The sequence below is a fragment of the Eretmochelys imbricata genome, chromosome 1, assembly GCF_965152235.1.
Source record: "Eretmochelys imbricata isolate rEreImb1 chromosome 1, rEreImb1.hap1, whole genome shotgun sequence".
NCBI lineage: Eukaryota > Metazoa > Chordata > Testudines > Cheloniidae > Eretmochelys > Eretmochelys imbricata.
The window spans coordinates 268,659,970-268,720,917 of NC_135572.1; the positions used below are offsets into that span (position 1 = coordinate 268,659,970).

At 46.7% G+C, this 60,948-nt stretch overlaps 4 protein-coding genes across 8 annotated transcripts in view; 1 reads left to right on the plus strand and 3 right to left on the minus strand.

The window, feature by feature from the left end:
* Positions 1 to 2,861, minus strand: part of TOB2 (transducer of ERBB2, 2) — an 11,270-nt gene extending 8,409 nt beyond the window's left edge. Inside the window, exon 1 of the mRNA XM_077830687.1 lies at positions 2,628 to 2,861. The gene's annotated coding sequence lies outside the window, so the exon portion shown is untranslated. The remainder of the gene's footprint in view (positions 1 to 2,627) is intronic.
* A 3,902-nt stretch (positions 2,862 to 6,763) lies between these two features.
* Positions 6,764 to 16,678, minus strand: PHF5A (PHD finger protein 5A). Of its 4 annotated transcripts, XR_013347591.1 has the most exons (5): positions 16,549 to 16,678; positions 14,397 to 14,420; positions 12,722 to 12,888; positions 12,063 to 12,632; positions 6,764 to 11,029 (listed from the first exon to the last, which is right to left on the minus strand). XR_013347591.1 is itself a non-coding variant. In XM_077830720.1 (4 exons), exons 1-4 carry the CDS (start codon positions 16,598 to 16,600, stop codon positions 10,985 to 10,987), a joined length of 288 nt encoding a protein of 95 aa, XP_077686846.1. In that variant the 5' UTR covers positions 16,601 to 16,677; the 3' UTR covers positions 6,765 to 10,984. The 4 variants fall into 4 exon arrangements, 3 of the variants coding, with proteins under 3 accessions (XP_077686846.1, XP_077686838.1, XP_077686830.1); XM_077830720.1 differs by lacking the exon at positions 12,063 to 12,632 and having other exon boundaries at positions 6,765 to 11,029; positions 16,549 to 16,677; XM_077830712.1 differs by lacking the exon at positions 12,063 to 12,632 and having other exon boundaries at positions 6,767 to 10,096; positions 16,549 to 16,677.
* Positions 16,679 to 17,008: 330 nt separating this feature from the next.
* On the plus strand, positions 17,009 to 47,965 carry ACO2 (aconitase 2). Its single transcript, XM_077830735.1, has 18 exons — positions 17,009 to 17,072; positions 25,395 to 25,537; positions 26,887 to 27,145; positions 29,183 to 29,275; positions 31,567 to 31,725; positions 32,200 to 32,350; positions 33,690 to 33,794; positions 34,365 to 34,456; positions 35,083 to 35,188; positions 36,312 to 36,469; positions 37,659 to 37,732; positions 38,561 to 38,672; positions 39,320 to 39,442; positions 39,781 to 39,936; positions 41,540 to 41,731; positions 43,208 to 43,340; positions 46,423 to 46,544; positions 47,485 to 47,965. The coding sequence occupies exons 1-18, from the start codon at positions 17,037 to 17,039 to the stop codon at positions 47,620 to 47,622; spliced, it is 2,352 nt and encodes a 783-aa protein (XP_077686861.1). The 5' UTR covers positions 17,009 to 17,036; the 3' UTR covers positions 47,623 to 47,965.
* A 1,236-nt stretch (positions 47,966 to 49,201) lies between these two features.
* Positions 49,202 to 59,982, minus strand: POLR3H (RNA polymerase III subunit H). Of its 2 annotated transcripts, none has more exons than XM_077830756.1 (7): positions 59,841 to 59,982; positions 57,927 to 58,058; positions 56,047 to 56,143; positions 53,694 to 53,780; positions 52,478 to 52,541; positions 51,627 to 51,834; positions 49,202 to 50,933 (listed from the first exon to the last, which is right to left on the minus strand). In XM_077830756.1, exons 2-7 carry the CDS (start codon positions 58,035 to 58,037, stop codon positions 50,880 to 50,882), a joined length of 621 nt encoding a protein of 206 aa, XP_077686882.1. In that variant the 5' UTR covers positions 58,038 to 58,058; positions 59,841 to 59,982; the 3' UTR covers positions 49,202 to 50,879. The 2 variants fall into 2 exon arrangements, with proteins under 2 accessions (XP_077686882.1, XP_077686874.1); XM_077830748.1 differs by lacking the exon at positions 59,841 to 59,982 and adding an exon at positions 59,344 to 59,512.
* Positions 59,983 to 60,948: the final 966 nt, after the last annotated feature.

Below are 60,948 nucleotides of genomic sequence, written 5' to 3' on the forward strand. Positions count from 1 at the left end.
CTCACCGCCACCCACAGACTGTGAGAGGCAATCCAATTATTTTCTATCTTTAAACTATTTTAAGGCACATAACATAACCTCCAAAATAAAGAGAGAGAGAAATATTTTTAAACACTCAGCCACCCCTGCAGACTGCGTGCATGGGGAGGAATAGGCCCTATGGACACACATTCTAGACGCCAAGATAGTAGATTTTTGCTATCTCCTCTTCCCCTTATAAACACTATCAAAACCACTGTCCTGTGTGTGTGTGGTGATGGTGAGTGTTGAACAGAGGACACGCCCCTCCCAAGCCCCATCGTATGCAAAATATATATACATTCCTCTCTCAGCTGGGAGTCCAGCTCCCCCCACCCCCCTTTATGCACAGCAGCCAAGGCTTATAGAGGATGATGCATTTCCAATAACTCAGCCAAGGAAATTTCTACAAATACTCGGAGTCCACCTCCCCCACCTTACTATATCTAACACACAGGAACCTGGGAGTTGCAGTCCTTCACCCTCCACTTCTCCAGTCCCTCATCTGAGCCGAGGCGAGTGACCTACTTTGTCCCTGAACTACATTTCCCAAAATGCCTTTCGCCAACCCTGGCCAAAGAACCCGCGCCTGCTCAGAGGAGCAGTGTAGAAAATTTTCCATGGCACATGCGCTCTTAGTGCTCTCAACCCTCCCAGCCAATTGCCCAATGCAAGAAACACACCCCATGTACCGTGTCATCGGGAATTGCTGGGTATTTTTAGGGGTCTAAGCGAGCTCTTGCCTTTCGGGTGGGGGGAGGGCTATTTACTCTTCACCATCCCATACACACCCCGGAAGGCCCCCACAAGTATTAGCAAACATCCCCTTGGTTGGGGGCTAGGAGTGAGACTCCGAAGTGGGGTACTGGAGAGCTCTTTGATGGTATTATGACAATTGCCTTTAAAGACTTAAGGCCACACCTGTACCCCCACCCCCAAAAAAGCCACCCAGCTTACTCCCTTCTTCCCACATTGTCTCCTCACCTCCTTTACTTATGTATCCCTGTCCCACGGTAAGGGTGACCAGAGGTCTTAATATCAGGGGTTTTGTCTTGTACAGGCAACTATACACTCTCCTCCCCCCTAACTAGCAAAAAGAGTGTCCTGATTTTTCACACCTGCAATCTGGTCACTACCCACAGCTGCCTCGCTGTTGGGGGGAAGAGATCAGCCACCAAATCAACAGATCCCAAACAAGGCCCCAGGAAGAGGCCTGCAACTGGGTGGCAGGGAGGAGGAGAGACACGGGGTGATTCCCCCCGAAGCAAGGACATTTCTCTGCTTCAAAATGTATTCGGGAACGGGGTGCGTGCAAGAAGGGAAACCCTAATAACCCTCCCTGGGGAAAGGGTGCTTAGGCCTCGCCTGACCTTTACTTCTACCGAATATATAGCAAACGACCCCTCTTGTTCTCCCGGGGAGAAGGGGGCCCAGGCCAGAGACCTGGCTTTGTTACAGCCTTCCAGACTAGACACTAGCCCCCATCGCCCTGAGCGTACAGATCTTTCGGCCTGGTCCTTTGTTGCGGACTCCCCCCCCCCGCAGCATAAACATCCTTAGTCCCTCTTAGAGTTGGGCAAAGAGAGAACAGATCGGACCCGATATCCCCGGCCCCAACAATAGGGGATCCTCCCCCACAGATTCTCCTCAAAGGGAAAAGAAATGATTCAACCCGCTAAGGGCACTGGGATTTTATTTCTCTGTCTTATCTCTCCCTCCCCCGTAATCTTCCCGCTCCGCGGTGGAAGGGCCGTTCCTGCGCTAGGCCACCCTCCGTCGGCCTTCAGGACCCCGTCCCAGGCCGGGGAGGGGGGCGACAGAGCGTCAAACAGCAGCGTCGCTTGGCCAGACCACAATGCCTGTGGTCAGCAGTGCTGAAGGAAGCGAGCCCCGCCAGGGAGCAGCCCCCTCCCCCCATCCAGCCCCCTCATTGCTCCCTTTTGGCCAAGGGCAGCTGCTTCCACAAAGGGGGAGCGGACCCAGCCTCCGCCCCCCCCCCCGTTCTTTTTCAGCTATCAAATAGGTGCCCTGTCCCCAGTCCCAAACCGCAGGCTCATTTTTCTTTACGGGCTGTCTCTGGACCTTTCATTTTTAAATCCCCTCGTCAGAAGAATAACAAAAGCCAGAACAAAATGGTGAACTCGGCGTCACAACCCGAAGGACGGTCATCTCCCCCCCCCCCCATTGCAAATAAAGATCCCACCTCCCCCAAGAAGCCACCAGCACCAGAAACGCTTTAAAGGATGAAAACGACGGGGGGGAGGCCACCAAAGCTGATGTCCTACAAATGGGGAGCCCCCCCCCCACGCAAGCCAAGGCCAGATTTTCCCCCAGCCGCCCCGCATGCTGCAGAGTGGGAAGGGGCAGGGTGGAAACTGGCGCGGGGGGGGGTCTCCTCGGGGAGCCGCCGCTCTCGGCTCCGATGGAGGCTGAGCGCAGCGAGGGGGCAGGCGAGCCAGCCGCAGTCAGGCAGCGGGGCTGGGGGAAGAGACGGGTCCCAGGCCGGGGGGGGTGTGTGTGTGTCAAACAGCAGGTGTACGGGGGGAGGCAGGGCCGCTCTGTGCCCCCCCCACCCCCTGATCACCAGGGAGCGCCCCCGCCCCACTTACTTCGTCCTCGGCTGCAACGCGGACGGGCGGCTCCTTTCTCCTGCCAGGGGTGGGTGTTGCTGGAGGGTTTCTCGGGAGGTTTCTTTTTTCCTCTCTCTTTTTTACGGGGTGCGGTTGGGGTGGGTGGGTGACTCCCCCCCCTGCTATGGCCTGGGTGGGAGGGGTTGTTTGGGGCGCCCCCTGGCTAGTTTTTTCCCCCCCCTCCTCTCCCTCGGCTGGGATCCGGAGCCTCCCTCGCCCTGGCCCAAAGTGAGCAAAGTAAATGAAAAGTTTCACCCTTAGCAACCCTGCGCAAGGATCTCCTCTTCCACACCCAGCGTGACGCGTCCTGCAAAGGACAAGGGGGTGGGGGAGAAGGGAGAGCCGGAACTACTTCCCCAAACCCTCGCTGGAAATTAACCCTTTTGTCCATGCTCATCCCCGGCCCTTCTCCGCTCTGCGCCTTCTCCGGCAGGGAGTCTCTGCGCGGATCGCCCCAGGGCTGTAGTCTCTCTCTGTGTGTGTGTCCTTTTCTCTCCCCTGCTCCAGGTTGTGACTTCCCTAAAGGTTGGAGCTTCTCCCCTCCAGCTTTCCCTGTCGTGGTCTGTTCATGGTGTATCACTTCTGGCTAGGCAGCTATGCGATAGGACAGAGCTGCAAACCAGGGGCAGCTGCGCTGGCTGTTTTTGCAGCTTGTGCAGTGGTTTGTCACGCTGTGGCGTATGCACTGGTTTAAGAGAGAGGAGAAAGGGGCATGGAGGGATTTGGAAGGGATCAAATAGCCAGGCTGGATTGACCTGAGATTTTCCCAAGCTTCTTATCGCTTCAGGACTTGGGACAGAGCAAGAGCATCAAAAGGGAGGGAAAAACCGATAAGGTTTTTCTTTTATCCCACATGCATCATTATCTGACGTTTCCCAACAGCAGCTACAGCGAACGGTGTTAATGGGGTTTGTGTGTGTTTTAAAGGGCGGCTAATTATCGTAGACATCCATCTCTTTGATGGAGAGCGAGGACCCGCTTCAAAAATGACCTCAAAGCAGAAGAAAGGCTCTTTGAGGAAACGCATATCCACTCCGAAAGAAACGAGTAAAACCCAGGATACACTCTCAGCATCAACTCTGTTCAGTGAAAAGGGTAAAAAACAACCCTCTTTTCAAAGGTCGTTGATAGAAATTCCCTAGCCTGATCGTTCCACAGCGTCCTGCTGTGCAAAAAAGCAAAGCAAAGCAAAGCAAAGCTCTCCCAGCAGCGGAGAGAAGATAGATGCGTTACAATGATTTCCCCCACGCTGCTCCACAGAAACCCCATTATCCAGTCGCCTCCTGAGCCTGCCGCAGCAGATCTCCCCGCGCGTGCCGGGGCTGCTGACCGGCTCGCTGAGGAGTGGGACACGCGTGGGTGCCCACCGGCTGTTTGGGCAGGCAGACGGGGCGAGCGGAGGCCGCCCCCACGCTCATAAGGAGGGGGCGTAGGAGTGGTGGGTGACACATCGAGGCAAGACGAATGCAGGCTGCACGAGCAGCACCGCCCCACGCGCTTTTGCATGCGTGTGCGCACACCCCTCTCGCCCAGACCCAGTGTGATCATCATCGCCCCCGCTCCCAGGGGAGACCCCCGCTCCGCGCCCGAGTTGACGGGCATTCGCCGGGGCGCGTAGCCCGCGCGAGCGCGTGTTCGGATCGGGAGCGAGGGAGGGTGGGTCTGCAACGCGCCGCCCCTTCCCCTCGCTTCATTTCACAGCGCTGTTCGCACTGAGGCAAGGGCCTGCAGCCAGCAGCCTCATTGGCGCGGCGTCACACCTCATGCTAGGGCAGCAGCTCCTCCCGCCCGGCCCCGCGAGCCAGGGATGTGACTTTAACTGTCCCCTGGGACGCATTTCCCTCCTCTCAGCCTCTGGCTGCAACGCCCAGCTCAGGGACTATTTTTTCGCCAACGCGCTTGCGCATTGACTTCATCATCACCAGTTCAGGCGCAGGCATTGACACACTACGAGCAACCTGCAAGGTACAAGAGCAGAGACTGTGCTAAAAATAACAGCGGCGTGTTAGCAACAGCCTCCCCATTGGCTGGCAAGGTTAGGCGGAGCCTCCGGATTGGTCTGTTGCGTCAACCAGTCAGCTGAAGGGGGCGTGTGCGGGCAGGGCCGCCTCACCCGCGGAGCAGAGGCTGCTGGGAGTTGTAGTTTTCTATTCAAAGGTTCTAGAGGAGGCCTTACAATGGGGCCTTGTGTGTCCAAGCCCTGCTTTGTGGAGATGAACAGCTAGATATTGTTTTAAGGTTTTATCTAGGTCAAGTAGGCAGGGCTCACCTTAAGCACAAACAAGATAAACGATTACCTAAGACTGTGGTAGCTGCTGTAGCTCATAGCCCAAGTCCCAACCTAGTGAAGAAGGCAGTGCAGAGCTTGGTAAAACTATCATCTACTAGTCGCACTATGACATACCATATATTTACCCTTTCCAAAATGGGTTAGACACTGAGAAGAGGCCCTGCAGTGACACTAGCAAGCATCAGCACAAGGGCCTGTTCTTCATGTAGTGAAAGAAATATTTTTCTGAAAATTATAGTAAAATAAATACATAAAATTCTAAGAGTTCATGGTCCTGCTGCTTCCAGGTTGAAGCCAATCACCAGCTGGGGTCAGGCAGGTATATTCTCCACAACAGCACTGCACAATAAGGCACATTATAGAGGATTTGATGCATTCCTCAGACGCAGTGCTATTTACATGCATTTATAGGGTGCCAATCGCTATTGCACTGGCCCCACTTTCAATGTTTTAAACTGGGAACTGTTCTCAATTCCAAATAACAAGAACAAATACACAACAAGCTCCTGCAGGCCCCTAACTTTAAGCACTGAGAACAGGAAAAAATACAGCCAGTTGCCTACCTAAGGGTATGTCTACAATACAATAAAATACCCGCAGCTGGCTAGGGTCAGCTGATTTGAGCTTGCAGCGTAGGGTCTGAGAACCTAGGCTTCAGCCCAAGCCCAAATGTCTACACTGCAATTTTACAACCCTGGAGCTCGAGTCCCGTGAGCCCAAGTCAACTAACCCAGGCTAGTCATGGGTGCTTTATTGAAATGTAGACATACCTTTAGTGCCCAGGATTCCAGAGATCACAGGCAGGAAAAAATCTGAATAAAAACATGTCTTGCAAAGTGTTCTAGATACATCTTTGTAAGATACATTTCTTGGAGGAGTAAACTCCAGAAATGTGAACCACTACTGAAAATGCCCTGCTTCCACCTTCTGCAAGCTTCACCTTCAGGACAGTTGGGTTCAGAGTGAACACAAGTAGATGATAAGTCAGAGGGACAGAGAGAGAGAGAGAAAGAGCATGCACCAGTCTTTTAGATCATTAACCACCAGCATCACCATTGGCAGAGAAAAGGTAATTGACTAGATTGACCAAGGGTCTGGCCCAATGACTCTGTTCACATTTTCCTTTGATCCTAAAGAATCCCCTAGAAAAGGTGGCATATTAGATTCATATGTAACCTCATTATCGGATCCTCTTAACTTGTGGAGTTACACTTATTTTTGAATCTTCCTAGAGCTTCAGACTACAAAAGACTAAAAATCCTTTTGAAACGGTTGTAATTCTTTCAGGTTAAATTGCTCTCCACAATGGCTATTGCAAAAAAATATTCATCCCCAACCCTGCTTTCATGAGGATACTCTGTGTTCGCCAGGATCTCTCTATGGATCCTTTACACTTCACCCCTTTTTCCTCTCAACCCTCTCCCTCCAGCCACCATCTCTGTAGTCAAGGAAGACTGAATGAACTCAGTCAAGAGTATCTTGAAAATCTGTTGTGGCAGTCATTGTTGGATATCACACTGCAGTAGGCATGGCTACTCATCCCCGCCCCCCGAAAAAGATCTGGAGCATATGTGGTTTGGTTTTGTTTTTTTGGCGGGGGGAGAGGGGAGGTTGAAAATGGGTGGCCATTGGGAAAATTATGAAACCTATAATGAACAGAAGTATCTCCACTACTTTTAGTTTAAGAGCAAGTCAATTAAAAGAGCACATTAAGAATTTAAACATTCCATTGCTTTGCTTCAAACAAAATCATCCTGTCAGCCATGCATCAGGAAATGAAACTGACCAGCCTAGGTTCAATATCATTAATAAAAAAACCAATTACATTTCTGAAATTGTTTTAGTTTTAATGAGGTGTTAATAATAGCACATAAGGACTCTTAAAATATTTCTCTCTTGACTATGTCCCTTTAATTATCCAGAGGTGAATACACACACACAGAGAAAGAGAGTGGAATTTTGTCCTAAGGATCCATTTATGTGTTCTTGACCACTTGGCTATTACGACAAAGGAGAACTACTGAATCAGACACACACACACAAGAGGGAAGGAATCTCCAGGTTGCCAGAACAAAGCTAGTTTTGCTAGGTTGTTTAATGCCAAGGAAGGTCAGTCAGGGTATAATTGGGCATAATTAGCACTTCCGTGCACAGGAACATTCTTTACTTTCAAGTCACATGACACTTAACTAAACTCAAAGGAAATGAGAAATTCTTTCCTGTCTTAGAAATGAAAACATTTGCTAATTTGAACATGTCAACAAAAAGTTCCCACCAAGCACCATAAAGAACAAAAACATGGCTGCTCCTATAAGTAAAATTTCAGATAGTAAGATCTGATCCCTGTAGCCAACACTCAGAGATAGAGCACATGAATAGAATCCAGACATTTGCCAACATCCAATTTTTAAAGAAGGCAACATTTCAGGTTCAGGGCGTCAAGCAGGGGACCGAATGATTCAAGAAACTGGGGCTGGGTTTTAGAGCCATTTACCTGTCCAATGTGACCCTGTCCCATCTTATTTGTAACCAACAGTTACAACATCTTTCTGGTAACTGATATGAAATGAGGTGACATTGTGCACGTGGAGCGGAGTGGGGGGAAAAGAGGACTCAGGGTATGTGTCCGCATCCCAGATCACTATAACCACCTTGTTAGCACTGTGAGCAGAGAGGCTAAGTATTAAATAGGCCAGGAATTCTCCAGTTTTTTTTTTTGTGTGGACATTGTAAATACAGGGATTTTCTTGCAGAAACCTCCTCTTCCATTTACAGATGCATAGAATCCCTGTAGTAATTACAGCAATGACATATGTGGAAAGGAATACCAGACATACATATTTAGCTTCCTTTAATTCAGTTTAGCCGCATACCTCCTAGTTGTTCAACCACTATAAGACCACACTGCTCTCTGCACCAACCATCCCACAGATCAGTTTGGGAACCTCTGAATTAGGCCATTTGAGACTGAACTACTTTCTAAAGTCCTGCCAGAGGCCCCTCCAGAGCAGGGCTGCGGCACAACAGGAGGGCAGCGTGTGGGGGAAGCTTATACTGCCGGTGCCCTTGCTGAACCGGTTCTGGGCTTAAAGAAAGGACTTTGGTCTTCACAGCTGTCAAGGCAAGCACTTTCTACTCATTTAAATGAGTTTTAACGATTGTTTTTTAAAGACCCTGCAATTAACCTCACAGTTCTTATCACACAGAATCTCTCTGTTTCAGAGAGCTCGTCTTTTCTAGGGTCCGTGTCTGGCCGATTAGAAACTAATGAACACCAGACAAGTAACCACATAAAAAGACTGAATCTTCACTGCAGTGCTACCCTACTGTATCTCTCCTCTGCTTCACAAGGGCCTTATCTCCCACCCTTGCGGTAGCAGCACAGGAGAGGCACTGGCGCTGACCGAGGCTACACACTAGTGGCAGTAGAAGTCTTCTCCCAAGTTGCCTGTGTAGACAAGGCCAAGGAGAAAAACAACCCTCTGCCTCCACTCAACCAATGGATGAGAAACATGACATAAGGCAGTTTAACTATTTCACAGCTACCAGAACATGGAGCTATATACCCAGTAATCAAAGTTCTTAAGCCATAAGCCCTTGATTCCCTACAGCAGTAGCAAGCCTGGGAGTGATGAGGAAACAGCATGCACAGCTGTATGGGGGAAAAGGAAGGGATATTCCTCGTCTCTCTATAGCGATCCCTGCCTGGATGATACTTCTAGTTATGCCAACAGGCTCAGACATGAATACTGCATCCCAAACTGCATCTTTGTTGGGACCCTAGACCACAAGTGGGAATACTACAGTACCCCAAATCCAGTTTAGTTTCTCGCTGCCCCTCCTGCTCACAAAAGCAGCTCCTTAAAAGTTAACACCTGATTTGCAAGCTCCTAGTCAGTAGGGAAGGGGAAGGAGGTGTGTACAACGCGTACATGATCTGTATTTCCTTCCCCAGATCTGTGCTGAGCAGCTGGGAGTCCACAGCCTCTGCTGATGTTCAGCAAACAAGCAGGCTCTAGTTTTCAGTATATGGCTATTCGTCTGGAATAGAATAGCTGGTTTCCAGCTACAGCACAGAAGGCTCTAAATTCCTGCAGCAGGGATAGAGTCAAACACTTCAGGAGGTTTTTAGAAAGGGATTGGATGTTTGCATGGTGAAACAACATCCAGACACATTAGCAAAGGCAAGGGTTACACAAAGCGAGCCACACTTCAGGACATAAAATTATCAATGACTGGGGTGAGAAAGCAAGCAGCGGTCCTTCCCCAAAGCATCTCACAGAGAGGTCAGTTTAGCCATGACAGGCCACTGTCAGAGAACAGACGGCTCATTGTTCATTTCTAGTTTGGCAACTCCTAAGTTCTTAGTGTCCCAATCACCTGACAAAAGGAAACTCCGGGAGGACTACGGGTAGGGTGAACTAGAGAGAAACCCTTCTGTTAGAAAAAGGAAAAAAACTTTATTGGTGTACATTTTGCAGAGATAGTTACAGAAAGGGCCTTTGGTTAATCAGTTGAAGAAAACACAGGGACATGTAATGGTTGTGCTCATATGAAAAGGGCATCAGCCATGAGCATGCTAGCCTCCCTGCATAACAATACATAGAGAGTTTCAGTGGGTCGGCAGTCTGAACCCATTCTTCAGACTTTGGGGGTGTGGCCAGGGGAGAAGACTTCTTAACAACGGAGAGGGAGTGCACGGAAAGGAGAACTGCAGGTGACCCCCCAATTCCAGAAAGGGGACAAGACGTGTAAAAGCAGTGCTACACCTTGATAGCAGAGCAGATCCCCTTAGAATGTAAGTGCTTGCCCACCAGGCATTTTGCAGAGCAGACACTAGCCACGCTTGAGAGAAGGCAAGAATCAGTAGCCTACTTTTGCCATCTGCAGTACTCAGCTATCAGGTTCCAATCCCCAGTCAATTTTGTTTCTTCTTCCACCCCTCACACATAATTTAACTTGTAAGACTTTAGAGAAGATTAATTGGTTCTCAATAACAGTGAAGTCCAGAGATGCTTTAAGACCCTTTCCCCAACCCTGCAGCGGGCATAGCAGCACCAAGGGTGGATCACCTCTTCTTGAAGCCGTACTTCTTGCGCTCGTAAAAGAGATCCGTCTTGGAACTGCCCAGATTGACGATCTTAGGGCAGCCATCCCTCTGGAAACATACAGAGAGAAGAGGACACAGTTAGAGCTACAGCAAGCAGAACAGTCCAGTCATGTAGGCCCGAGTAGGGTATGAAGAGTGACCACTATCTTCCACTCCAAAAAACACCTCCTGGAAACACCCACGCAGGCAAACTTCCCTTCTACTCCATTGGCTCCAGCTATCAAAACTGAGGAAGAGGAGGGGAGGAGGGAAGCCTTGCTAACACTAACTAGGGCCTTCTCTTCTTTAGGGGAGCATGAAGAACAGTTTGAATAACATAATCAGTTTAATGAAAGAGATGTACAGTGCCCCAAGACTGGATCCTTCTAAGCTAGGATACACATGACTTATGGGGGCAAGGGGAACAACCTTTCCCCACACTGAGGCAAGAGGAACCTACTTCCATTAGGTGTCAACAAGTATTCCTTGTGCCCTCAGTTCCCACAGCCAAAGCAACTCCCAGATACCCCACACTTTAGACACATCAGAATAGAACTTGATTCACTGTAAAGGTCACATGGTCATTTTGCAGGTGCAGGGATACTCATAGCAAGCGTATGTGAGAAGGCCTCCATATCCCAGTCCACCAGCTGGAGGGAAAGCCAGACATGAGAGGAGCAGGTTAGGGAGAATAAATCAAGGGTGCAGCTGTGAGTTATGGGAGATGGAAAAATTTAAATACAAATAATGGGAGATGGACATGTGCATGTGCACGCCAGAGAACGTTTGCCCATGGATCACTCAGCCTGGCATCTGTGCGCCTCGAGGACAAAATCCTATTGCTGGAGTTGGCAGCTGCACTGTGCTGAGCTGAGGGGCCCAGTGGGCACTGGAACATGTGTCCCTGGTTGTTGCGTAAGCCTGAGTGGATTAGATGAGAAAGCCTTTGGGCAGATGTCATCCACTGCAGAGACCACACCCAAGCTGCGGCACCAAAACTTGCTGTTTTGAAGAGATGAGAAGAGATGAGATGGGCAGGATGGCAGAGATAGAAGAGGGGAAAAAATTAAATAAGTCTCTCCTTTCCCTACCCACCACACCCACATATATGCCTACACCAACCAGCCTCTAGCTCTTGTCTTGTGGTTTCACTTTGAACCTCCTAGGTGGGGCCCTTCCAAACCTTTCCTCCCACAATTCAGAGCATCTGTGAGAAACCTGGCAGCTTCATTACAGGCTTCCGTTCATTCCTCCACCCCCTCAAAAGGATTTGGCACATGCGCATACCTCTAGCCCCAAGAAAGAAACCCTCCCTGCAACCCACAGCTCTCCAGGATGACATGCCATGACCTGTAGCCCCAAATGGGGCATGAGTGGAACCAGCGTCCCCCACGAAACAGGAACCAGGCACCTTTGCCCCTTTACATGGAGGATATTCCCTCCAGCTCATTTCATCCATTTTTTGCTTTCTTGCTTCACATTCTAATGGAAATACGTTCCTCCTGACTCTGTCTGGGGCTGAATGTAGAGCATTTGGGAAAGCAAGATTAACTCATCTGACTAAACTAAGGGAGTGTTAAAGCTTCAGACACTGAGCTCTGTCTGTAGAAGCAGTAATGTGGTCCTGATCATTTGTGTTCATTTAAAAAACCCTCTCAAGACACATTTCCACAGGAAATGGGTGTCCACCTTTAATCACTTCATTCCATCTCTTTAAGTTCCACCTGCCGTTTCATTTGGAGGTGGTATTCTTCACATCCTGCTCTAACTGCGTGTAGTGCTGCTGTACATGCTTATACTGCCATATTTCACCTCAAAGGTGGCTGTGTTTCTTTGTGCAGAGATCACTCTCACTCCACTGTCATTAATCACTATAGGATCCTGCTACAGAAACATAATGGAACAGGACCACTGGAAAGAGGCCACTTCTAGGTTGGAATATGTTCGCCAACAGTACATAAAACCCCACAGCAGTGAAAAATTCATATCCAAATAAAATGGGAAAGGGAGTTTTAGGTCTGTAGAGTGCAATTACCTGAGTTGGAATTTGATCAGGACACCAGAGTCATAACACATATTCTTATAAAAACCCCCATGGGATTTTAATGGCTACAAGTGGCCCATGACTTTTGTTTTCCATCTAACCGAGAGGAAAACACCAGCAGGACTGGATGTCCTACAGCACCACGCGCACACAGGGCCATTGATTCAGTGTTGACTGGAGTAGTCCCACGCTTTTGCAGCATCTGAGCATTTCAAAGCTAGTGGCCTGACTCTGATAAAGCTTAGCTTGTGAGACCTAGTAAGGTAACATCTTAAGTGATAATGCTACAGGCAATGGGTGGATGAAGTGAACCACATACGTGTGGTTTGTAAGGTATTTTCCAATCCTTTGGGATGAAAGGCACGAGAGAAATATCACAGGGCTTATTTGTAGATCTCACAGCATTTTACAAAGGTGGGTAAGCACCACTATCCCCAGATGCATGGCAGAGAGGTGAAGTGACTTCCTCGTGGTGACATAGCAAGCTACTGGCAGCATTGGTACTAGAGTCCAGGTGCGCCAAGTCACAGCTCCATGCTCATTCCACAAAACCACGGCTGCCTTTAAAGATAAGCATGACTGTTAAATAAAGACCACATCTGTTCAACAAGAGACAGAAAGACAACCTTGAGGCACTGCATCCAACTTACATCCTTCTCCTGGATGGTGCACTCCTTGCAGTAATAGGCATCAGAGACTCCTGGACCTCCGCAGATCACACAGCGCCCTTGGTACGACCCATAGTTACACTCATCACATATGCGCACAAGTGTGCAGGGTCGCACGTATGAGTCACAGATCACGCATTTACCATCACCTACAAATAGAGCACAGTACTCAGCTAAAGAGTTTCCTTCTCCACCATTCCCACAGAGAGGGGATAGCTCCCTACCCAAACAACTCCCCTATACACCCTAAAATAGTGGGACTGAGCTGGGAAATTCCATCTCGCTGATATATGAAAGCCATTTTACTTCTCTGAAGTGAATGAGGAAGTAGAAGAGCCAGTATCTTTCAAAACTTCATTTTCAATTCTTTTTGCTTTGCAATCAGAACCACAGATGAGGGCCAATGCTCTGATCAGCCAACATTTTACAAAACTCTTCATTACATCATCCCACCACTGTGTCGTTAAAACTTTTTGACAAAATTTAGCACTTGTGAGAAGTTGCTGAACTGACAGCACCAGACAGTCTCTAACTACAGGACAGGTAGAACATGGGCAACAGCAGTGCAAGCTTCTCACACACCACTACATAAACATGAAACTGAAGTATGACCTCCAAAGGATGAAAGGGGAGGTTCAGTCTTCATTACCTATTTGATCCTTGACTTCTGAGAAGGCCAAAAAGAGGGTGAATTTGTGTAGACAGCCACAACAATTTCTGTGATGTGGACACCTCACAAAGAATTGAGTAAAATCTAACAACTCATTTCACATAGGCCATATAGCCATCAGATGCCAGTGACAGTCCGTAGTGTCCTGGACTATACCCAAATCAGTGACCTAGAGCTGAAAAGGGTATATGAAGCCTGAGTCATCTAATCCCTACCCAAACTAAAGATTTTTATCTCTGTAGCGATGAGGCTTCAACTACTTCCTATGGAATCTATTCCACCGGCCATATACTCTTAAAATGCTTCCCTAATGTCAGACTAAATTTCTCCCTCCTCTGCTCCTTTTCCCACTATTTTCTGAGACACAGGCCAACACCCTTATTTCATTTATACTGTGCCCATGAAAGGACTGATCATACCCTCTCATTCTCCCACATTGCCTCTTTTATAGTAGGAGAAGAATGTATTTAGTTCTGTGTCTCTTCACATGTCCTAGTTTCAGATAATTTTTGCTGTGTATTTCCCACACTCAGGATTATGACTTGAGCCTTTATCAAATTGTGCAATAGGCATTTTTGGAAAATGGATTTTTTCCTCTTTTAAATTACCAAGTTATCTTTTTCCAATACAAGTGGATCATGATGAACTGATCAGTACAAACCCAGTTCCCTAAACTCTGGCCACAAACCTGTTTTTTTATCCACAGGTAGGACCCTCTCCCTGTACCTTTTCCATGACACATACCGTAATACTCTGTGCTTGTATGGCATCTTCCACAGAAGCCTCTCAAAGTGCTTTCCACATATTCATCAACTTAACCTCATAACACCCACATGGGTTTTCCCATTTCAAAGAGTGATTTGTCCAAGCTTACACAAAAATCATCAGTGGCACAACTGGAAACAAAATCCAGGCTAAATCCCAGCTGTGTACTCTAACCACATGACAATGCTCTCACAAAACACCCCATGCAGATATTATACTTACATTTTTCACACAGTCTTCCAATAGCTACAATAAGTAAAGCAGAAAAAAGAATTATTTTTGACAGAGAGACTTTTGGTTTAAATAAAACTTTTGTTTTAAATAGGTGACCTCTGATTTAAAAATGAATTAATGTTTTTTTTTTTAAATCTGTTTAAAATCTAAACTAATTTAACAAAATACAACGGCAGCCTTAACATAGCAAATACATACATTTTAATAGTAAACAGTAAGCATCCTTCTGGACATACATTTGCCAAGACCAGAGTTTAGAGTTCAGTGTTTCCCATGCAGCATTCAATGGCACCACTCACACTTCCATCACAGTGCTGCATTCACTACGCTGCTTCAGGTATTAGCAACAGCAAGGAAATAACAGAGCCCTATACACAGGCCATGGCAGAAATTTTCCATTGCATTAGTGGGAGCTGGATGAGGTTTTGAGAGAGGAAATTATTTTCAAATATTTTGTTTAAGTCTGTTTGGTTCTGAAGGCTACTAGCATATTCAGGTTATGTTCAGGATGTTATTTGAATTAACTGAAAAAAGTATTACCATTTGTCTATAAGATTTCAAAACAATACTAAATAAATAATACCGTAGATGAATGTATGCAGTATTCTTGCAACAGTATCCATGTTGGTCCCAGGATATTAGAGAGACAAGGTGGGTGAGGTAATGTCTTCTACTGGACCAACTTCTGTTGGTGAGAGCTCTTCTCCTTAAGCGGAGCTCTGAAGCTCAAAAGCTTCTCTCTCTAACCAACAGAATTTGGTCCAAAAAAAGATCTCTCACTCACTTTGTCTCACTAATAGATGATTACGGTAAGTATCAAGCTATAGAGAGTTGTAATGTCCCAGTGACCACCACAGCAAAGACTCAGTCACCAGTGAACAGATAGATACCCACCAGGCTGGTAGAGTAGGTCTCAGCTACAGTTAGGCCTCTCACCATAAAGGTACAGTTCTACTCTGAAAAGTGATTCTCTGAAAACAGCACCCAGGTTTCCATGTTTCCCTTGTCTCAATGAGAACAATTCAAATTTGCACTTGCAAGCAAATTATTTTTTTTTCTGAGCCAGTCAGCTCTGGATCCAAGAATCAAGCTAGTCTCTTTGTCTCTCATGCCCCATCACCACTATATAGATTTAGCAAACCAACTTCTGTTCTCAGTTACATCTACCGCACAGTTAACTGAGGGCAGAACGTGGCCCTACAATTGGAAAGAAATCAGCAGTTGTCATAATGAGAAAACCAAAATACTCTCCCACTTGTTCTCTTGGCTGTGTTGGCACTGCCAGGATAATAGGAGTAAAAAGCAAAGATATTTGGTCACTAAAGTGAGCAACTATGACTGCTTAAGCATACAAACTAGTCTGTTGAGTACGTAGATATTATATTCATTTTTCTAATAACTGAGATGCAATTAAAAGTATTTAAAACCAACAGGGCAGTTTAAACTCCATCTGGCCACTTAAGAGGCAGCGAATGTAAAAAACAATCTACAAAGACAGAATTACAATAATAAACCCTTATGTTCTTTGTAGGTCACAAGTTGGCAGCCACACACAGCAAGGTGTTAGGTTATATGGGAACACAGCATGCATGCAGGAGCACACAGGTGAGGCACAAGGCCAAGAGCCCTGGGCTACCTGGAGAAGGGCAGGTGACTGGGGTAAATGGGAGGACAAGGCTATTTCTGAAAAGTGTTTTGGATGCGTTTTTGTGGCAGCCACTCCAACGTTAGTAACAACCCCCAGCACTGACAGGGCACCTCCCAGGCGGAAAGCACTTCATAAAGCGGGGAGGGGAGCAAGAAACATTCCTCCCAGGCTTACACAGCCAGTCTGTCGCAGAGCCAGAAACAGGACTTGGGTCCCTCTGACTCCCAAACCCATCTTGGTACCACACTGCCAACGTGCCCCTCCCCCCGCATGGGTGCCCCTCCCACTCCCAACGGGTGCCCCGGGCCCCTCTCCCCGGCACTGGTGCCCCGCGCTGCTCACGTGCCCGCCCGCCAAAGTGCCCCCCGCTGGGATAGGGTGCGTGGGGCGCTCCGCCCCTCCCCACGCGGGGGCCGCGGTGACCCTGGACAGTCTTGGGATCCCCCGCCCCACGGACGCGGCAGAGCGCGAACCACGGCATCCGGGTCTCACCCACTCCCGCCTGCTTGCGGCAGAAGATCAAGTCCGGATGATGTTTGGCCATTTCTCATCACCGCACGAGTCGTGTCGTGCGGGCGACGTTGAGCCCTTTCACCCTTGACCTCTCACCCCCAGGTCCTGGCAGGGTCCACGTGATCTTCTCCCACAAAGCTGCCAGAGCTTCCCAATGACAAACGCTAAATCACCGCACAGCCTCGTCCATAAAGCACCCATCAACCACGACTTGCTCCCCCGACCCCGCCCCAGAGTCCCCTCTGTTAGGCCGGATATCGTGTCCCAACTGCTTAGGATACTTTCCTTCCAGGACCTGCAAACCCCACCCACTCTCCGTCTCTACGCTCAGTCGGTCGCCGGAGTCCCGCCCTCTCCAGGGCTTGGCCCCGCCTTTTCGCCATAGAGGCCACGCCCACTTTATGAAACTGTTTAAAGGCGGCGCGTGACGTAATTGGAATGCGACATCATCTTTGTCAGTGAACAAAATGGCGCCGTACTGTGTCCTGGTGACTCGCCTGCAGGTGACAGCGCTTCGCGGCGAGCGGCGGTGGGGAGCCGGCTGCTCTTGGGCGGCCTGTGGCGGTGGGGACCCGGGTGCAGCTGAGAGGCTTGGGGTGTCGGTTTGAGGCTGGGCCGTCCTCGTTCTCCTTGTAGGTCAGCGTGTCCCTCGCGCCTGCCCAGGCCCTGTTTCCATAGTGACTGGGGAGCGGGGTCCCCGTAGGGTGGGGGCAGCCCCAGGCTCCGCTGTCTGGAGCTGACACCCCGGCTAAGCTCCCTCCGCACGGCCCGGGGGCGCCGGGCGGTGGCGTCTGCTCAAGGTGAGGACAAGGTGAACGGCGAGGTGGGGCCCAGAGGGAACAGGAGTCGGGCCGAGCCCCTCGGGGGCTGACCGCAAAGCTCACAAACCTGCTGCTAGCGAGCCAGGTCCTGTCTGTGCTGGTCTCAGTTCTCCCCTCCCTGGGAGAACCGGGCCGGGTGCTCTGCAGTCTGTGTGTCAAATTTAAACTTCCCGCCTGTGACTAAACCAACTTCAGCCCCCCCCCGCGCATCCTAACTAGGGCTCCACTCTGGCCTGGGCCTCTGGGGATGCCATGAGGAGGTTATTTGTGCTGCAGTCTGTGCCAAGAGCTGGTGGGTGGGTGCCACTGTGTACCTGCATTGACTTGTTAGAAATAAAAGTGATCATGTTTTTTTCTCAGGTTAAGTTTTGTTGCTTTGTTTCTCCCATTTTGTGAGATACATCAATAAAAGTTGTATTTTATTTCACTGTATATGTAAACCAACTCTAGTGGACTCTACCTCTTGACATTTCTGTTTACCAGTTCTCAAAAATCACCAGTTGCCACTGGAGTATTAGCATACAAGACTTTGAGTGGAAAATGCGTATGTGCATGCTTAGGTCTAAATACAGTAATTACAGGGGGTCTGCAATGAGACATAGTGAGGAGAGAAAGCACCTTCCCATCCAAGTTCTAGCCAACTAGAACTTGAATAAATTTACACTCTTTAGAAGAGATGCCCCATCTGTAATGATCTCTAAAACTCATACGGACTTGCAGCATAACTTCAGCACAGTCTGATTCTTGTACTTTAGGCATATTTTTGTGTCTAAATCTGTACTTGAAGAACTCTAGAGGTTCTCATTATTAAGTTGCGGACATGTATATGGGTATAGCTTTCTCTTTTAAAAGGAAAATGTTCATGGAAAATCATGCTCCTCGTTTAAAGCATGGAACTGGGAGTCAGGAGATCTAAATTATGTTCCCAGCTTTGCCATAGACTTTATCTATGACATTCCCTAACATTTTTTTACTACTTTGCTTCAGTTTCCTAATCTGTAAAATAGTATTAACTTACCCATAGTATTTCTCAAGTGTGGTGTCATCTTAATTCACTATATATTTGTAAGTGTTTAATCTTCGGTGGAGGTACTGTAGAAGAGTATATTAATTTTATGCTTAAAATGTAAAGGGTCTTAGCTGCAATTTAATTTATAATATATCAAATTATTTGAAATGTTGCTTCAGTAACCTTTGTAACCTTTTTTAACTGCAATAACTAATTTAACTGATTAAAATGCTTCTACGGACATGACTACTTCCATAAAACTGGAAGAATTGCTCTTACTGTAGAAAAAGGGCAGCGCAAAAATAAGGAACTGATCCATCATGTGAGAACAAGGAGTCAACTGATGGAATGAATGGCAGGTCAGTTTAGAAGAAATACAAGGAAATACTTAGCACATAATGTATTGGATCTGTGGAATTCACTGTTTCCCAGAGGCTATCTAGTCTGATGCTTAAACTAGATTTCTTTAAAAAGTCTGAATAGTTATAATGAATATGAATTATACTAACAAATCTAAAGGTAATCAGTAAGGCTACGATTTAGTCGGCTATTTTTAGTAATAGTCATGTACGGGTCACAGGCAGTAAATAAAAATTCACTGCCCGTGACCTGTCCATGACTTATACTATAAATACCCCTGACTAAATATTAAGGGGGTCACTGCTGGGGGTGTGTTCCAGGGGTGGCGGTGGCTGCTGCTTCTGGGGAGGGCATCCCAGGGAGGCTGCTGCTGTGGGGGTGTGGCCAGCTATGGCACCAACAGCCAGGGGCCACTGGCAGCAGCTGCACTGGCCACTCAGGGAAGCAGCTACTCCCGTCGCCCCTCAGGCGGTCCCTGGTGCTAGCTGCCTGGGTGTGCCTGAGCAGCAGCTGACTGCAGGCCCCGCCAGCGGCTGGCCAATGTGGCTGTCCTTGGGGTCACCTGAGCAGCTGGCCTCGTAGTTGGCTACACTGGCCCCTGCAGAAGTCACAGAGGTCACAGAAAGTCATGGAATCTGTGACTTCTGCGACCTCTGTGACACACATGGAGCCCTAGTAATCAGATATGCTTCTGGTTAAGCACTGTCGGTGACAAGAAGGAATTTTTGCATATATATATAGCATTACACAGACAGTGAAGGACGTATATAAGTATCACTTCACCAACCACAGCAGCACCAAAATATCTGCCACGTTAGAACAGCATATGGCAATTCTGTACAACAATTTTAGGATGAAGTAAAGAATTGAAACTGCAAGGGGGAACTCTATTTGCCAGAGCTAAACTAGAGTGGAAATTGCACTGTGCTCCTGAGGTCTGGACAAAGCGAGTCCTGATGCTCTAAAGTTTAGAGTCTAAACGTTAAATACATGAGAGGAGAAGACTCAGCAAACCATTTGGGGGCCCATTCCCCACAAGTTTTGAGAATTGTCTACATGGGGATGTTATTTGTGAATAAGGTAGGGTGTGAATCCAAAGTTCTGTAGCTATCCCAGAATAATGCCATTTGTACATAGAGTATGTCTATGCTACTGCAGCACAGCTATGTTGCTGTAGTGTAGATGCTTCCTACATAGACAAAGGGTTTTTTTTCAGTCCATGTAGTTAATTCATGTCTCTTAGAGGCAGTAGATGGGTTGATGGAAGAACTCTTTGATAGACCTGGCTGCATCTTCCTTGGGTGCTAGGTCTACATCACTACGTTGCACAGAGTGCACCGTCTTTTACAGGCCTAAGTGATCTAGGTAGGTCAGCCTAAGTTTTAGGTGTTGGCCAGGTTTTATCCCAGTCAATTTTCCCATGCAAATAAGCTCTTAAACTCTTCAGGTATTAGCAAGCCTACTATTTTGGGTAACTGCGGTGAAGCCTCCTAAAGTTCCCAGGGTTTGGGTTTAGGGACCATTGGTTACCCCCTCCTAAGGCTGTTGGGTGTATGATTTCAAGGGAGACCTTCCCTGATCACTAGATAAAGCTGCTCAATTCTTATCAGGAGGAGGGGTGGGAAGGTATGTGATAAAATGCACCCCTGTATTCATACCCTACATGCTATTGTAATAATCTTTGTGTACAAAATATGCCTTGTAAAGTATCATTTAAAAACTAGTAACTTGCTGGTCAATAATATCATGATAAAATGTCTGTAGCAATGTTATATGAAAAGTTATAAATATAAACTGAAATAATGACTGAAGTGTGTTTACCAGAGAAGTCTGGGGAGTGGGTAAACCTGTTTCTCAAAGACAAAGGACAAGTTGACAACCCTAACCCAGTGTCATCAAAGCTGATAGGCCATCACCTATCAAGTGGTCATTCTTTGGCAAGCAAAAGGGGCAGGAACAGACAGACTGGCATTTTAGCTAACTACAGCATGAGACCTCTCTTCTTCCCCCCCCCCAGACTTCATGTCTCCTTGCATTAGCTGGAAAGAACTTTTATCTAGGGGTCACTCTCTGGAAAATGCATTTCAAAGGGTAACTGAACAATACAAGTGAGGGGCAAAACACCCCCAAGTTCTTTCCCTGTCCATTTCTCTGTTCACCTAAGAAGACAAAAGAAACAGCTGTTGGACTTTGGGAGCAGATTCTAGCCTGAAGAATGTGGTCAGCTATGTTCTGGAAACATGTGGTAAGGGACCTTACTTTGAACCAAGTCTAGTGTAAGTTTAGAAAGCATTTTATCTTGTAAACATTTCCAAGTAAAATGCCTCATTACTTCTACTCACTTAAAATCTCTCTCTTTGTAGTTAAATAAAATTTTTTTTACTTTAATTAAAACTAATCCAGTGTTTGTGAATTGTTTTTGATAACTCCATTTAAGGTAGCAGACTGTTGTGTGCTGATCCCCTTAGAGGGGCAATACACCTAATATATCTGGACTGTTCAGGAGGGGGCTGGACAGTGCAGAATACACATTTTGGGTGGAAAATCCAGGACTGGAAGTATTGGGGTCACCCTACAAGTTGTAACCAAGGTGTCTGGAAGTCAGAGTGTGGCTGGTGTTTGCTGACAGGCTGCTGTGCTAGTCCGGCTGCTCTGAGCACTGTGGTTATACACAGATGCTCAGGGTGTGACCTGCATGCTGTTTGGCTGCTTATAAAGAGCCAAGGTTGGGAGCTAAAGCAGCAAAGTGTTGTGAGCACCCAGGTTGCAGGGCAGTGGTGACACAGCCCCTCTCTGGTCTAGATTGCACCTTGGAATGTCAAAGGTAGCTCAAGGCGGGAGTGGGGTTGGAAGCTGTCAGGGCACTGAAGGACATGCTAAGGGTCAGGGAAGGTCACAAGCCCTCAAGATGGGGCTCAGAAGCCTCAAAGTCCCACCAGAGTGTGAAGGTGGGAGTGGGGCCCTATATAAACTTCCAAAGGCTTATTGGAGGAGGAGGAGGTGGGCCACGAGCCTTGAGGGGGGCACATTAGGTTTTAGCAGGACCCGTGAGCTTCTGACGGGTTGGGGTCTTTGAGGCTTGCAGGAGGTGAAGGCTGTCAGGCTGAAGAGCGTACAAAGGCTGGGTGAGGTGTTTTTTTCCTCTGTGTGAAAGACCCACCTAAACAGGAAACTGATAGTGAATTGGACAACAAGTTGTGTAAAAGCAATTTAGGAGAGCAAATAGGAGAGAAAACCACTGCTAGATTAGAAAAATATTCATCTTAGGTGTTGCTTGTTAGAAGCGTATAGTCCAGAAGATAAGGATGTGTGTACTAGTCCCTACTGTGTCATTGCATAACCTCGGGCAAGTCACTTAACCTGTGCCTCAGTTCCCCCGCTTCTAAGGTGAGCTGTCACCATTTTATTAAATCGCTCTTTTGAGTTTATTAATTGTTGTAACAGTAGTAGGGAGAAACTTTCGGAGAAGTGAATTTAAAATCAGCACTGTCACGTTAATCATCTTCGTCTGTGGAAAAGATGAAATAGTTCACAGTTCTCTTCTTGGGTATGTCTCTTGTCTTTACTAAAACCTAAGGTTACGTCTACACTAGGGGCTTTTGCCAGCATTGTTATGTTGATTAAGGATGTGAAGAGTTCTGAATCCATGACCAGCCCAGCTCTGATGGCAAAAGCCCCCAGTGCAGATGCAGTTGTGGTAGCAAAACACCAATTTTACTTGGTATAGCTTGTTTTCCTTAGGGATGGGAGTGGAATAAACTATACCAACAAAGCTGTGCTTGTCAGTATTTACTGCATCCACACTAGGATTGCTTTGCTGATATAGGCATTCCAGCATACTATACAGTGTTCTGAGTGTAGAAATGGCCCACATGGAAGTGGCTTAGAAGCCTGTTCTCCCTTGTCTTACTGGCACCTTCCCTAGGCTGGAATACTTTCATCTCTGAAATGTTTCCATTTCTCTCCTCCCCCCTGGTGAGTCTAAGAGGTTGTGGCAGGCTTCAAGTAAGGGTTTACTGCCTAGTATTGATGGCCTTAGTTACCATCCAAATATTTATACCTTCCCTAGGACTCTTTGCCGTTAATTTAGTGTAAGATCCTACTGAAGCAAAAACTTAAATGGTTTCTTTTACTTCCAAGCTTTTAGGATTCATACTGAGACAGTCTTGACCCTTTCCCAAAACCTGAGGGCAGGGGAGCCCTGCTTCAGATTTTGTTCATACCAAAGTCTGCACTCAGACAGAAAGAGCGGACTGTTGTGGAGACGTTACCATTGTTTTAATTTCCAGGCGTAATCTGCTTAGGAAGTGTTCTTTGGTCTGTTACCGGTTCACGGTGTAAAAATGACGGCTGTTACTGTAGTTCCACTGTTGACAATTCCTTATGTAGACAGTGAGCTAAATGGATTAAAATGCCTAATGTAGACCCATTCCACCAATACAAAGCAGAGCTTTTGCGGGTGGAGTTTACTCAACAAAGCACCTCCACACCAATCTGTAACTTGTCTTATTCTTCCTTGTACCTATTAGTCCCAATTCTCCTTGATCCATCACCTACTGTCATGGGTTGAAGTGGAGCCTTGACATAAGTTACAGGAGGGTAGGAGGAGATTTTGGTTTTTTTTTCCCTATCAGGCCCTGTTACCAACTCATAGGGCCTTTTCAAGTTCTTGTTTGTGGTGTCCCACGGAGGGCAAGGGTCCCATAACCAAATTAATCGTCACAAGTTGCATGAGAATGAAGATGAGTTAAACTAATTAAGACTTCAGAGAAGAATTCTTGGGCCGAAGTCCAGAAACGGGGGTGGAGACAGTGAATACGGTGAGAGTTCTTGCAGTATATAGTAAAATGCCTTTACTAATTTGGGCTTGGAAAGTGATAGTGGAATCTTTGAGGTTTATCCTTCCTCTACAGCATGGAGTGGAGGCTTTCACAATAAGGTGGATATACCTTGGGTGCAGACAAGTCAGTAACACAAAAGGTGAGCTTGAACTGGGCTGAAGGAGTTGAGGGAAGTCACGTGGCTGATCAAAGATCAGCATGTACACTTTGAACAATGAGTTACCAGGGATCTCAGGATACGTCTACGCTACCCGCCGGATCGGTGGGCAGTGATCGATCTATTGGGGATCGATTTATCACATCTAGTGTAGACGCGATAAATTGATCCCCAATCGCTCTGCCGTCGGCTCCTATACTCCACCACGGCAAGCGGAGTTAACAGGGGAGTGGCAGCAGCTGACCACACGCCGTAAAGACGCAAGGTAAGTCAATCTAAGATACGTCGACTTCAGCTGTGCTATTTTTGTAGCTGAAGTTGTGTATCTTAGGTCAATCCCCCCCCCCCGCCACTTCTCCCCAGTGTAGACCAGGCCTAAGTTAGTGGTACAGTGAAATGTTTCACCTTTAGTACTTGAGCTTTGGTCTGTGGTTGAATCTTAAACCACATCCACCAAAATGTGGTGAATTATTAACCAAAAAAGAAGAGTTGGAGCTGATTCATTTTAATGAATAGCTCTGTGATTGCACCTTTAGAAGTAGTGTTCTCATTTGTACCTTTTATAGTGTTTCCTAACTGGCATGTGCTTTAACGGTCTGAGACACTTATTTTTTGTATTACAGTAGTTCCTAGAAGCTTTGATTGGGATCCCCTCCCCCACAAAATGGCAAAACTAATAGTACAGATTTTTTTTAATAAAAGGACAAATTTAGGTTGTTGGTAGTGCTGCTATTACAAAACTGACTATGCAACCAATTTAAACGTCAATCCCAATCTTCCTAGATTTCTCGAACCTTTTTCATATCTCTGATATTGAGAGGGCAATATAAATAAGATTCAGAGCATCCAAATATTGTCATGATCTTACCTCATTAACTCACAATTCTTTAGTCAATATTTCAGAGGCTGGTGTCAAGATTATTTTGTGAAGAACACACCAGAGAAGGAAAAAAACAAGGTAGTGGGGTGGGATTTGGAGTTCCCTGCCCGTCACCGAAAAAGTCTACTAACGAATGAATAATTTAAGGATAAAGGGGAATGCCAGGAGTAAGATTAAATGCTCAGATATTACAATGATGAGGGTTTATTACAGCTTCAGCCCTTGCTGTTGTCTCCTCTTTACATGATACCAATGCTGGTGAAAGTTGCCAGATTTCTAGTTCTGACAACAGGTGCCTAAATTTGGATACCCAATTCCCATTAATTGTAATGTAAATTGGACATCCATATTCCTTATGCAGCTTTGAAAAGCTCAGCCAATGGCCATCTAATCATGAGTAAGGTTAAGATTTTGTCATGGTTATTTTTAGTAAAAGTCAGGGACAGGGCACAGGCAATAAACAAAAATTCACGAAGCCTGCGACCTGTCCCTGACTTTTACTAAAATAACTGTGACAAAATGGGTCTGACGGGGGGGATGGGAGCCCAAACCCTGCCGTGGGGGTGGGGGGCACATTTGGACATGCTAGGTCTTTATTTTCTAAAACTGTTTAATCCATTTGTTGCTCATCTCTTAGAATTAGGGTCCTAGAAATCGGAGCTGGAAAACACGTGTTGTTACAGTTTTTTGTGGGCGATCACTTTGCTGCAGATGTTTTATAGATAACTAATATAATCTTTGTCTCTTCCTTTTTCAGCAAGTCCTGAGTAAAGGGGTACGAAGGTACCATGTAGCTCCCGTCCTGTGCCAGAGGGCCAAGGTGGCCATGAGCCACTTTGAGCCTAATGAATACATAAATTATGAAATGCTTGAGAAAAACATCAATATCGTCCATAAAAGGTAAGGGTGAGAGGTTGTTTGGAGAACCTACCACCACAATGAGGGAAGGAAAGGAAGACTTCAAGGGGTTGTGGCAGCACAAGAAGAATCTAGTGGGGAAAGAGCAGCTTTAAGTGGCTGTGCTGTTACATTGAAAAATGAAAATTCTATGTGCTGGTGGCTCCTGTGTGGTAGAGGAGAAGTGGGGGGAGTGTTTTATATACAGACAATCAGGGCACTGCAGTGGAGGAGATGCTGAAGAAGTAAAAGTATTAGCATTGGATTTCATACCAGCTAGTGGAGATTATCATATTTTTTTTTTGCTTAATGTCAGGTTTCTGATGGGACTCTTGGTGTATCACACCTTAGTCTGTTTGTATTGATGGGAAACAGTATGAGGTTAGTGATCAGTATGAGTAAGACACTTAAAGCGTCCCTTCTCTTCTTTGCACTTTGTTTCCATAATGAAATTATCATTCTGTATTCATGTGTCCAGATATCTAGAGTAAAAAGAGGCCTAGGGATACCTTGCATACATAATTTTGAACTTAGTTTGCTGACACTGAGATTAGTGTGACCTCAATGTCACCAGTTTTACTCCAGACTCAACCTTGGCAGTGGTTGAAAGTCATGCCCTTGTGATGGCCATTCTGAGTCCTTTGTGAAATGAGTTGGCTATCTCAATTCAGTCCATTGTAGCCAAGTAGGTTCATTGCAGAAAACATTACCGTTGTCATTAATTGGTGTTTCTGTTGAGATTATCTGTGAGGAATCCAATGACTGAAAAGGCCCTGAACTCCCCACTTGTTTCCTAGTGCTGATGGATCCTCACTCACGATGAGGCCTGGCACATGTAGATTTGATGACTTGTGTGGGTTCTGTGTATGTGTGGTTTTTTGTTTTGTTTTTTAAAGTTTCCTGCAACTGCACCACTTCTTAGGCACCACTGTGGACTGTGATCTCGTAAGCTAAGCAGAGTTGGATGACTGTTGCTTGTACTGCACCCAAATGTGTGCATTTGGAAACTTCTGGGGGAAAATATGGATGCTTCAGGAAGGGGTGCTGATGGCTCTTGAAAGAGTGCTCTTCCTTCTGAGTCAGTACTGAACCAGGATCTCTGCATTTTTTCATGTTTGGGTGCTTTTAACCAGCTGTCAGAAGTAACTGCACTTCAGTGTTGTGGGAGGAGTGAGTGGTCCCTCTGTATATAGTGTAAAACGTGCCTTGGGAGTCTGGTTCTCCTGGATGATGTGTGTGGAAATGTAAAGGAGTATCCTTGTTCATTTAAGATCCCCCATTTAAATGGGGCAGAAGGGTTGAAAAACATGAGCCGATGTTGTTAAAATTCCTCCCTGTTGTCTTCCCCACAGGCTAGACCGTCCCCTGACCCTGTCTGAGAAGATTGTATATGGGCACCTGGATGACCCTGTGAAACAAGATATCGAGCGGGGCAAAACCTATCTACGCCTGCGGCCAGACCGCGTAGCCATGCAAGATGCGACTGCTCAGATGGCAATGCTGCAGTTCATCAGCAGTGGCCTGCCCAGGGTGGCAGTGCCCTCCACAATCCACTGTGATCACCTCATTGAAGCCCAATTAGGGTCTGAGAAGGATCTTCGGAGAGCTAAGGTCATTATTGCACCAAGACCCGTGAAATAAGACAATTCTTTCCTATGTTTGGAACACTTGGTCCACTCTAGAGAACAGATTTTCAGGAGAACAATCAAAGGAACAGAAATCACACCAGATTATGTACTGTATAGCACCATAGATGTACATGGTGCAGTACAAAACCAAAGTTGTGACAAGTCCAAGCCCCAGGAAGCTTACAATCTGAACTAGACAAATTCATCACAAACCATTTAAAGGGTGAAGCATGATGTTGAGAAAAGACAGTCTTAGTCAATCTGCTTTGGAAACCAAGGCAAAAGGTGTATTCTGGGCATAGGGGAAGAGGGAGGCCATTTTAAAGGGGTGAAACGTGAAAATAGATGCATCTAGAGCACTAGAAATTTTCTTCCAGCAGTGATCAAAACCTGGTGTGTCATAGCATGGTGATGTGAAAACCTCCAGAATATGCCTGGCCACATATACAGCAGTCTATCAAGCAGTGGGGGAGAAGCGTTAACTAGCAGAGATCAGAACATCAACTAAGGGTTGCTCTCCCTTGTTGCTTTCTGGGGTGGAAATCCTACAGGACCTTTCCTTTCCTTTCCTTTCCTTTCCTAGTTTTAGCCTGTACACATGGGATGAGCTGTAGCTTAATCATCTAATTTAATGTATAGCCCAAGATACAGGCCCAAGTAAGTGAATCCCTCCTCTTCTTCTTCTCCCCCCCCCCGCCTGCCCGGAAATCATAGTAAGGTGAATTATGCCACTCATGAAACTGAGGTCAGGAGCAAGTTTCCCCTCATTAGGAGTATTTGTCCCACGCTTTGTGCCTCAGGAAGCTTGAGAGTTGTGCAAGAGGTTCCGAATCTGGAGCCTTCTTACTAGACTTTTTGTTCCCTTTCTTCCCTTCACCCCTTGCCCTCCCGCTGCTCTTGCTCTGGGCACCGAACATGTTTTCTGTGGTGTGATTGTATTCTTTATAGCAGTTCTGCTTCAGCTCTGGGCACCCGCTCCCTCCCCATCCGCTCAGTGATTAAAGCAAGTGAAGGTCCTGCCTGCCTCTGACTGGGTTTCGCTCTTGATGTTGCCAGTTGGCATGGAATGAATGCTGGCAGGGCAGAGAGTGGCTTGGATCTGCTCCTGGCACATCAGCATGCTCCGTTCGGGAAGAGAGCTGCATAAACAGAGTGAAGTGACCTGACTCCCAGTGCAAACAAAGCTCAAAGAGCCCTCGCTGCCTCATGGGAAACTTCAGTAAATGTTCTGTGTAGCGACAATTCCTCTATCTCCACATAGTCCCCCCCCCTCACCTCCCCCTTATTCTGAAGTGTTTGCATGAGAACAGGGTCTCCAAGTCATCGTCCACTCCCATTCCTTATCGTATCTACTCTCCAGCTGCTTTGCCAAGAACATCTCTGGACATCATACAGTCTTCTGCTTGTGACAATAAGTGATTGTCCTGGAAGGCTTCATAGTTGTGATCCTACAGATGATTGTGATGTCACAGCGAGAGGCAGCATTGTATAGCTGGTAGAACGGGAGACTTGGGTTCTCTTTCCCACTCTACAACTAACTATGTCTGGCCTTGGGCTAGTCACTTAGCTTCTCTGACTCCATTGCCCCATCTGTACAATGGGGCTAACATGCTTATCAAAGCACTAAACAAAACAAAGAACCAAGGAAGCAAAAGAGAAGTCCATGAAATGGAAGCAGGATGGTTTATAAATAGTGTGGGTTTTGTTTGATAACTTTAAACAGTAATTCTAATTCAGTCTTGAGACGCTTAAGTGATGTCGCAAGTTGTTGAGTTCAGTGCTGAGATCACTGTGAAATTCTATGGCCTGTTGTGCTGGAGATCAGACTAGATGATGGTTGTGGTCTCTTCTGGCCTTAAAATGATTTCCTGGAAGTCAGTGATGCTGAACTTCATTCTCCCCTCCACTGCCTACAAAATGTCCAGGAGGTCATGGGGCTGGTGGGTGGCTGAACTCTGGCTCTGTGGGGAGCAAATTGAATGTAATGTCTTACTAATGCTTTGTTTAACTCTGTGAATAGGACATTAACCAGGAGGTGTACAACTTCTTAGCAACAGCAGGTGCCAAGTATGGAGTAGGGTTCTGGAAACCTGGATCAGGAATCATTCACCAGGTAAAGAGTGCCTGACTGCAGTGTTTGAATGGCAAATGGCTCGCCACCTTATGGTGGGGTGAGAATGTGAGTGCAAGTACTAAAAAGAACAGGAGTACTTGTGGCACCTTAGAGACTAACCAATTTATTTGAGCATAAGCTTTCGTGAGCTACAGCTCACTACATGCATCCGATGAAGTGAGCTGTAGCTCACGAAAGCTTATGCTCAAATAAATTGGTTAGTCTCTAAGGTGCCACAAGTCCTCCTTTTCTTTTTGTGGATACAGACTAACACGGCTGCTACTCTGAAACCTGTCAAGTACTAAAAGAATCTCTCCTTCTAAGGAAAGGCGTGTGTCCTCTCTCTCCTTCCGTCCGTCCGTCCTTCCCTCCCTCCATGTTTAATCTAGACTGGCTGTGTTTGTCCTGCAAGGTGACCTCTTTGCACCTCTGGCCTAGACCACTACATTTCTCCAAGGTTACGCTGGTCAAACTAATCTGATGCTTGATGGCCTATTGTTGGCACTAACTGTAGTGGGAAGGGGCAGAGTTTCACTCCTTGCATCTGAATGGTTAATTGGCTAGCTTAATTTGGTTTGGCTAGGGCACTAAAGTGATGCTGTGAAGTAGCTTAGGCCCAGTGTAAGTTGCCTTTAGGGGGGGGGAGTGTCTATTTTTAAAATCTAAAACCAGACATATTTATGATCTTAGTTTTAATAAAAACAGGGGTTGGAATGGGGGAGAAGATACCCAAACACAGTAGCACTGTCTTATTGCCTGAGAGTAGCAAAGCAATAACCAGTCTAAAGTCACTATGCAGACCTTGTGAAATGCAAAAAGTAAACTCCATTGAGGGTGAAAGTACCTTCTTTTTTTTTAAAAACAAAAAACTGTTTCTAGAATCTCATGTTCCATTAGCACATTAGCATCCTTAACAGAATACAATCAACTTTAAAAAAATCATGTTTCTCGCAATCTTTTAAACCTATTTTATAAGTAATACTTACCATAGGTGTAATTAGGAGATTGGAGGGAAAAGCCCATGTTGCTTTTAGTTTGTCTGTTTTGTGTATTTGACCATGCTTTTGTTTTGTGGCTTCCCCTTGGCATCCCCTGTTTATTTTCTGAATGTCCCACACAAACAGGGAAGAGATGGGGGAGGAACGTGCAATTGTAAAACCTAAGAAGTTGACTGGATGGTCTGGGGACAAGTGCACTTAAGATGTGCCTGAAAGGTCTCTTCATTTGCAACTCATCTTGTAGATGATATGTTACCTTCAGCCCATAATGGGCCAGCCTAGAAGAGGAAGGGGAGTGTCACCTGAGCCTACACAGGAAACTGTGGGAATAACTCACTTCTGCCACTGCTCTGGGACCATGTGGTAATGCTTATCATGTGACCATCTCTCTATGGTAGTATTTTCTACTACCATCACTAGTATCTGAGCACTTCGTGTGTAATTGCAGTAGTGGCCTTTACAGAGTTTCTGGCACTTCTCCCTTTTGGGGTAAAAGCATCACTTGGGGTAGGGTTTGTCTTTGGTTGGGGTTTTCAGGCATAAGGGGATGTCAGTGCTGAGTGCTGTTCTTTATATTTTTTTTTTTTTCCTTAGTAGCATTGGGCAGGGGCTCTGGCTTATTCATCAGATGATAAAGCTCAAGGGTTTCTTGGGTGGGATCAAGGCGAGTCTGCCCCTCTCACCCCAGTGCCAAAGGCATTGAAAGTATAACCTGGGAGGAAAAGGGGTAGTTCAGGTGTTGTGTTTGTTCTAACCCTGACCTGTTTGCCACCCTATCCCCAATGACTGAGGTGCACTCCGGGCAACCTTCGTTGGACCTGATGGAGAGGAGGCCTTGCCAGGCCTGATGAATGAGGGTCTCAGGTTAATGCGTGAACCTTTGTTTTCTGTCATTTGGGTCACCTGAGCGGGTTAGCTGGGTTTTTATGAAACAGATTCTGCCTCTGACACCTATCTGTGTAGAGCTTCTGACTTTATGTGGATCCCATACAACCCTGTCCCATGTTGTATTATCACTGGTTTCATATCTGCTCCTCTCTCTGCCTGGACTGGTTTAGATCCCTTCCTGGCATCTGGTGAAGGGCTACTTGTTGTTGACTGGGCAAATCTGCTTTAATGGGAGATGCAGTTGGAATGACAATGAGCTTGCCACCTGAAATAAGCTAGTGACTGTCTTGAGATCACGACCTACAAATTAAATCACTGATCTGACCCAAGGCTCCTTCTGCTCCTGGCTCTCCTTTTCACTAAGTTTCATCTTGTTCTTTGTTTCTCCACTTACATTTGTTTCAGATCATCCTGGAGAACTACGCGTACCCTGGGGTTTTGCTCATCGGTACAGATTCCCACACCCCCAATGGAGGAGGCCTGGGTGGAATCTGCATAGGAGTAGGCGGAGCCGATGCAGTAGATGTCATGGCAGGCATCCCCTGGGAGCTCAAATGCCCAAAGGTCAGACAGTGGGGGAAGGGTTAATTCTGAATGGGCGGGGGGCTGAATAATGAGAAGTTAAAGGGGAGCTTGAATTTCCCAGATAGATGAGGCACTTTGAGCCACTATAGCCTTGGGAAAGTAGACTGGTCCAGAAGCAACTAAACCATGCTTCACTCACAACTCTGAGTCTCCGCTCCCTGCATTGTTCCTTTTTTTTTTTTTTTTTTTTGTGTGCCTCAAAGGATGCATCAGCAGGAATTTCCCATTAATTAGCCTTGCAAAAGGATTCGGGCCTCCTGGCAATATAGGCTTCCTGGAGCATGGCTTTGATACTTCAGGATTTCCTTCCTTGCCCCACACCCTGATTCTGGGCACCGATGTCACTTGGAAGTGAGGAGGAAAGGGATCCATGCAGATGCTCATTGGCTTAGCCAGCAGAAGATAAAATCTCCATATTTTAGCAAGCTTTCTCTTTTTGTTGGTGCTTCTTAGGTTATTGGCATAAAACTGACTGGCGAGCTGTCAGGCTGGAGCTCTCCTAAAGATGTGATCCTGAAAGTGGCCGGCATCCTCACTGTGAAAGGTGGCACAGGTGCCATCATAGAGTATCATGGGCCTGGTGTGGACTCAATCTCCTGCACCGGTGAGGCAACACAATCTCATTTATTGGCGATGTAGATTGTTACTGGAGGCTGTGGTCTCTGGACAGTAATGGGCAAACTGATTCTGTTTGCTGTTCTGGTGATCATGGGGATTGACTGCTGGTGGACTGAGGGTGGGAAAGGAACGTGATGGGAGTTCTTTAAAAGAACCCAACCCCTGAAACTGGCCTGGTAGTTAATGTGCTGCACTGGTGTCCCGGAGACGCTGACTCTAGTTTTGATCTCTTGCTCTGTCAGCCTGCATAGCGAGGGAATGCTGCACAAGCCCAGAGCTTCTGCCAGGGTAGGAGTGATCACTCAATTGTGACTCCTACAATTCAGGAGCATAGAATGGCTGGCTGCAACAGGGGAGTCTTGTTAAATGGCCAGTCAGGACAGTTGGCAAGATGCAGGGGCCTCATCTATGTTTGAAGGAGGGGGAGAGAGAGAGATTTCTTCATGGTTCTAACAGGATACAGGTGGTGGTTGACCTTCCTGTGCTTGGGTTTGAACAGCTGATCAGGCCTGTGTAACTAGAGGGAGGAAAGGGAAGCTGATGGTTGACAGAGAGTGTTGGTGTATGCACTGGTGCTGAAGAAAGGCCTCTTACAAGAGCGGGTGAAGATAACTGGAGTGGGGGAGAGATGAAAGGTGATTGGTCTAGACTAGAGCCCTAGACTGAGGCTTTGGGCCTTCCTGTGGGGAGGTGAAAAGTGGCACTGGCATAATGAAACTCTTACCTAGATTTAAAATGCTCCTAAAACTTCACCACTGTGCTCTTGAAATTCATGGCTGATCCCAGTGGCGTAAGAACATACTGGCTTTCCATGCTCAGTCAGTGAAAGAATAACTTTTACTCCATTTAAATCAGTCTTTGTCATTTTTCAGTCAACAAGATCAGTCAACTACTGGCTCCTCTGGCTAGAGAAATGCTGTACAGCTGGGGAGGAGTTTGAACCCTGCCCCTAGTATTGTGCAGGTAGTAAAGAGACTGCTGCAAAATATGCCTGGTGGCTTCAGCAGATACAACCATATTAAGCAGTTGTTTCCTATCGGCTGCATTTTACCTTCTAGAACGCCCCAGCCCTGATCGCCACACTAAAAGCTCTATACAGTCATGTGCATTCAAAAGGTCAGAAATATCTGGCATTAACAAGATGGAATATTGGATCAAATGGACCTTAGACTGAGCTGATGTGGACTTATTTTCCTGTGCCCACCTCCCCCCATTTTGTCCTGGCCTTGCTGTCTCCACCGTAGATTTGCTTTTGTTTGAAGAGCTGAATGCCTTTGGATCCTCAGTCACTTAGTTTGTGGGTCTTTCCTCCGGCCTGTCTCTAGGAATGGCAACTATCTGTAATATGGGGGCGGAGATTGGTGCCACCACCTCCCTTTTCCCATATAACCACCGGATGAAGAAATACTTGAACAAGACTGGACGAGCTGGTAAGAGGCTTGGGGAAGGCTGGTGTCAGGGTGCCCATCTACTCTAGCTTTGGGTGCTCTACCATGTTGCACAGGGATGGTGCCTATGGCAGACAGTACCATAGAGATGGCACACTCGCTTACCCTTGGGGGAAGCGGGAAATCTCTTGTGCTCCTCATCAGCACCCCCAGAAAGACTGAATTCAGAAGTGTTAGAAGCTTTTAGCCCCCATCAGATTACCCCATTGACTCTTGCTGTCAAACTCTTCTGGAACCTGTTATTTCACATGCTACTTGCTATGGGGGTTGGGTGGAAGTGCAGCTAACTGGTACAGTAAGAGGGTGCATTGTGGGCACGCCATCCCAGGTGTATGAGGAGAGTTCAAGGGTAAGCACAATGTAGAAGGCCAGATCAAATATGTTCACTGAGTGGTGGTCACTTGGGTTATGTGGTGCGGGAGGGGAGATCAGCAGGTAATGTACCTGGTTAATGGTGGGATTGGGAATAGCCTGTGGGCAGTCTCCCTTAGGAGAAAAGGTGTACAGCCTCTCCTGACCTCTGCATTTTCCGGTTTTCCTTTCTTATTTCAGAAATTGCTGCTTTGGCAGATGAATTCAAGGCACACTTGGTGCCTGATGCTGGCTGCGAATATGACCAGCTGGTTGAAATTAACCTCAGCGAGGTGAGGCTCATTTCACTACCTCGTTCTTCTTGAACATTTAGACATGACTTTGTCCTGGATGAATAAGGAACAAGAGTCTAACATGGGATACTTCGTAGCGCTCTACGGAATCGTAGGCACTTCATAGCTGACATAAAAAGACACGGTGCCTGCCCCAAAGAGCTTGATATGACCCAACAAACAAGGGTGACAGACAGTTGGGGAGGTGGATGAAGCAAGGATGAGGCTTAACAGCAAAATGCTCATGTGATGACTCAATTCAAGCAAGTGTCCGTCTTGGTGATGCTATAAAGTTTTCTTTCTTAAAAATAAATAAATTCCAAAGCCTGTCTCCTGACTGAATCTCCAGAGCTGTCTGCCTAGTAAATTCAGTTCCTTGTGCCCTCAGGTATTCCCTTCACTAGAATTTAGGCGAGAGCTCTTCAATTTGTTGACCTCTTCCTGTTACTGAGGTGCTCATAATGGAGAGCTTCATTTTAAAAACTCTCCAGGTCAAGAGTAAATTAATTATTTTGATTATTCGGTAAAACAGACATTTTATTTTATTGAGTTGGGGGCCCATGTGCTAAACATTTCCTTTCTGGACTTTGTGTAATTCCTCAGCTACTTGTCATTGTTTCTTAAAGCTGAAACCCCATATCAATGGGCCTTTCACACCAGACCTGGCGCACCCTGTGGCAGATGTTGGCACTGTGGCAGAAAAGGAGGGCTGGCCAGTGGATATTAGAGTTGGTGAGTAACCTGTTTCCTGGTCTGCATTTTTCCTTGCTAACTGACTGCTCTTGCCTCAAGAGGAAGTGGCTTGCCATCTCCATTCAGTCTGGGCCTGCTTGACTTTCCCAGCCACTTCATGTCTTTCCTTTAAACTTGCCCTTCCACAGCCTGTTCTCCTCTGAGCTCCAAGAGTTGGTCATTGCCCCAGCTCAGCATGAGCTTTCTAACACCTGCTGGCCTGTAAAGCAGAGCTGGATTCTTGTACTCTCATTTTCAACATCGTAACACACTGGATGTTTTTTCTGTTACTCAGACTGTGGACCTCAGAAGATTACACTTCAGTCTGGAGAAGTGTTACAGTGATCTGGGGTGTTATCTAAAATTGAGAGACTGGGAAAATTTCCCCTAATTTGTTTACTTTGTGCTTTTGACAGCACTCTGGTGTAACAGTCTGTTTCCTGTGTTCATGTGATTCTCTCACATAGCAACAGGAGAGAGACAAACACGATTCAAGAGAATCAAGGAAGACCCAAGGAGAAAATGCCTTATAGTGAGATTTAAAGATCTCAATCTGTTCAGTATATTAAAAAAAAAAAAAAAATTGACAGGTGACTTGATTAGTGTATCCTTTCCTTCAGAGGGAGAAAATACTGGATACTAAAGGGCTCGCTAATCTAGTGGGGAAAGGCATGTGTGGCTTTAGCTCCCACAAAACCTATGGCTGGGAGCTAAAGCCACACAAATTAAAACTAGAAATAAGGTGCAGTGAGGGTGATTACCTTTGAAACACACTCCCAAGGGATATGGCGGATTCTCTAGTCTTGACGCCATCAAGAGATGAAGTTATGCTTTAGTCAGATGCAAGTTATTGGGCTCAGTAATGTGGTAACAGTAAAATTCTGTGGCCCGTGGTAGACAGGAGATCAGGTCCTTCCTCGCTTTAAAGTGTTATAAAACCAGAGAAATTGGTTGGGAGACTTGGGGTAGGTGAAACCACTCCTCGCTCTTTTGTTTTTGTATGTTGTTGGGGCTTTAGATTGGTGTCCCTGTGTTTTCTGCACTGATGGGCAGGTGTGGAGGCAAGGAACCTATAATTGGTAGTGAAATAACTGCTTCCTGTTTATCCATCAAAACCACACAGGTCTGATTGGCAGCTGCACCAATTCAAGCTATGAGGATATGGGGCGCGCCGCTGCAGTGGCAAAGCAGGCACTAGCTCGTGGGCTGAAATGCAAGTCTCAGTTCACCGTCACACCTGGCTCGGAGCAGATCCGAGCCACCATTGAAAGAGATGGCTATGTGAGTATGCATGCCCCCATCCCTTCAGCACTTAACCGTCAGAGGAATGAGTCTTTTGAACTGTTTTCTAGGAAGAACTTTTTTCCAAAGAATTTGAGGGTCTGGAGGCAGTTTAAAGTCTCTTCTTGCTGATCTCTAGAAGCCCTCTTGTTGCTATCGCCCCGCTGGTGGGCTGGCTGCCTTTCCTGCTCCCAGCTATCTGCAGGGGTTAGCTTTAGGGCATGGGCTAGCTGCCACTACCCCACTCTCTCAGCATGGTGCTCCTGTGCTGAAAACAGCAGGGCTGGAACTGTGTGAAATTGAAGCAGCCAGCAGGGATTGGAGCTGCCCGAGGAGAGATGGCAACGCTGCAGACACACAGCCACTTCCCGCTGCCTGAGTCCCAGCATAAAAGCTCCCCAAGACGGCTTAGTAAGGCTGACTGAAAACTTTCCATCCGAACAAGCTGTGATTGGGGGGAGCAGGGGGGACTGATATGGCGTGGGGGTGGGAGGGAGGGCACAACCCATGTTCTGACCAGTTCCACGGCTTAATAAAATCCAAGGCTGTCCCATCCAAACTGGGACTACTTGTGAATCTGCCACATCAGCCTTCATTTTTGAATGTGTAGACCCATGTGTAAACTCCCCACTCCACGCACCTGATACTTCTCCCAACGCTTCAGTCTTCACGCTGCCCATTGCAATCTCTTGATGGGCATCCCAATCCTCTGCATAACGACTCTGCCCACAACCGCTGGCTTTTGAACTGGTCCCTTGTTTCCCACCCCCAGTGTCTGTAAAATGCTTTGCTTCCAGGTGTCCTGTGTCTGGAAACTAGGGAGTGTACCGACAGTTAAGGGGTGGCTCCTGGTCAAGTGAACTTAGTACTTAATGCAAGGTACTGAACTGGCGGGCAAAACCTTCTAAAACCAGTACAGGATGGGCAGCAGCAATTCAAGTGCCCACCTCTCCTCCCCCAGTACTAATTTACAGCCTTTCCTCGATTAAACTCGCCTTGTTTCAAAATGACTCCAATGAAGTACACAAAAATTGAAAGGGGAAGCAAATAAATGGCTTCAGGCTGAGGTGCCCTAGTTAGTGACGTCTCTCCTGCCAGAAGCATGGTGACTGCACGCTGAAAGGCAGGAATGTAGACAACTGGGATGCTTTTTCTGCTGAGTAACTTTGTTCTTCCTTCCTGCCCCCAGGCTGGAATCCTGCGGGATGTTGGAGGGCTGGTTCTTGCCAATGCCTGTGGGCCGTGCATTGGGCAGTGGGACAGGTAAGGGGGAATGCACACAAGGAAATTCCTTCTACAGCTTTATTTCGTATCTCACTTTTCATACAAATTGATACCCTGAAGCGCTCAATAAGACTGACTGGCATAGCAGAAGCTGTCAATATTAAGAGTACCAAGTGAATAAACTGGTGCATTTTGGCCACAGATGATCAGTAGAAGAGAAAGGAAGAGTTACAGGCAAGGGACCTTTTCAGCTGAGATTTAACATGAGGTGGGGGAGATACTAGGAACTGCAGTGGGGAAGACTCTTGCAAAGAGTGGCCATATTTTAGGAAGGGGCAGAGGAGGTGAATAAAGAGAAAAGGTATGTGTGAGAGGACAGAGTTAAGGGTCTGCTGGGTTTTTGGTTTTTAAAACCAAAGGGTGACATTTGACCTGGATCCTGTGTTGTATAGGTGGGAAGAGCCAGTGGCACAGGGGTTTGGAGAGTCTTGTGTTCACATCTTCATTCCGAAGGGCTGGAGTAGCGTTGCGGCGCATTCTGGGTACTGTGTGCTGCTAGACTATCATTTCAGTAGCACGGACATGTGGAGAGCTCAACCTCCCATAAAATATCAAATATCCCTGCTCAGCAATGGCTCACTGAGTGTTGCACACTATAACCTATACTCCTGAGAGGGAATGTTAGGTCACAGCACTGACCTGATCTCTCTCTCAAAGTGCTATGTGATCTCTTCCACCTGGAAGATGCCACAAAAGCCAGACTAAGGGGATCTTTAACATCTTGCTGATTCTAGAAGAATCTCTAGAAGCAACATACCATCTGGTGGAGTTAGCAAAGCACATTTGTTTCTCTGCATTTCTTTGTAGGAAAGACATCAAGAAAGGAGAGAAGAACACAATTGTTACATCCTATAACAGAAACTTCACAGGCCGCAATGATGCTAACCCAGAGACACATGCATTTGTGACCTCTCCAGAGGTACAGTACACTGGCTGGCAGGAGGGAGCTGGACCAGTGGAATGACTGTGGGAATTCAGTTCCTGGGCCTACATTGTCCTTAGAGAAGGTCCTGCTTTCTGGGTGGGGTTGGGAAGAGAAATTGGCAGCCCTGATATGGACTGGACTTGACCATGTTCCAAATGCTATGGGATGTGAGAAGAGGCCCCTGAAGGCCATTGTAAACTTTGCCTTTGATTCTCTCAGTATAAAATGCTCACAGAGAAATCAATAGTCTGGTTGCCCAAAGAGCTATCAAGATCAATTCTTGGACCATCTACAAAATTCCCAAACAGATTCTAAATCTTGCTGTAATTCAAGGGTGGTAACTTCCTACTCTGCCTCATAACTACATTGTTCAATTAAACTTGTTTGTCCCTTAACTCCAATCTCTTCAGTAGCCCCAAAACTAATTTGTCTTGGCCTGATTTCATTTCACTGTGAAACACAAGACAAATACATTTGAGTTCCCATCCCCTTGCAGGCACCGCCCCTATTGCTAGTCTTGGAAGCACCATGACATCTGGGTCTGAGACTTTAATTTCTGGCAGAGTTGGGGGTAAGACTTTAAAATCGGAAAGATTAAGTGAGCAAAATGTACTTTTAAGATGGATTGTATACTTTCTCAGATTGTCACAGCCCTGGCTATTGCTGGCACCCTGAAATTTAACCCTGAGACGGACTTCCTGACAGGAGCCGATGGGAAGAAGTTTAAACTAGAAGCACCTGATGCAGATGAGCTGCCCACACTGGTAACATTTGTCTTGTAGATTGACTTTCCAGCAAGTGGGGATGAAGGGAGGCATGTAACATCAGTGGAAATGTATATTACTGCTTGATTAGATGTAGTTTGGGGGTTACTGGGGTGAGGACCACGCTGCTGTGGGAGTAGAGGGTGGCACAGAGGAAGAAAACTGGGTGTTGCTCATGGAAGACCTCTCATATACAAACAATCCCTTTATTCCCATTATTGAAACACAAGTTCTGGCCTTATGTGAATACAAGAACTTGGCTTCTTTTTGTTTCAAATGCTGTTGTGAGTGTGGTTGAAGAGAATAGTAGTGAACTCTCGATCTTTATTCCCTTACAGGAGTTTGACCCAGGCCAGGACACCTATCAGCAACCCCCCAAAGATAGCAGTGGGCAGCATGTAGATGTAAGCCTCACCAGCCAGCGCCTGCAGTTGCTTGAGCCATTTGATAAGTGGGATGGCAAGGATCTGGAAGACATGCTGATCCTCATCAAGGTCAGAAATGGGAGGTAGATTGGGGCTCAGATCTGAAAGGACTCCAGGTAGTTCTAGAAGAAATCAATAAAGCAACTGTTGGATTTGGGTGACCTGACTTGGGTAGAGAAGCTGTGCAAGGTTCTAATGATCCACCCGGTTTAGCCATTTTGACAAGTGTATAAAGCAGGTGTTCACTCCATCACAGAAAGGGTGGGTGAGTGATTTGTTTTATTTGTGTTGTTTCCTTTCTCCCTCCCCCAACCCTCTGATAGTTTTGTAAGGTTACCTTAGAGGAAGTCATACTGCCCATAATACATTTAGCTGCATAACCATGGGGTGGAGATGTCTTCTTGACTGGCAGCTGCTCAGTTCATATCCTGAAGCATAAGGCTTTGCAGGCCTTGTGATTTATTAGCCTACCTCAGCTAGTGTCACTTTTATTTACTAGTCAGAGAAGTGTCTGATCCTCTTCTGAATCTCTCCTCTGTTTGCACCAGTAATATCCTGCCGCAGAAAGCTAAGGAGGGCATTTCTGTAGCACATTCCATCTTTCCTGTCGTTCCTTTCTGGGAGAAGTTTTTATGCCTCAGGAACTTCCTCCCCTCCCCGCCACAAACACTTTATTTGTATTTTTGCTTTTCTTGTCCTGCATGTCATGGGTGGAAGTCCCTTAACAATAGCAAAACACTGCACCTATATTTTAATAGGGCGTGACAGATGGAGCTTTTCATGATTTCTCTAAAGGAAGAGAGAAATTAAATCTGTGTGAATGCCCCCAATTAGCAAGGGGAGTTCTGAAATGCAGTCCTTTACGATTTGTGCACTCCTCCTAGAGCATGTTCCCAATTCCCATTGGTGCAGGAAGTGAATGTTGGGTTCCTTGGTGGCCAGTGTTGTGGTGTAAAGTGCTACCACCAGGTTGTGCTGTTCTTGTATCATCCCAGAGCTTTCTGATGCTAGCCCTTATAAATCTGAATCGTGAAGGGTTCCTTTGACTGACACTGGCAGTTTGAGACCAGCAGTGATATTAACAATCTATCTCAGAGTTGTGAGCACTATCCTCACAAGCCAAGAAGGGTTGGACCATTTCAGTACTTGGATTGGAGACCTTCATAGAAAAAACAGGTGCTGTGGAAAGTGGAGTTGGTCACTCAGTAGGTGGGCACTCTTCCTTCTAATTCCTTACTGAACCAGTGCCCCACTATGAAGTTAAGGGGCACTGTGCTGCCTTTTGGATGAAATGTAACACCGAGAACTTGATTGCTTTTTTGGTTCCTAATGAACCCACTTTTGTGTGAAGTGTGAAAAAGTGGTTGGGTCAGGTGTCATAGCTCAATTCCAATTTGGAATTCTACCTTTCTAAAATTCTTCCAGCAGTTTCAAATAGAGATGTTCTTCTTCCCTTCCCCTCCATTGCAGATGCAGAATGATTGCTGCATTTTGTCCCAGAGATGGCTGTGATTCCATATCAGGTGTGACATCCCCACATACATGGCTCCTAAAGGGCTTTAGGATCCTTCAGAATGAAAAGTGCTCCAGAAATGCAAAGTCGGTCCTTACAGCATCCTTCCCTGAGTGAGAAAAGACTTTCTCTCATCTCGTTTCTTTTGCTGCACTCCAGGTGAAAGGGAAATGTACTACCGACCACATCTCTGCAGCTGGTCCCTGGCTCAAATTCCGTGGCCACCTGGACAATATCTCCAACAACCTGCTGATCGGCGCCATCAATACTGAGAATGGCAAAGCCAACTCAGTGCGGAATGCATTAACCCAGGAGTTTGGGCCAGTCCCAGACACAGCCCGCTACTACAAGGTGAGAGTTCCTACCTTACATCCACCTCTCCTAACGTCAGAGGGTATTTGGATGTGTTCTGGTGAGAGGTACTGGTGACTGCTTAGGTCTCAAACATAGCTCACATAGCTGTCAGTTTAAATTAATCACAAGCCCCCCACCTAAGACAAAAGGAGGTTGTGAACCAACTTAGGAGCTTTTGGACTGAGTGGGTGGAGGGGGTTTGAGGAGTAGTGCAGGCATGTGAAGGCAGAAGAGTCAGGGCAGAAACAGCCAACTGGAAAGAGCAGCTGAAAGCACTGGCCCTGGCCCTGGAAGAAACCTGGGGAGAAGCTTTTGTGTAAGGGGCACAAGCTGAACAAGCGTTCTTGGTGTGGTGAGCAAAAGAAGGTGTTTCCTGCTGCTTGATTCCCTCTGCATTCAGAGACACGGGACACTATAAAGACTGTACAAAACTATATCAAAGAAATACCAGACTATCCCCAATTTCCACTCCCAACGGGAACATCTCCAGCTCCCAAACTTTGACTAGCTGTTTGGCTTGAAAAGCTACAGATAGGGTGCTATGCTTCATGCTGTTCTGCAGTAGAGGTCACACCATACCTCACCACTTAAATTGGCTCTTTACTAGTCTTCTCAGTGTTTGGGCACTCCAGGGATCCCCTCTAGCTAGATTGTGTGGGGTAACTACCATTGTCTTCTCCCGCCCTGGAGGAGAGAATACCTAGTGCCCCAGAGTTTCTCTACCCAGAGCTCTCATCCTGAAGGGAGACACTGGAAATGCTGCTCAAGTCCCTGCTGCCCTTATGAGCACAGTTGTGTCTTCAAGCCATGGTGGAACTTCTTCATTGGAGAGTGTTCCATCTGTGTGATCAATCTGATAATTTTCTAAATATCAAACGTTTTGCCCCCTCCATTCTTTGAAAACTCCTTGCTGAACTTCAGGATGAGGGAAACTGTTAGAGAAAATGCCCTTACCACCCTATCCCCACAGCTTGACAAGTGCCCATGGGTTAACTTCCCATCTGCCAGAAGAATCATGGCTCTCAGGAGCAGTTCCAGGAACGTGCCATGTCTACCTTTTGTGGCCTCTGCTGGCAAGGTGGCTGCCACAGGATAGACAATGGCATTGGGGGACTAGTCAGGAAGACTTGTGGTTGAAACTCCACCCTGGAAGCTGGGCAATGTCTAGGGTCTCCAAAATCCATTGTCCAGTCAGTCCTCCATGGCAAAGGATGACAATACCTAGCTCTTTATATAGCTCTTAATAGGATGGGAGAGATCGATGTGGGAGTCAGAGGAGTCCTCTGGGGGACACTCCTCAGCAGATTTTCTTAATCCATAGAGCACTAAGGAATGGAAGAGGAGTGTGACCACGCACAAGTAACCTTTATTTTGGCATATCTTAACTTCTGAGTGCTTGGCTTTGCAACCTGAATGCTCTCAACATAATTTCTATGTGTAATATAAAATTATTTGCATTGCTTTTGGTCACAGAAAAATGGCATCAAATGGGTGGTTGTTGGGGATGAAAACTATGGTGAGGGATCGAGTCGGGAACATGCAGCATTGGAACCACGTCACCTGGGAGGCAGAGCCATCATCACAAAGAGCTTTGCCAGGATTCATGGTGAGTATCACCACCAGCACCTGGATACTGTGTGGTGTATAAGGAGGTTTCCTTATGGCTTGGAAGACCCATTTCCTTGCTGTGCTCAGCACTGGGAGCAGGAAAGAGAACAGGATCTGCTGGAGCAAATCTATTGTCCATCTAGTCTGGTGTCCAGCCAGCAGTTAACAACTGATGCTTAGCACATGCTTAGTGTTGCTTTTTTCTATTAGCAGTAGCAGTATTTTATTCCAGTAATGCCTAAAAGCCGAAGCCAGGTATTAGCCTCGCAACCTGAAGCAATCTGTAAGCGAGGGAACCTTGCACACAGACCTTGGGAGACAGGCCAGTCCTCGCTTACAGACAGCCCCCCAGCCTGAAGCAAATGCTCACCAGCAACTACACACCACACCACAGAAACATTAACCCAGGAACCAATCCCTGTAGCAAACCTCGTTGCCTACTCTGTCCCCATATCTACTCTAGTGACACCATCAGAGGACCCAACCACATCAGCCATGCCATCAGGGGCTCATTCACCTGCATGTCTACTAATGTTATATATGCCATCTTGTGCCAGCAATGCCCCGCTGCAATGTACATTGGTCAAACCGGACAGTCCCTACGTAAAAGGATAAATGGACATAAATCGGACATCAGGAATGGTAACACGTAAAAGCCAGTAGGAGAACACTTCAATCTCCCTGGACATTCTATAACAGCTTTAAAAGTAGCTATACTTGAACAAAAAAACTTCAGAAACAGACTTCCGAGAGAAACAGCAGAACTAAAATTCATTTGCAAATTTAACACCATTAATTTGGGCCTGAATAGGGACTGGGAGTGGCTGGCTCATTACAAAAGCAGCTTCGCTCTCCTGGAATTGACACCTCCTCATCTATTCTTGGGAGTGGACTACATCCACCCTGATCAAATTGGCCCTGTCAGCACTGGTTTTCCACTTGTGAGGTAACTCCCTTCTCTTCATGTGTCAGTATAATAATGTCTGCATCTGAAATTTTCACTCCATGCATCCAATGAAGTGGGTTCTAGCCCACAAAAGCTTATGCCCAAATAAATCCGTTAGTCTTTAAGGTGCCACCAGACTCCTTGTTTTTTCCAAACATCTACTTGATTGGAGGGAGTGTTGTATTCTTGAACCCAATTTCTGTATCCAGAGGCAAATCAGAACACCTCCTTTTCATCACTCCAATGTTTCAGTAGTCCCAGGAGCAACCAGTGCCATGCTGGGGCAAAAAGAGCTAATGTGACCCTTTCTGTATAAACAGGGCAGTAGGAGTAGGGAGGTGATTTATCTCTGTATAGGCTTTATTTTTCCGCACTGCTGAGACCACTTCAGAGCTTTATGCATTATTCCAGAAGTTACCATTTTTAAGAGGATGTTGAAAGAGCTATGACCGAAAGATTAAGCTCTTTGTCTTACCTACGGTGTTTTTCAATCTGTTTAGCTTACTCAAACAAGGACTGAAGTGATTTGACAAGTGTGTAAGTACCTTCATGAGGAAAAATATCACATACTAAAAGACTAATCCAGCAGAGAAAGGCTTAAGAATCAATGGCTGGAAGCTGATCAAACTAAGAAAGGCACAACTTTTAATGGTGAGGATTAACCACTGGAACAAACTACCAAGGGATGTGGTGGATTCTTCATCTGTTGATGTCTTCAAGAGTGGATGCTTTTTTGTCAGTTGTGCTTTGACCAAATACAAGTCCTGGGGCTCAATCCTGGGGTAATTAGGTGAAATTCTGTGGCTTGTGCTATACAGGAGGTCAGACTAGATGACTTAATGGTCCCTTCTGGCCTTAATCTATGAATCCCTACATACACAGGAACAAGCTTCTCCCTGGGGAAGCTCCATTGAAGTCCACTCCCAACAGGGATAAAGATGACCCCAAAAAGCTTACAAACCATCCATCTTACTATAAAGTCTCTAAGTTATTGCATTCCTATCAATTTTTCATGCCTGAAAAGCCATTAGAAGTACTCTTCTTAGAGGTGGTATGTAAGAAACACATGCCACGTGCTTAACTGCTCTGCAGACTCAAAGCAACAAAGGTGTGCAGGGGGTGAGGTGGGATAGCAGACAGTGACTTTTAGATCTTTTGCAATTGTCTGTCTGAGGAGTGGGAGTTACTAAGCCAGTAGTGGTAGATATAATGCAATCTTTCAGAAAGTTGTGTACCATTGAAACTCCACCTGTGTCTGTGGTTTCCATCTGTGTTTTGAAAATGTGCCTTAAACAGTCTCAGCTTTTTCAGTGGATCTGCAATGGAACAGAGTTGGGTGTGTGTCTGGATTCTTCCCTCCCCAGCTTCTTCACATTTCAGCCATGTTTGAAAGTTCAGTGTATGCTGGATCTCAGATCTGTGACAGTACTCTGAAAGACCAGATAAAATGTTACTATACTGCCCCTAGAAAAGCTAAGCATAGTTTGGGGCAAAGTTACAGAAGGATCGATGTCCTGTTTCATCAGCTGTAATAGATACACCAAGGCCTCCAAATGTGAACCAGGCATTCCATGGTCAAACAATTTTATGTTGTGGTGGAAACATCTGCAAAATCTCATTACTCACAAGATCTGAAAGTCCTTATATACTTAGTACCAATATTTATTTATACTGTTGTAACGCCTAGGGGCTCCAGCCGCATTGTGCAAGGCACTGTAGAAACACGACAGCTGCTGATTTGATATTCAAATACCAAACAGTATGGTGGATGTTCTTATACCTCTGTGATTCTGAGCTTATCCATCACATTCCTAGCAAACTTCCCTTCCAACTAACAATGTCCTTGTCTACTTGCCAACACTGTTGGGTGGAAGGAGGAAATGAGGAAGATACCTTCCTGATGCCTGTCAGCAGACTACTATCCTTCGTTTCATTGCTCAAAGGTGAGAGCTGCTGGATAAAATGAGCACTAGCTACGGAGCTACCATTGTCTGAGATACAGCCATTGCATTGTCAGTATATTATGCTGCAGTACCTATTAAATGTGGTGTGTTGTTTATCCCCCATGCCAGGCTCACTAAACTGTCCTATACCCCTTGTGGTGGGTGGTGAACCCTTGCTGTTTTATTTACAGAAACCAACCTCAAGAAGCAAGGCCTGCTGCCTCTAACGTTTGCTGACCCAGCTGACTACAACAAGATTCATCCTGTGGACAAGCTGAGCATTGTGGGTCTGGCAGATTTTGCACCTGGAAAGGTAACTGGTTGGATTTCCTATTGCAGCAATAAGCTGCATTTTGCTTCCACTGGGCTCACTCCCAGGGATTAGAGAGATTTCTAGGGGGAGGGAGGGTTATGACTAACTCTGCTCCTAGAGCAGCAGTTCTCAGACTGTGGATTGCGACTCAGAAGTGGGTAACAGCCCCATTTTAATGGGGTTGCCAGGGCTGACTTAGGCTTGTGGGGGCCCAAGCCCCATTACCAGGGCTGAAACCCTTGGGTTTTTGCTTCAGCCCTGAGTGATGGAGCTCAGGTTACAGGCCCTCACTCCTGGGGTGGAGGGGCTCAGGTGGGCTCAGGCTTCTGTCCCCCATCTTGGGGTTGTGTAGTAATTGTTGTCAGAAGGGGGTCATGTGCAATGAAGTTTGAGAACCCCTATCTTAAAGGGAGTGATGGAAGCCAGGCCTAGTGTTCTGAATGGAGTACTTACAAACATAGGAATTGCCAACCAGATCTGAATGGTCCCATGTAGTCTAGTCCATGGACTTGCTGGTGGTCCAGAGAGCTGACTCACTGCATGGTGTTGGCCTCAATTCCTGCTGCCTCTCTCCATTGAAGATGAGGTAAAAATAAATTACTTCAGTTATTGCTATTCCCTGTAACAGATTGCTGTAGCTGCCACTGGAGTGTTAAGGAATTGTGACTGGGAGAATCGAGCTTCCTGATTGCAGAGGACGAGGCAGTGTCTATAGGGCACTTGAGTTCAAGGACCCCTGGATTAGAAATTGTATTAAACAGAAGGGGTCACTCACTCCTCTACATCAGGGGCTCAGTGTGCTCCTTTAAGTGATTCCTGTTAACCGGGTAGGGTGAAAGACTTTCTGGTGAGCATCCTGCATTGTCTCTTACAAACGTTGCTCCATGAAAGGAGAAAACGTAAACTCCACTCTTTTGCTTCCCTCCTCTCCCCTCTATAGCCCCTGAAATGCATCATCAAGCATCCCAATGGGAATCAGGAAACGATCCTGCTGAACCACACCTTCAATGAGACACAAATAGAATGGTTCCATGCTGGCAGTGCCCTGAACAGAATGAAGGAGATGCAGCAACACTGAAACAGCTGCACGTACACCCAGTGGACTTGGCTCTGACATATTCATAAAAGTGCAATTCCATGGCTGTTGAACATAAATGTCTGATCAAATGTAACCATAGCTTCTTTTTTGTACCTGTACTAGTTCACTGACACTGAACAGGGAGTGCAGCTCAGCTCTGCTGCTGTGTGGTTTCCAAATTCCCTAGCTCTTTGGTTCAGATTTCACTTGTATTTATTTTTGAAGATAACTGCTCAGTTGGCTTTTTCTGCCCAATCATTTCATGGATGGCTGAAGAAATTTAAAGTAGGACTTTTTGGTTCTTGTGAAAATATAAAATTGCAAATAAAGATTCTCTGATGGATATTGCTGCTCTGAAATGCTGTATTGATATTTCGATCACAACCCACTTTCTGCATGCAAGAGGTGGAACGAAGGTGGGGCTGTATGACTCCAGAAAAGCTGTCAACTTGCCTTCACTACACCATCCTCTACTCTCAAGGGCATCTGCATTCCAATTGTTAGTACACAGCCTTGTCTCCTTTTGCACTTTTGAATGTCAGTGTATGTCCTAAAAGCCCATTTCCATCTGTGACTGGCCAAATGATAGGATGGAGAATAAGCAGAGAGCTGCACACTGTCATCCATCTGTGTGACCTCCCTGACTGTCTATTGCACTTCTCTTGAGGAATAAATTCATCCACCCTGCAAAAAGCTGTTACAGGCAGAAATCTTGCTGTTCAGCAGTTCTAATCTCCACGAACACATCTCTGCACTAACCACACCTTCCCCCTGCCCCACTGATCAAGCCAATTCCAAAGAGGACTTTGAGTAAGAACTCATCTCTCCATCTGACTTCCTACACCAGCTATAGTCTACCAGACTGATGACATAAATAGGGGAGGCTTGAGAGGAGGAGAGCTCTTTCCTGGGACCTAGACTAGTACAGCACACTCACCCAGAAGAGACAAGAATAATGGACCTTGCCACTCTCTCCCTTACTTACATGCAAATCTTAACTAATTGCTTCTTCACTCATTGGGTGAACAGGTCTGGAGATCACTTGTGTTTAAGCGGGTGAAAGGTTTTCAGATAGTGTGAGCATGAGTACCTAGAACTGTAGAGGAGAAGTGGTATGTTTCAGGGAATGAAGTTTCAGGTAGTCAGCATATACAAATAGAACACTTTAGAAGCAGAGTAAAGGTACACAGGTGCTGCTACGTGGAAGACTTCTTGTTTGTTTGAGAATGGGGTCTGAAATTCACTTACTGGGAACAGAAGGGCCCCACCTGCAGCAAGGGTTAGGGGGAAGCAACTCTCAGCTGTGTAGTTCCAACTACCCCCTTAATTTATTGCTGCCCTTGAAAGGAACCTCAGTAATACATAGCTAAGGGGAAAGAAGACCAGTCTGGGACTCCTTATGTTCCAAAATACTGAAAATTCAAGAACTCTTCCATTTCTTTCTCACTGCACCAATGCAAGCTTCAATCTAGCATCAGAACTCAGGGGGGTAGAATAGCTAAGAAGGCACTGCCAGGGCTGTAAATTGCTAGTTGTTCATGCTCATGTGTGGATAGAAGCCACAGTGCAATAACTAATGTCTGAGACAGACACCTGCAGTAGTTTTTATTGGTCAGACTTCAGCTGCTTGGAATCCATAGTTTTCACATAGCCAAAGAGATGAGTTTGTGTGAAGAGCATCCTCTTCTCCTTGAAGCCTATTCCTAGAACATGCTCAAAACTGTGCTCCAAGTTATAACGTTCTGTAAAATACCATACCTTTCTTTCCCATTAGCAGCCCTGTTAGAATCACACTCGCAGAGCAATGTTTGGTCAGTGTTGCTATACTTCATTAGAGAAGCTGGTGACAGCACAGAGGGGACTTTATGGGTTCAGATGGGGGTGAGAAGATGAATTCTAGACTTCCTTTTGATTAATCTATGAACCAGCAGTAGCCAAGCTTAGAAGTAAGGGGCTGTAATTATATTGTAGGAAAGGTTCCAGTGACTTAAGCTTTGCTTTCATGGTTGAGGTCAGCAGAACCACCATCCAATGAAATTCTAGCCCCCCAAAATGGCTGGTATTTAATCATGCAAAACACATCACAGCCCTGCACAGACTCCCACTAACTTTTTGTTCCCTGCTTTCCTTTCACTGCTGTCAGCAAAAGTAATTGAGTTTGGTTCCTGCATGTTTAATACTGCTCCTCAGAGTAGAAGCCAGAAAGTATCTGCATTGAGATGGAGTAAGCATCCCAAACTGCAGGAACCTGGGTTTGTCTTTTCCTGATAGACAGGAAGCTGGGTTGTGTACAGCCAGTAATAACATTTATTCATCTAATATTAAAACCAGGCTTCCCACCCCCTAAGGGAGTGGAAATACAGCTTTACTCAATCATATGGCCTTGCTTCTAAAATTAAGTGAACATTTCAGCCAAGCTTGAGCTTGTTTTGCATAAGACCACAGCCCATCCACCGTATTACAGCATCTCACTTCAGCACCGTAGCAGGTGCTTGTTTTCAGAGGACAGCAAAGGATTAGAAACAGCAGCTAAATTGCTTCCTAGTAAGCTGACACCCTTCCATTGTCATAGCAATTCATGTAATGGAACTCCAGCTCCCTTGTACAGTGAAGTGAATCCTCCTCTATGGGCTGGATTCCCATCCTTGCCCCAGCTCTCAAAGCCTTCCCCATCCTTTCATCACCAGGGTTTACAATGGCTTAAGAGCCAGCATATCCCTTTCCCATACTTTACAGTTCTCTCTCATGTTAAGACAGCAGCACCTCCTTGTTTTGTGCCAAGGAGATATGAACACTTCCACTAAAGGAGAGACAGGCCTTTGCTTACACTTCTCATTACATGTCTCAAGCCAGGAGACTGGGTGCGGTAGGAAATTACCAGTTTCTTCTGGCCAGACAGCACCACCTGTCCTGCCACTGTAACAACTTAGACTGCTCTTTTTCAAGACCGCAGAGACTCTCTTTGGCATTTGAACCCAATTTTGCTCTGCTTTCCAGGATGTCAAAGTCCCAGATGGGTTTGTGGCTGCTGGGCTCATGTAACAGGGCAGCCCTTGTGTCTGTAGTTTTACTTGTACAGTTCTAACGGAGGTATTTCTTGGCAGTTGCCAGCTCGACCTGGTGGGGAGCAATTACAGGAACATGGAAGCCCTGCTTTCTTGTCCACTGCCTGGAGGGGAGCAGGGCAGCAGCTGGCTCCTGCAATCCTTGAAAGCATCCATCCTGTAGGGTCCATGCAGAGCAAGTTCTGACTGCTGCTAACTGTTTGTCCACCATGAGAGGAGGCCCAGGCCAGGTTCACTGATGGATCCCTGTCCAGAAAGAAGGAAAAAGAAAGAGATGAGAATTTAAAAAGATTCAGAGGCAAGTAGATAGGAGTGAATGTTTGATCCAACTTAGTCAACTGTGGGGTGGGGGGGGAGGATGGGATGATTCATAGGAGGGGGAATATCTGAGTTATCTACTGGAATCCTCCTTTCCTCCCTGTCTCACAATGACCCTCAGAAGTCCAGCTTCCTCCAGACCTGATCAATACTATTTCAGATGTTGGCCAGAGCATCACTTGAAGGCAAAGTACCCACTGGCCCACACACAAATACCCCACTCCATCACTGGGAAGGTGCAGTTTAAAGGAGCACAAGCACTAATTTAGAGTCTTGCCTTTCCGCCGTGCACAAGCCTTTAGATCAGAAGTTCTTTGGGGGGAGAACCTGTTTGGCACAAGGCTATTGTGCAGCACTAGGTGCACTGCTATTCCCTGTGCACCAGGCAACCTCACTCACTGCCTTCAGCCCCCTCCTCAGAACTTCATCCCAATGTTTATTACACTGACAAAGACACCAGATACATATTTAATAAAGTTGATCTCAGTAACCTCATCCTCAACCTTTGTCATCCTTCACTGTGTTATCTCTAATTTAGACGGTACGCTACTTGGGGAAGAGGCACTGTCTCTTTAAAATGCCATGCACATCTATGGTTCTGTAGGAATTATACATAGTTACCACCAGAGTGTAGGGTGCCTCCTTCTTCTGCACCTCCTCTGTGGCGCCAGAGGTGGAGGCCTCTGTGGAGCTTGGACCTGTAGGGGATGTGTCAACAAAGCTCTCATCCACTATCCGGAAGCGGATCTCCTCCCCCGTGTCCATATACAGGTCATGAGCCCCTTCTTCTGTCTCGTACTCCCACACCCAGACCTGCTCTGCTTCATCGCTGGCCAGCTCAAGTCAAGGCAGTAAAACACATCATGAGAATCCAGTGGTTTCCTCTCACTCAATAGACCGAGAGCCCTCAGAGCAGGAGGACTGTGGTTTGAATCCCAGGATTCACCCTCAAACTGCACCGCACTTCTCCAAGCAGCTCTAAAACCCAGGTCCTTTTAGCTTAGCTTTACAGCAGCACAAGCTTCAAGTGCACAAGCTTCAAGGCATAAGATATCACCTGGGACGGAGTCAAAAAAAGAATTCTCCCACCATGTAACCAATTGGCCAAGTGCATCATGTAGGGCAGGAGAATTGGCCACTGATGGAGGCAAGTTACAAGATTGGAGAATGTCTCTGCTGTAGAAAACCCCCCCAGCTGTTCAGGTGACTTTGCCATTAATTTCTAACAGGTGGCAGAGTAAACCTACAAGACCCACTTGGTGTGACCCGAAAGGGATTAGCTGTCTAACTCGGACAGCTGACTGCATGGGACTCTGGACTAAGCATGATACTCTAGCTGCTGCCCCTGATCCTCTTTATAGTACAGTATGGGGCATGCAAGGTTTCAGGTGACAAGAAAGAACTGTAGCCACTTCCCTCCTTTATTTAAAAAAAAAAAAAAGAAGTCAATGTGACAGACAGTTAGAGGATACAACTTAGCTGGCTGCTGCAGGGACTCTGGAGGGATGACAATGTCATCGAAGAAACCAAGAGAAACTGCAAAGCAAAGAATCAAATTAGGAAGAAAAGGATCTTGCCATCAGTGACAGAGTATATTAAAGTGGTATAACATGGTTTTTTGTTTTTTTTTCAGTGTGAAGTACCGTGTATCAGTTGTTGTGCCTGCTTAAGTCCCCCTAGCAGATCTATAGCTCTACAGTCCCACTCCTCTGTTCTTTTAAGTGTTTCTCTCTCTCAGTTGCTGTGAGAAGGTCCCTCACAACAAGAAAGGAGAGTGACACCCTGACCATAAACTGATTACTGTCAAATCCACAAAGTAAACAAAATTTTCACTAACTTTTGATGCAGGGAGGGGTCACAGGTGCTGCACATAATCACAGAAAGCAAGAGAATTCCGACCAATGTGATTTACGGTTATAATACACCCCTTTAACCAAATGACTCTTAGAAGCCATGCTAAATGAACTGACAAAGCAAACCTATGCCTCCATCTACCGATGAGCTTATCCACCTGCACAAACTAGTGGATCCAAGCTCTTCTGAAATGTGCACCTATGGGACTGAATAAAGGTGGTTTGTGGGTCTGGGCAAAACTCGCAAGCAAGAGGGCCCACAGCCTGCCCCAAGTCTGAAACTAGTAATTTAACTAAGGGCTTGTCTACACTGGCAATTTACAGCGCTGCAATATTCTCGCTCAGGGGTGTGAAAAAACACACCCCTGAGCACAGCAAGTTTTAGCGCTGTAACGCATGAGGTCGGGGTCTCCCCCTCCCCCAGGACTGGTTGCTTCTGACAGCTGTCATACATACACATCCACTCCTTCCACAACAATGATTTGCTTTGTGTCCCGAAGCAGTGCATAGTGGGACAGCTACCACAGTGCACTCCTCTCATCTGCAATGCAAGTGCTGCATATGTAAACACACTCTGATGCCTGTGGAAAACAATGTGAACACAAACCAACACTTTTCTTTTAGTGCTCTTCTATCACCAACAATACTGTCAGCGAAAAAACTCTGCAAGTGTAGACACAGCCTTAGTTACTATTGACCCAAGCCAAACAGAAATAATGACTTGGGGTTGAACATCTCTGTATCTCAAACCAAACCAATCTCATAGCCTAGGGTGCTGGATTCAACACAATGCCCAACAGCTATGGTATCCCTAGTATTAGAAGTTGCAATTTACCATGAACTCCATCCTGACTGCAGCCTTTAATCTCCCCGATCAGAATCTCGTCCAGAAAGGGATGGAATACCACATACCGGAAATGCACTGGAAAGAAGCAAAGATGCTAGGTCTGATAGAGTCACATACTTAATTTCCTCTGGGTGACAGCCATTTAAAAAAAAAAAAAAAAAAATCTACCCCACACCCTCCAAATCTTGTATCTGATATTTCTTCAGCAGCTTTCATCCCATGCCAACGATATCAGGAGCACAATCAAACTCCCACAATACTTTTAAGTTCTCAGGAATCATGTGGTGTGCATATAACTGGTCTAAGTAATTGCACAACCTTGTTACTGTAACACTCACCAGCCTATTGTTTGCCAAGCTTGCTTGTTATTTTTTATATTGGACTGGAAACTTCTCAGAGCAGAGACTACTTCTTTCTGCCTAGTAGAATGGGATCCTGCTCCTCCTGTTGGGCATTACTACAGCGCAAATAAATAATACCACCAAGCTCCTATCAGTAGATCTCAGTGCACTTCCCAAAGGTCAGTATCATTATCCCCACTTTACAGAAAGGGAAACTGAGGCACAGAGCTTGGAAGTGACTTGCCGAAGCAGGCCAGTGACAGAGCTAGGAATAGAACCCAAGTTTCCTGAGTCCCAGTCTCGTGCCTAAGCCACTAGCCCACACTGCCTAAATAATGCACTTAACCACTGAAAACCAGCTGCCACGGAGGTGGAAGGCAATAGTTGTATGACAATGCACAGCAATGCCACATAGGATAGATGTTCGTGAGGCTCAATTTTAGACAAATTCCCACTTTGATTCCAGAAGTGGACTTCAAAATATTATCTTTGAAGCTGCCTTTTATTTATTTACTTATTTTTATAAAAGGTGTTTCTCCAGCCCAGGAAGGGATGGGAGAAGTTGCTCCAAAGTAGTTACAACCAACAGAGAGAATTCAAGTTATCACAGAATTTCAGATAGGCTCCCCCAGCAATCTCTATACCAATATTTATTACTATATATTAGATTGTGGGAGCACTGTAAGTATGATAGACAATCAACACAAAGAGACAGGTGCTTGTCCCAACAACCTTATGAATTAAAAAACTAGAGGAAGGGATGGTCAGAGATATAATATACAAGCAAAGCGGCCAGGGTGGGGATTACCTGCTCAGACGGATTCTCTTTCTGCTTCTTAGGTCACCCCCCACAATAAAGCTCCTGGAATCCAAAACCCTGGCTGGGTATTCCGATGATTGGCAAAGCAGAACGTAAACCCAGCTTTGCTCTTCTGCAGGGCTGATACTAACCAAACCAAGTCTTTCTCCAGTGTAAGTTAAACGGATAAGACTGTGGTGATGGGAACAGAGGTGGACACACATCTGGAAAGGCCAATTTTAGACAGTGTCACTTTTCTCACCACAAACATTTTGATGTCTCAACCCTTTGTTACCGATTAGGAACCCGCCTGGCTACTGGGACACTATGGGTGTCAGAGGGGCACTGCAGATGCTTTCTGTAATAGATGGTATTTACCTTAAGGAGTGGCTGAGATGCAGGAAGCAGGATAGTGGTGGTGAGTGGTGCTCAGAAGCATGATAAATTCTACAGCTTAACACATGCCCAAGAGTCGTATACAGTTTCTACTGCAGGCTACCCAATACTCAGGGACAGATACTGAATTAGTTTTCTCTGTCCAGTGGAAGGGTAGGGGGTAAAGCCCACTCCAGTGGCTATTCTGGAACACAGGTGAATTGGCTTAACTATTCACAGGCAAAAAAAGCCTTTAATACAGAATTGAGGTTGCAGGTGCTCAACCTCTTGCCCTTCCAGTATGGGAGAGTTTAAGTTCTCAAAATGCAAATGTTGCAGAACAAGGAAGTGTGGTGCCAAGGACCCCCTGAACAAATGTTAGCACTACAAGAAAGAACCCTCAAACATAAGAAAGCCAGGAAATGCAATTAAGGCCATACTTCCCACACAACATAACCTTCACTTCGCCCCCTTGGATCCCCACCGTGAGGAGTCCCTCAGGCAAATCACAAGAGGAGGCAATGGAGTTGGATGCCTCCCTACACATAGTTGTCCAACTAGCAGCAAGTAGTTCCCACAGCAGTGGTGCTGCTCAGAGCATAGAGAAGGTCTGTTGGAGTGTATGAACAGGTGAGCCAATTTAAAGTTGCGGTGAGCACACAGAAAACAACAGCTTTTGACAGGGACAGGTGATGTTCCTCTTGGGACCTCTACCTGGGTAGAGTTAAGGTTGCGAGGCTTGAACCATTCCTGCAACCTTCCTAGTATAATTAGAGACCTGAAAGAATCCTGAGACCCACACAACTTAGGAAAAGCAGTAGCAGACCTTTAGTGTGCGATGCACCATCCCCAGGAAATATGTACGAGTCTTCCAGCTTTGTGATGTCATACAGACAGATGCAGAGGCCAACATTATACACAACCTGTTCAGAGAAAAGCCAATGAGCAATAAATCCCTGGAGTTGTACATCTCTGCAAATCTCTGCCCCACACCACTCTCAAACACAAGTTTTTAAGCAGGAAGCTCATGCAAATGGCCAACCAGATGAGCTGCCATAGGAGGAACTGGACAAGAGATCCATGTGCATCAGATCAGAGCACTGTAGAGGTGCAAGCCTCAGCTCTTGTGAGGAAAAGACAGTGCACACCCATCATTACCTTCTAGGGACCCCTCTGGCTCTCTCAGAGGTATCGGAGGGCACGTGTTGACCTACTCCAGAAACAGCACTGCTGCAACCTGAGCCTTTTAGGTTGTTGCCAAAGATGGGAAAATGGGAGAAGTGAGCCCTATGAGTGGCTTAGATAAACACCACACCCAGATGAGAAATACAGCATTTCCAGAACTAGCTCTTCCAAAGGCCAGAAACGCCCCTTGCTGGGTAGTCATGCCCTTGAATCCCTTTCTGTAAGAGACATGCTTCATTCAGAAGTCACGAAGATTGTTAGCACAGGTGAAGAAAGCCTTTCCCCTCCATCAGGGTGCACCCATCATTAACTCTAGGCCCATCAGTTGATACTCAGGTCAGAGGGAGCATAGGTTTTTTCAGAATAATGAAAATACTGAAGATGTCAGTATACCCTATGGGTCCGGGATTGCCTCACAATCCAAATTACAAATAGAAGAGACCTAGTAGGTCCCAACTTGCCCATTCATCCCAGTCAGTGGAAGATGATTCCCTACAGTGTATTAAGTGTCCCGACAATGGGGCTTCTGCCATTCCTTTAGGAGATTGCTCCTCAGCCTATCAGAAATCTTTTCTGATGTTCAGTTCTGTTTAGTTTTATCCTGCTAATTTCCCGACCCACAAAAGACCCTGAACATTCCCTCTCTTTCTTTGCTGTTCAAACACTTGTAGACATCATCGCATCTCAAGTCACTGGTGGCCAACTGAGACGTGTTTAATAATCTTTCCACATAAGTCACTCTTCATAGCGCGCAATCATTCTTGTTGCTCTTCTCTGAACTCCCTCCAGTTTATCAGTTACCTGTGTAGAACTGAATGCTGCAATCTAATCATAGTCCCAGTATTTCTATATATGAGGGGTTGTGATCTCTCTGGTCTGTGTTATGATGCCTTTTTATATGCTGTGCCAAATCTCATCAGCTTTTTTGTTGCCAGATCACATTTCAAGTGCTTAGTGCACAGCAGTGAGATACTATCACCCCATGAAAAGAAAAGGAGTACTTGTGGCACCTTAGTCTCTAAGGTGCCACAAGTACTCCTTTTCTTTTTGCGGATACAGACTAACATGGCTGCTACTCTGAAACCTATCACCCCATGGTTTCTTTCAACATTACTGCCTTCAAGGCATTTCTCCAGCCAAGACGTGTAAATTTGCATTTTTCCAGGCTGAGTCTCCTATTGCTACTTCCTACTCCTGCCAACTATTCTAAGTTCCCTTCATTATTTCTCTGCCCCACTTGGCATCCTTCTCAGTTCAGTATTCCCTCAGAATATCATTACTGTGCTCTTTACCCTCCTTGTTCTACATAATTTGAGATCACATTAAGTAACGCCAGAGCCATCACCTTCTCCAACTCAATATTTTTGATCATTACCCTTTGTAGATGGTCCCTTAGGTAGTTTTCAGTCTTTGTAATGGTCCTCATATCCAAACCAGTCTGAATTTAATTTTTTGCTACTTACGCTGTCACCGACAGCTGCATAAAAGTCTGGTTCACATGTTCAGTGCTCTAAGCTTTACCTTGTTAGCTAACTTCTTATTTAGTTCTTCAGCAATGGAGTCATTGAGCTTCATTTCAAACTGCCACGGAGGAATCCGTACCGTATCCATCATCTCCACTAGAACAAACATGGCGGCTAGTAGCAAGTGTCCCTGTAGAAAGAGAGCAGAGGGCCAATAAAGTCTGGTCTACACTACAAAGTTTTGCCAGCATAGCTATGCTGGCTAAGAGTGGGGGGAAATAAAAATCACACACAACTAGCCGATATAGCTATGCCGGTAAATCCCCCAGTATGCAAGCAACTATGCTGACAGAAGCATGCTTCTGTTGGCATAACTAATGTTGCTTGGGGAGGTGGTGGAGCTATGCCAGGAGAACCCCCTATGCAGGCCAAGGCTCTGTACTGTAGATAAACCCTAAAAACAGAAGGACCCTTTCAGATCAGGGGTGGGCCTCTAACAGCTCATAACGGTTGGGTGAGGTGTGTGGGAAATCGTTCAGTCCCTGCAGCGTAGACATTTCATTCACATGGAATGTCTATAAAATCTGGCAGGTTCAATAAAATACTAAAATGATTCAGCTATGCAGCAAAATGATCTTTTAGATTCACTTTGCTAGCTGTCCTACCCAGTAAACCCCAAATGGTAACTTTCTATTTTTCCATTCAAGTCTCCAGCTCAATCCTTTATAATCATGAGTTCTTTGGGACAAAGATTATCTCTTCTTTATATGCATGCACAGTGCCTAGCAACTGGGCTTCTAAGCACTACCCAATAAGAGAGCTGAGAAAGGGATCAACATAATTGCTGAGAACACATCCACAAGACAAGCTCAAGCGTAAGTGAGGATGTGTCCCCCCTGCTGGAAGTGAAAGGAAGGGCTCCTGAGAGAGCATGATTGAAGGGAACTTTGGTTCTTAGCTCATCCAGAAGATTCTGCACCACTCCACTACCTGCTTAAAGGACAGGTTAGGCCACTGTCAAAAGATGCCACCTGCCCACTGTCACAAAAAAGTGATCTTCAATTGTGAGTTGGGGGGAAGAAATGGCATTCATTCATACAAACTCAGGAGCAACCCTTTGAACCCACACTGTCTAATCCTTCCCCACTAAAAATACAATCCCCCACATATAGGAACAAACAAAGGAAAATCATTTGTTTTTTTAAAAAAAGGAATTTGTAATAGCTATTAAGGTGATGAGCACATTACAAATCCCTAAATTAGATACTGTAGTTAACACAAATTGATCCTTAATTACAATATGCCAGATGCGCATGTGCCCCAATGTTAGGTAGTTAACAGTTCTGGGCTTCTTTCCACATTTGTAGAAACGCCCACATTTGTAGAAAGGGACTTGGACAAAAACTGAGTAGCATGGAAGGGGGCTAGGAAAATCAGTTTGGATTAGTTCCTCCAGGGGTAATCAACAAACGGACCGAGGGACACATCCAGACTACCATCGCGGTCCCGAGGCCTTTCCCCCTTAGGCAGCGACCAGCGGCTCCCGCCCGGGCCGGTCACTGCGCGCTGCTCCCGCGCGCCCGCTCCCCGCCCCCGCCCCTGGCTTCGGCCGCGCGGCCAGGCTCGCCCTGGGCCCGGAGAGCGGCGTGGCGTAGCGCAGCGTCCGCGCGGGCTGGGCTCGCCCCCCCCTGCGCAGCCCCCGCCTCCCCGCGCGCGACAGTAGGGCTCGCGCAGCGCCCCCCCCCCGCCCCTGGGGCAGCGGCCCAGCAGAGCCGCCCGCTCTCCGTGCCCAGTGGGCTAACGGGCCCGCGCGTGGCCCACCAGCGAGCGAACCGGGGGGGGGGAGAGAAGGGAAGTGGACCCTATGGTGCCGCAAAGCATGGCGGGATACATAGACGGCTCCCGGAGGACCAACGTGGTTCCTCTCCAGGCACCTACCCTGCGGCCCCTTTGAGCCCCGCCGTGCACCCACCTCTCTTGGGTGCAGCGCGCACGTGGCAACCGCAACACCGGTGCCAGCAGATCGTCCCGCGCCGCCGCAGCCTCCTAGTTACCGGCCAGGTGACTTCCGGTGGGCTGGCCAATCGCCTTTCCTGGGCGGGCCGAAGGGGTTGATTGACATATGGAATCTGTATCAGGTGACCAGGGCTCCCCCAATCCCCGAGCGAGGAGCGAATCGGGTCTACCTCTGCGGTGGGGCGGGCGGGTTGTTGCAGGCTGCGCCATTCTCCTACCCCCCCCCGCCCCCCCTCAGTTGCAGGGACTCCCCTGATCCTGCCCAGGCTCGCGGGGCAGCGACGTCACGTCCCTGCCTAGCCCCGCGCCGGGCGCGCTCTGGCCTGGCCGCGCCGCCGACTCCTGGCGCTGGTGCCGGAGAGGGCCCGGCGCGGGGTTCCGCTCGGCCCGGGGCCGAGGGAGCCGGAAACGTGCAGGGGGGAGAAGGGGTCGGGCTCGCTCGGCCCCCGCCCCGGCTGCCGGGAACGGGCCGGGGGGCAGGCACAGCACAGAGCCCCTCCCTCCCCCCGGCGGGCCAAGCAGAAATGGCGGGGGGGGGAACTTGATTCTACAGGCCTCCCTACGCGTCACCTAGGCCTGGCAGGATGTGGCGGGACAGCCCCCTGGGGAGCCAAGCCAGGGCCCGGACTGACCCAGTCATGAGGAGGGGACCTCGGTGCCCTCCTGGGGGACACATTGTGCAATCGCTAAAGCGCAGGGGAGCAAACTACAGGCCCCTCTAATCTCTGCATCCTGCTTCCTGGTTTAGCAGGTCAGATGGTCATTGGTCGAGCTCTTCAGCTACTCCAGCTGCTGCCCACACCCGACCATTGAATGGCCGGTGATGGTCATTTTGTCCGACCTTTATGCCATGCCAGGCAGACCATTGACCCATCTAGCCCAGTATCCTATCTCTGTTGTTTATTATTATGTTTTTTTATTACAGGAGCATCTATAAGCCCTAACTGGGATTGGGGTCCCATTGTGCTATGCAGATGCAGTTCCTGCCCCAGACAGCTTATTGTCTAAGAAGATGAACAATATATAAGGGTGGGGGAAAGGGACATAATCAAACACATAGTTGT

Excerpts from the sequence above, each read along its gene's own strand:
- ACO2 (XM_077830735.1), top strand. The coding sequence starts at position 17,037 with ATGGCGCCGTACTGTGTCCTGGTGACTCGCCTGCAG. Across the intron at positions 39,937-41,539 it reads ACATGCTGATCCTCATCAAG|GTGAAAGGGAAATGTACTAC; the intron begins GTCAGAAATGGG and ends GCTGCACTCCAG. Across the intron at positions 41,732-43,207 it reads ACACAGCCCGCTACTACAAG|AAAAATGGCATCAAATGGGT; the intron begins GTGAGAGTTCCT and ends TTTTGGTCACAG.
- PHF5A (XM_077830704.1), bottom strand. The coding sequence starts at position 16,600 with ATGGCCAAACATCATCCGGACTTGATCTTCTGCCGCAAGCAGGCGGGA. Across the intron at positions 14,421-16,548 it reads CCGCAAGCAGGCGGGAGTGG|CTATTGGAAGACTGTGTGAA; the intron begins GTGAGACCCGGA and ends TACTTATTGTAG. Across the intron at positions 12,889-14,396 it reads TGGAAGACTGTGTGAAAAAT|GTGATGGTAAATGCGTGATC; the intron begins GTAAGTATAATA and ends CTCTATTTGTAG.
- POLR3H (XM_077830748.1), bottom strand. The coding sequence starts at position 59,367 with ATGGTAGTCTGGATGTGTCCCTCG. Across the intron at positions 52,542-53,693 it reads CAGTCAGGATGGAGTTCATG|TTTCTCTTGGTTTCTTCGAT; the intron begins GTAAATTGCAAC and ends TTTGCTTTGCAG. Across the intron at positions 51,835-52,477 it reads CTGCAGCAGCCAGCTAAGTT|CGATGAAGCAGAGCAGGTCT; the intron begins GTATCCTCTAAC and ends TGAGCTGGCCAG.